Source organism: Rhinolophus hipposideros (genome assembly GCF_964194185.1).
Source record: "Rhinolophus hipposideros genome assembly, chromosome: 9".
NCBI classification, from domain to species: Eukaryota; Metazoa; Chordata; class Mammalia; order Chiroptera; family Rhinolophidae; genus Rhinolophus; species Rhinolophus hipposideros.
Window position 1 is genome coordinate 25,446,626 of NC_138055.1, and position 72,089 is coordinate 25,518,714.

The 72,089-nt window shown below is 35.5% G+C and overlaps 2 protein-coding genes across 3 annotated transcripts in view; both read left to right on the forward strand.

Moving 5' to 3' along the window:
* The window catches only part of LOC308502877 (C-type lectin domain family 2 member F-like), a 21,804-nt gene extending 4,426 nt beyond the window's left edge, over nt 1-17,378 (forward strand). Inside the window, exons 2-7 of one of the 2 annotated variants that reach the window (XM_081061394.1) lie at nt 1,885-2,001; nt 8,578-8,703; nt 8,918-9,096; nt 9,680-9,786; nt 15,556-15,704; nt 15,831-16,464. In XM_081061394.1, coding sequence (XP_080917520.1) covers nt 1,885-2,001; nt 8,578-8,703; nt 8,918-9,096; nt 9,680-9,786; nt 15,556-15,694 — 668 coding nt within the window. In that variant the 3' untranslated portion in view covers nt 15,695-15,704; nt 15,831-16,464. Of the gene's footprint in view, nt 1-1,884; nt 2,002-8,577; nt 8,704-8,917; nt 9,097-9,679; nt 9,787-15,555 lie in introns of both variants that reach the window. The other variant, XM_081061395.1, reaches the window with a different exon arrangement.
* A 10,898-nt stretch (nt 17,379-28,276) lies between these two features.
* Nucleotides 28,277-57,822, forward strand: LOC308502878 (C-type lectin domain family 2 member D-like). Its single transcript, XM_081061396.1, has 5 exons — nt 28,277-28,517; nt 35,763-35,852; nt 48,364-48,548; nt 54,748-54,851; nt 56,620-57,822. Exons 1-5 carry the CDS (start codon nt 28,460-28,462, stop codon nt 56,756-56,758), a joined length of 576 nt encoding a protein of 191 aa, XP_080917522.1. The 5' UTR covers nt 28,277-28,459; the 3' UTR covers nt 56,759-57,822.
* Nucleotides 57,823-72,089: the final 14,267 nt, after the last annotated feature.

Sequence of the window (72,089 nt, forward strand, 5' to 3'; positions counted from 1 at the left end):
CTAGCCCCTTTCCCCAAGCAGGCAAGGGAAGGTATAAAAATAAGAGCTTTTGCCTCAGTCATGGGACACCCCCATTCGGGACCCCATCCCACTTGGGAGCTGCAACCTCTTCCACTGCCTCTAATAAACTATCCTCTTTTTAAAACTTTTTGCCTCTTCCTGGTCCGTGTTTCCATTCTTTGGCTTCACGAGACACGATCCCGGCCCGCACTCAGAAACTGCTGGCAGATCCAACATCACGTACATCATTTGGGGAGTCACAGGAAAATATCCCCACATCAGTTTTTTCTGGCTACTTTTGAAATGCTCCTAAATGATGAGGTTTTTCTAGTCTGACTGGTCAGAGCAGGCACTATTCTCATTTGGATGGGAATACTGGACACAGAGGAATATGAATAAACAGGCTTGCTAAATTCCTTCCAGTTCACTATACAGGTAATCCCCATATAACACGGTTGTTAGGTTCCTAAAAAATACCATGTTATGCGAATCCATGTTATACAAAACAAAGAACTAGCACAAAAAAAGAGGGTTAGGTTCCAAAAATTTAAAAAAACCACATCATACTATTATATTTTTATACTTAAGAGAAATGTCTTTATTAAAGCAATTTTCACCAAAAGTATAACATATTAATATGTATTATATAATGTTTTCTTCGTCATCACTACTAAGCACCATTAACCAAGGGCGTTTTCTTTTTGACAAGATATCTTCATCCTCTGAACTTTCTTCAGCATTATTTTGACTTCTATTCTGGACTTTTTGCAAAATATCTGTTATTTTAGATTGCTTGCATTTAGCTGAGAGAGCTTTATAAATTTTGTTATATGGTGCTAAGTATTTGTGAAGTTCTCTCTTAAACTTTGTGCTTCTTTCAGTGGAAGAATCTTCATTTAGGAAATATAGCTCCAACTGTTTGTTAAGTCTAGGCCTTTCTTTATGCTTTTTTAAAGTGTTTGACTTCTTCGTTTTCACCTGTGCTATCGTCCCCAGAATTATCTTGGCATATTCCAGATGTCATAGTTCAGGGCTACAAATTAATTCACAAAAATGAAAAACATAATTACCATTTGTTTAAAAAAGGTTGAATAATACCCGAAAAATTTTAATCTATGTATAATGTAGTAAAAAGAAAAACAAAGTTTTATAATGTATATACTTAATACTCCATGAACAAAATGGATTTTAAATTCTAATAAATTTTAAAATTCTGCAGTCAAATCTGATACGACATCCATTCTCGAATGAAAAATTTCAAACGAGATAACTTTTGCTCTTAAAAGCTTTTATTACGTTCTGTGTTGGTTGGGAATTTCTCTAATTCTCAAACCATGTTAGAGTGAAACCGTGTTCTAGGATGCCGTGTTGTATGAGGGCTTCCCCCAATGCTGGAACTGTGTTAGAGAGAAACTGTGTTATAGAACTGCTGTGTTATAGGGTTTACCTGTACTTATTTTAAACTTTTTGTAGTTATCTCTGGCAATAGTTCTCTTTCTGCTACAGGCCCTTTAAATTCTTTTAGGCAGTTAAGGGAGTGGCAAGAACAACTTTTTGAATCTACAGGTTTTTTTTTTTGGTTTTTTTTAATCAGCTTAAAAAATACTTCTGCCAAAAAGACATATTTTGGGGTGTTGAAATTTGCTGCCCTACAGAATCTCATTTTAGGCAACTAGTCATCTTATCATGGAGAAACAGGCTGTGAATTAGACTAAGACAAAGAATTTAAAGTTCACTGAGTTTCATTTGCCTGTTTCATTTTCATGTTGCAGCTTCTTGGCAAACATTCCACCAATGTTCTTCTAGAAAGCTGTGGACTATGGAGGTTTAATTGAAACTGTTACATAAAAACCGGGTTCAATTTCCAATTTCTGCTTTTTGCAGCTCCTTGGCAAACATTTTACCAATGTTTCTCTAGAAGGCTATCGGCTATGGAGGTTTCACTGAAAATGTTACCTACAGACTTTACCTTCAGAAATGGCATGGAGAAGAAAGGATGTGGTAATGTAAACTTGATGAAACTTGAAAAAAAAAAAGCTGGTAGGGGAGCTTTTCTCCAATGAAGCATAATGGGAGCTGTATTTCAGGAGTATTAGTACTTCACAGTCAGTCTCTGTACAAGGAGCAATGTTTTGAGAGAATTGGGTGGGAGGATATGTGTGTAAATGTTGCCTCAGTTATTGTATTACCGTGTATGTTAAATATTTCTGGGACAGGAGAAATGAACAGTGAATTAGATTATAAGAGGATAAGAGAAAAATATTATTTGGGTTTATATTGTTAGTCTTTGTATTTTCCCCAGGTCCCTGGCAACTTGTACTCTGTCAAATCACATGATGTTAAATAACATTATTTATATCCCAGAATGACAACAAACTAGGGACTGTAACAATTTTGTAATATATATACTAACAAAAGTTGCCTGCAAAAACTGGAACTTTTAGTGTATAGGTCCTTTGTAATTTAAAAACAGGTATGGGGGGGTGGGCTGAACAGGTGGGGATGAGAGGCTGAACTCACCCACCAGCAAATCCCTAGTATTTTTAGTTTATAGCAAATTTAATTAGAAAGAGGAAGAACATAATAAATGTGTTTGTACTTCAGTCCAGAAGAAAGAATACCCTTCATTGAACCTGAAACTTCTTTTTGAAAAACATAAATTTCATTCTTTTTTTTCTTTGCTTCTCCCCTCTCTTTGAATTTCATTTTTTATTTGGGAGTTTAGGATATTGGCTTCTCTAGAAACAGGGTTCAGACTTAATTAAAAAGAAAGTTCTTAAAGAATGTTAATGTTTATCAGCTAAGCCAATTATTTACTTAACTGAAATTATTGCACAATCAGAATGTTGCCTAGTTAACACTGACCAATCAGGATGTTACACAATCCAAATAGGAAACTATTATTTTTGGAAATCCAGGTTTTGTAAGTTAACTAAGTTTTTTGGATCAAGAAACTAAATGTTAAAATTAGATGAATACCCATTCTGACAGATGTGAGGTTTCCCATTGTGGTTTTGATTTTAAATTCCCTGATGATGAGTGATGTTAGGCATCTTTTCTTTTTTTAATATTTACTCTTTAAAAAAACTGTTTTTAATTATAGTTGACATAAAGTATTAAATTAGTTTTAGGTGTACAACATAGTGATTCAACATGTATATACCTTTCAAAGTGATCACTATACTAAATCACTAGTAACCATCTACAACCATACATAGTTATTACAATATTATTGACACTATTGCCTATGCTGTACATTACATCCCCTGACATATTTTAGTTTGCACTTAGTCCCCTTCTCAATTTCTCTCCATCCCACCAACTGCCCCTCTGGCACCATCAGTTTGTTCTCTGTATCTATGACTTTGATTCTGTTTCATTTTGTTTGGTTGGTTTTTTAGATTCCACACATAATTAAATTCATATGGTATTTGTCTTTGTTCAACTTATTTCATTTAATGTAATACTCTGTAGGTCCATCCATATTGTAACAAATGGCACTATTTCATTCTTGTTATCAGCTGAGTATTAGTCCATTGTATACAAGTACCACATCTTTATCCATTCATCTATGAGTGGACACCTGCTAGGCTATTTCCGTATCTTGTCTATTGTAAATAATGCTGCAGTAAACACAGGGGTATATATGTCTTTTTGAATTGTTTTTGTTTTCTTTGGATAAATGCCCTGAAGTGAAATTGCTGGGTCTTGTAATAGTTCTATTTTTAATTTTTTGATGAATATCGTACTGTTTTCCACAGTGGCTACACAAATTTACAATCTCAACACCAATGTACAAGTATTCCCTTTTCTCCATATCTTTGCCAACACTTGCTATTTGTTGTCTTTTGATAACAGTCATTTTAATAGGTGTGAGGTGATATCTCATTGTGATTATGATTTTCATTTCCCCGATGATTAGTGATGTCGAGCATCCTTTCATGTGTCTGCTGGCCATCTGTACGTCTTTGGAGAAATATCTATTCAGGTCCTCTGCCCATTTTTAATTGTATTGTTTATTTTCTTGATGTTGAGTTGTGTGAATTCTTTATATATTTTGGATATTAACACCTTATCTAATTGATCATTTGCAAATATCTTCTCCCAGTCTTGTTGATGGTTTCCTTTTCTGTGCAAAAGGTTTTTAATTTAATGTAGTCCCAGTTTTTAATTTTTGCTTTAGTTGCCTTTACCCAAGGAGACATATCCAAAAATTATTTCTAAGACTGATGTCAGATAACTTACTGCCTGTTTTCGCCTAGGATTTTTATAATTTTTGGTCTTCAGGTCTTCAGGATTAAAGACATTTAAGTCTGTGGGGACAGAGCCCCAGAGAGCAGTTTCCAGGCTCTCAGCCTCACATAGAAAGGTGCTGGCTCAGCTAGTAAATGGCCATTAACTGATCGGATGGCCATCAGCTGTGGCTAGTTGGTCATCAGCTGTAACCAGTGAGCCACTGGCCACTAATATTACTGCTGTGGCTACGCTAGCAGAAAATGGGGGGCTAGCAAGAAGATGGTGGCTGAACTAGCAAGCATGGATTGCAGTTAGCAAGTGGAGTTGGTTGGTTGGCAGAAAGCGGAAGGCAGGTTGCAGATCGTGTGGCTCCTGCTTCCTGTGTCTCCAACCCAGCCGTCAGTGAGAATATAGTAGTATGACTCCCCTACTATGTGGCTCCGTGGGTGTTCCTTTTTGGCCAAACTATGTCCTGCGTTCTTATGTGGGGAGTGGGACTAGAGACCCCACATGACATCCTGCCAGACGCCCCGCCTGACAAAGTCTTTAATCCATTTTGAATTTATTTTTGTATTATGGTGTAAGAAAGTGGTCTAGTTTCATTTTTTTGCATGTGTCTGTCCAGTTTTCTCAACAGCATTTATTGAAGAGACTGTCTTTACCCCATTGTATATTCTTGCCTTCTTTGTCATAGATTAAATGACCATATAAATTTTGGTTAATTTCTGGGCTCTCTATTGCATTACATTAATCTATGTGTCTTTTTTGTGCCAGTCTCCTACTGATTTGACTATTACAGCTCTTTAGTATAATATGAAATCAGGGTGTGGGATACTTCCAACTTTGTTCTTCTTTCTCAAGATTGCTTTGGCTATTTGGGGTCTTTTGCTATTCAATATAAATTTTAGGATTATTTATTGGATTTGGGAGCAATTCTACTACAGTTTACTCAAAGAAAATAAAAGCAATAATTTGAAAATATGTGTACCTTATGTTTATTGTAGTGTTATTTACAAAAGCCAAGATATGGAAGCAACTTAGGTGTTCATCAATAGAAGAATGGATAAAGAAGATGTGAGATATATATATTTATATATGTCTCCAAAAAATGTATACACATTTTAATAATTGAAAAAAGTATTAAAATTGTAATTCTCAATGTATACTGATAACAAAAGATGAATACAAGTCATGTGTGACTTCTGTAATTACAAGAGGTGCTCAAAGTGGTTACCATCAGTGTCCAGATACTTCTGATTATGGCGAACTATTGCTTGCGCAACATTGACCAACGTGTCCACTTGTATACATTGTTTTGGCATCCTTGGCATAAAAAGAATATAATACAGTAGTACCTCGGTTTTCAAATGTAATCCGTTCTGGAAGTCCGTTCGACTTCTGAAATGTTCAAAAACTGAGGTGCTGTTTCCCCTTAGTAATGCAAAATGGATTAATCAATTTCAGACCTTTAAAATCAACCCCTACAACTGCAAATTTAGCTTGAATTTTACTATCTAATGACACCATAGATCCATAAAATTTACGGCGTTCATGAACCGAAATGTTCGTCAACGGAGATGTTCGAAAACTGAGGTACTACTATATTGCCATTTTCAACAACAGGGATGGACCTAGAGGGTATTATATTAAGTGAAATAAGTCAGACAGAGAGACAAATACCGTATGATTTCACTTATATGTGGAATCTTAAAAAAATGAATAAACAAACAAACAAAAAGGAGAAACAGACTCATAGATACAGAGAACAAACTAAACTGATAGTTGCCACAAGGAAGGGGGTGAAGAGGTGGGTGAAAGAGATGGAGATTAAGAGGTACACACTTCCAATTAGAAAATAAATTATGGGAATAAAGTGTACATTATAGGAAATAGAGCCAATAATATTGTAATAACTTTGTATGGTGGCTGGTGGTTACTAGACTTATTGTGGTGATAACTTTGTAAGGTATAAATCACTAATTTATACAGCTGAAAACTAATATTGTATGTAAATTATAATTTAAAAATAAATGAATTAATTTAAAAATTAGGTCAGTGATATAGTTCATTTCTTTGTTCTTCTTAGAGATAATTTCTTTTTTTCCTTCTTCTTCTTCTTTTTTCCCTTTCTTCCACCTCCCCTGACACTCGGGTTCAAGTCATTGTTTCTCAGTATAGTTGTGTAGGACACAGCTTCCTGGCCAATGCTGGTATTATGAGCCTACATAAACCCCTCTGTATAAGTTTAAGGTATACAACTTGATGGTTTGATTTACATATATTGTGAAATAATTACCACAATAACTTCAGCTAACATCCATCTTCTCGTATAGATACAACAAATAGAAAAGAAAGGAAAAAAAATTCTTGAGATGAGAATTCTTGGGATTTACTCTTAGCAACTTTTCTACATATCATACAGCAATGTTAGATGTAACCACCATGTTATACATCACATACATAGTATTTATTTATCTTATAACTAAAACTTTGTACCTTTAGATCACCTTCTTCCAATTCCCACTCCCTCCACAACCCTTTGCCTCTGGTAATCACAAGTCGGATCTTTTTCTAAGGTTTTTTTTTTTTTTTTTAAGATTTTATTGGGGAGGGGAACAGGACTTTATTGGGGAACGTATGTGGGGACAGAGTCCCAGAGAGCAGTTTCCAGGGTCTCGGCCATGCTAGGGGAGGTGCTGGCTCTGGTAGTGAATGACCATCAGCTGTGATTGGTTGGCCATCAGCTGTAACCGGTTAGCCAATTGGCTACTGATGTAACTGCAGGGCCTTGTTGATTGGTTGGCAGGCAGAGAAGTGAATGGCGGACTGTGGATTGTGTGGCTACTACTGTGTGTATCTCCCCGGCCGCCAGAGAGAATATAGTGGTATGACTCCCCTATCTATGGCTCTGTGGGTGTTCCTTTTTGGCCTAGACATATCCTGAGTTCTTATGTGGGGAGCGGGACCAGAGGCCCTGCAGGCCACCCCACACGACAAATGGCGCAGCGAGACAAGTATGTACTTCCAGGACTTTTTTCCAAGTCAAGTTGTCCCTTCAGTCTTAGTTGTGGAGGGTGCCATTCAGCTTCAAGTTGTTGTCCTTTCAGTCTTAGTTGTGGAGGGCGCAGCTCAGCTCCAGATCCAGTTGCCATTGCTAGTTTCAGGGGGCGCAGCCCACCATCCCTTGAGGGAGTCCAACCGGCAACCTTGTGGTTAAGAGGATGCACTCTAACCAACTGAGCCATCCAGGAGCTCAATGGCAGCTCAGCTCAAGGAGCCATGTTCAATCTTTAGTTGAAGGGGGCTGCCCACTGCCCACCATCCTTTGCAGGACTTGAGGAATCGAACTGGCAACCTTGTGGTTGAGAGCCCACAGGCCCATGTGGGAATCGAACTGCAGCAGCCTTTGGAGTTAAGAGCACGGAGCTCCAACCGCCTGAGCCATCAGGCCAGCCAGATTGTTTTCTTTGCTAGGCAGAATCTTTTTACTTTCATATAGTCACATTTGTTTATTTTTGCTTTTGTTGCTTGTGCTATGAGTGTCATACCCAAAAGGCATTGCCGAGACCAATGTCAGGGAGTTTCTCTCTGTTTTCTTCTAGGAATTTCATGGTTTCGGGTCTTACATTGAGTCTTTAACCCAATTTTGAATTATTTTTTGTGTCTTCAATATCTTCCATCAATTTCTGTAGTTTGCAGTATTCAGATATTTCACCTCATTGGTTAAATTTATTGCTAAGTATTTTATATATATATGTGAATCTGTACCCAAAAATATATACACATGACTTGTATTCATCTTTTGTTATTGGTATATATTATTACAATTTTAATACAATTTTTTCCTTTCTTGAACTGTGTATACATTTTTTTGGCTCTCTCTCTCTGTTTCCATATATATATATATATATATATATATATATATATATATATATATATACACATATATATACACACACATATATAATATTGTTGATGTTATTGTAAATGGGATTATTTTCTTTGTAATATATTTTGTTGTGTATAGAAATGCAACTGATTTTTGTATATATATTTTATATCCTTCAACTTTACTAAATTCATGTTTTAATTGCTTCTTTATGAAAGTAAATATGGATTGTTTGTATGCTTCTTTTTTCATCCTGATTTCTACTCTTTTTGTTTCTTTTTCACTCATTAACACTTATTCCAATAGCTGAAAGAACCAATGTCTTTTGTGAAATGAGTTGACATGAGGGGAGTTAAGGTACAGATGACCTTAGATATTGATTTTGGGATATGTTTAAGTTTTTCTTCCTAAAATTTTCATGAGATTAAGATTATGATACTTGTATTTTGTAGGTAAAAATCTCCAAAGAAAATTTCTAGAATTTATATCTCCTATAACCGCTGTCAAGGTTAATTGTTGCCTCATCATTATTGCAGTCCTTGCTGTAAGTGTGATTGCACTTTCCGTGTTTTTGGGAGGTAAGTTACTTGTTCTTCAAACTTTACGATGTTTCATATATATATTTATATTTATTGAGTTCCATTATGTACCAGGCACTGTGTGAAGTGCTTGAGGTATATCAGATGAACATATAATATTTCAAAACTGATCTCAGGATACTAAGTAGAAAAATAGATAAAATAGTTGAGAAAATTTATGTATTATAATTCATTGTGATTGCCCAACTTTTAGTGAGACAATCAGTGCTGGTATTAGAATGCCCTGTGTTTGCTGCCTGCCCAGAAAGATGGATTGGATTGGGAAAAAAGTGTTTTTATTTTTCTGAAGACATAAGGAATTGGACATACAGCCAGGCTTTCTGTGCCTCTTTAAACGCTAATCTTGCTCGGATTGAAACTCTGGAGGAACTGGTAAGAAATGTTTTTGGATCATGGTCTTTATTGAATACTTAGCTACCTGAGAAGGGTATGCTGCATAGGGTTAAAGCTGAAAGGTGAGGAAGGATCCTATTTCAGGCAGACTTGGGAGCCTTGGATGCAATGTCAGTACCTAACATTTGTTGGGCATGTATTCTCTGTCTGGAACCCTCAGAGATATTTTAGATACATTTTCTCATCTAATCCTCATAGTTAACTTGCAAGGTAAGATGTATTGTTCTCATTGTAGAAAGAAATAAGGTAATCATAATTTATCATCCAAATTGGGACTTTTTGGGCAGTGAAAGTGATAATATTAATATTATGCTGAAACAACAGGCATAATCTGGGACTTTTCCAGTCAAATTGGAATGTATGGTCACTTTAAGTAAAGTAATTTAGGATCAGAGACACTGAATCACTTAAGCTGAGAAGTAGGGAATAGTCTCACTCCAAAGTCTAAGCTTCTGAATCATACCAGGCTGCCATCCTAAAAGAGAAGGCTGTAGGGAAAAGAGACTCAAGAGTAATATGAGAGAGAGAGACACATGTTTTCATTTTCTGTGTTTTATAATAGAAATTCCTAAAAAGATACAAAGGCCCTTCTGACCATTGGATTGGTCTTAGCAGAGAATCATCACATCACATTTGGAAATGGACAGACAACACTGAATATAACGACACGTACGTTTTGAGACTTCTTTTCCTTCTACTGTGTTTCTATGTGGTTATGTATGTGAGTTGTGTTTATGAGACAATACATTTAATATCATGGAATGCTTACTGCACTATGAGGTAAGAAATATAAGTCCTTTGTATGCATTTCCATTTATCAGCTATCCCTTTGGAAAAATGTATTGTGATTTCAGTTGAAGTCTTTTCCATGATGATGACATTTGACATAGCACTTGCACTTTCATCCAACCATTTAAACTTTGCTAAAATCCCTATTTAGAATGTAGAGAGAATAGCTGTTGCATAGCAGGGGCTCTAAAACCCTAGAAATCCACTGAAAAGTTGATATCCACAAGATTCCTAAGTCCACTTTTCCAGCTGCTACATCTATTCATAAAAGGAAGGTCTTCAGCTAACCTATGGGAATCTCCCCTTAAAATTTTATCACCAGGAGGAATTTAGTGACAGTTCCTTGGATTGTGGACATTTCCAAGGGGGACGTTTTAAATGTAACCATTACATTGGAGCAAATAAAATGTAGGGGCCCAATCATTTCCATCAACCAAATCTAAGCCCTTTTAGGCATTTACTATTATAATAAAAAGGTGTTTTTATTTTCATACATTTGTGAAACAGTTCAAGAGAGCACTGAAAATAATCATCAATGGAACAACCAAGGTGGCTCAGTAGGTAAACGCTGTGTTTACCTTCTCTCATAACCACATCAAAATTACAATTAATTTACAAAACAACCATTATTGAGAATCACCTAAAATCAAGATAAACTAAAGCCTTTCAACTTAGGACTCGTAGAAGAAACCACCTCCAGACTGGTAGGAAGGTCAGGGACACGGAACGGGCTTGTCCCACAAAAGCATGTGACCATTAAAGAACAGGAGGGCTATTTTGGCGGTGAGGGGTCTCCCATCCCCTAAAGGAGTGAAACATACCAGCCCCACCCCAGCCCAGGATTCCAGTGCTGGGGAGAGAAGTCCCCATAATTTTTGGTTGTGAAACCCAGCAGAGATAGTGACTGAGTGAGACTGAGTGCGGCTGCACTCTCAGACCCTCCTCTTAAAGGGACTGCATGCAGACTTACTCACCAATGGAATCACTTGTTCTGAGCTCCAGCACTGGGGCAGCAGCTGGAAAGGCGGCAGGGACGAATGGTGGGGAATTGAGTTGTCTGGCTTGGGACGGGCTGGAGAGGCAGCTTTCTCCTGGACGGAGGAGCTGGTGGAGGCCATTGTTTCATTGTTGAGCCCTCCTCCTTCCCAGTGTGCACACACAGGTGGCCACCATTTCTGAATCTCCACCATTTGTTCGCCGCGCCCTGGCAATTTGAGACCTGGCTCCGCCCAACTTTTGGGCACACCCAGGCTGCTTTCAGTGGCCGCTTGCTGCACTTTCCTAGGGTCTCTTGAAGGTTCGTGGAACCCAGACAAACAGCATCTGGCTTGAGCATGTCCTGTATCTCTGGCTGAGCAGCCCTAAGCCAGCACTTGTGGCAGCCGGCCTTGGTTCATGGCTTGGCCTCTCAAAGGCGCTTCCAAGCACAGTGCAAGTGGCAGCCATCTGTGGATTTCTTTCTGGCTCCTGCTAGGTGGCTCCAGGTGGCTGAAGTAGACCTACAGTGGATCCCCTCCAAGATGGTCCTGGGGCAGTGGCCAACTTCAAAATGAGCTGGAGCATCACCCAGCCGTCTCCAAGTATGACACATCCAAGGGGCAGATTGGGCAGGCACCACGGTCCTGCTGAGGCTGATCCTGCTGTGTAGGATCAGCCCCTGCACAACAACCCTTCCACTGTAGTCAAGGCCAGTCCTCACAACCAGTGACCCCAAGGGTCAGTCCCTCACAGTGATGTGCAATTATCAACCAAGGCTCAACTACAAGAGGAGGGCACACACAACCCACAAAAGGGACACATCTGGAGCCATGGCTCAGGTGACCAGAAAGACTGCACCACTGAACCCCACAGCACACATACTACATAAGGCCACTCTACTAAGACAGGAGTACATAGCAGCCCTACCTACTACATAGAAACAAACACAGGGAGGCAGCCAAAATGGGGAGACAAAAAAACATGTCCTAAATGAAAAAACAGAACAAATCTTCAGAAAAACAACTAAGCAAAATGGAGATAAGCAAGCTATCAGATGCAGAGTTTCAAACACTGGTTACAAGAATGCTCAACAATCTCATAAAAATGAAGATGGAAACCAGGAAAAAGAACTAGTCAGAAATAAAGAATACAATAATACAAATGAAGAATATATTACAGGAATCAGCAGTAGATTAGATGAAGCAGAGGACTCAACCAGTGATGTAAGAGATAAGGTAGCAGAAAACACCCAAACAGAACAACAAAAAGAAAAAAGAATCCTCCCCCAAAATTGAGGAGAATTCAAGGGACTTGTAGGACAATATCAAGCATACCAACATTCACATTATAGGGGTGCCAGAAGGAGAAGAGAGAGATCAAGGAATTGAAAACTTATTTGACGATATAATGACAGAAAATTTCCCTAACCTGGTGAAGGTAATAGACATACAAGCCCAGGAAGCACAGAGTCCCAAACAAGATAAACCCAAAGAGGCCAACATCAAGACACATTATAATTAAAATGCCAAAGGTTAAATATAAAGAAAGAATCTTAACAGCAATAAGAGAAAAGCAGTTAATTACCTACAAGGGAGCCCCCTATAACTGTCAGCTGATTTCTCAACAGAAACTTTGCAGGCAAGAAGGGAGTGGGATGAAATATTACAAGCGATGAAAAACAATAATATACAATCAAGATCGCTCTACCCAGCAAGGCTATCTTTTAGAATTGAAGGACAGATAAAGAGCTTCCCAGATAAGAAAAAGCTGAAAAAGTTCATCACCACCAACCAGTATTACAAGGACTCTTAGAGGGATTTTTTTAAGATGGGAGAGGGGTTAAGAATGTGTGAAAAGGGAGGGATTAAGAAGTATAAATTGGGGCTGCCCGGTGGCTCAGGCAGTTGGAGCTCCGTACTCCTAACTCCAAAGGCTGCCAGTTCGATTCCCACATGGGCCAGTGGGCTCTCAACGACAAGGTTGCCGGTTCAACTCCTCGAGTCCCACAAGGGATGGTGGGCTCCGCCCCCTGCAACTAAGATTGAACACGGCACCTTGAGCTGAGCTGCTGCTGAGCTCCTGGATGGCTCAGTTGGTTGTAGTGTGTCCTCTCAACCACAAGGTTGCCTGTTGGACTCCCGCAAGGGATGGTGGGCTGCGCCCCCTGCAACTATCAATGGCAACTAGACCTGGAGCTGAGCTGCGTCCTCCACAAATAAGACTGAAAAGACAACAACTTGAAGCTGAATGGTACCCTCCACAACTAAGATTGAAAGGACAACAACTTGACTTGGAAAAAAAAGTCCTGGAAGTACACACTGTTCCCCAATAAAATCCTGTTCCCTTTCCCCAATAAAAAATCTTAAAAAAAAAAAGTACAAATTGGGTGTTATACAGTAGTCATGGGGACATAGTCATAGCATAAGGACAAATACAAAGAAAGAAAACAAAGTCAGTAATATTGTAATAAATAGATATGGTGCCAGATAGGTGCTAGACCTATCAGGATGATAGATGGGAATGGGGTTAGTAGGGTCAGGGTGTAAAAGGTGAAGGCATTAAGAAATATAAATTGATAGTTAATACAGTATGGGGAATATAATCAACAATGTTGTAAAGATTATATCAAATGACAGATGGGCACTGGACCTATCAGGGAGATCACATCATAGACTGTAGATGCCTGACCAATGTGCTATACACCTGAACAGCTGAAGTAGAATAATACTGAATGTCAACTATAAATAAATATATACGTATAAGACCTGGTATTATTTTAATATAAGCCTTGGTATAATATAATATAATATAATATAATATAATATAATATAATATAATATAATATAATTAATATAATATAATATAATATAATACCGGGTATTATATTAATTTTTGCTCCAAAAGATGCATTAGAGCTGATGGTCCAGCTAGGTCTTATTTTTGGGGAAACATGGTATTTTTGCCACATCTGCAGTTGCTTCCTCCATTGGAGTCTTGAGCTCCTCAAAGTCATCCAAAAGGTTTGGAATCTACTTCTAAAATCCTGTTAATGTTGATATTTTCCCATCTTCCCATGAATCACAAATGTTCTTAATGACATCCAGAATGGTGATTTCTTTCTAGAAAGTTGTTAATTTACTTTGCCCACATCCATCAGAGGAATCCCTATCTGTGGTAGCTATAGACTTATGAAATGTATTTCTCAAATAATGACATAAAAGTCAAAATTACTCCTTGCTCCCTGGGCTGAAGAATGGATATTGTGTTAGAAGGAACAAAAACAACATTCATCTCCTTGTACCTCTCTATCAGAGCTCTTGAGAGACCAGGTGCATTGTCAATGAGCAGTAATATTTTGAATCATTTTTTATGAACAGTAGGTCTCGACAGTGGGCTGTAAACAGATGTGCTATTGTCCAGGCTTTGTTGTTCCATTTATAGAGCAGAGGCAGACTATATTTAGCATTAATTCTTAAGGGCCCTAGGATTTTTGGAATGGTAAATGAGTATTGGCTCCAACTTAAAGTCACCAGCTGCATTAGCCCCTAACAAGAGAACCAGCCTGTCCTTTGAAACCAGTCATTAAATCTTCTCTTTAGCTATGAAACTCCTAGATGGCATCTTCTTCCAATATAAGGCTGTTCATCTACATTGAAAATCTGTTGTTTCGTGTTGCTACCTTCATTCATTATTTTAGCTAGATCTCCTGGATAATTTGCTGCAGCTTCTACACCAGCATTTGCTTCTTCTCCTTGCACTTTTATCTTATGAAGATGGCTTTTTTCCTTAAGCCTCAGGAATCAACATCTGTTAGCTTCAAACTTTTCTTTCTCAGCTTCTTTAACCTCTCTCAGTCTTCATAGGATTGAATAGAATTAGGGTTTTTCTCTGGATTAGATTTTGGTTTACGGGAATGTTGTGACTTAATCTTGATCTTCTATTCAGACCCCTAACATTTTCTCTATATCAGCAATTAGGCTGTTTTGCCTTCTTTTCATTGGTTTCTTCACTGGAGTAGTATTTTGATTTCCTTTAAGAACCTTTCTTTTGCATTTACAACTTGGCTAACTGTTTGCCACAAGAAGCCTTGCTTTTGGCATGCTTTCCTCACTAAGCTTAATCATTTCTAGATTTTGATTTAAAGTGAGGGATGTATGACACTTTTACTAGACAATGTAGAGGCCAATGTATGATTATTAATTGTCCTAATTTCAATATTGTTGTGTCTCAAGGAATAGGGAGGCCTGATGAGAGGGAGACAGACAAGGGAATGGTGGTTGGTGGAACAGTCAGAACACACGTTTATCGATTAAGTTCACCACCTCATATGGGCTCAGATTTTTGGTCCTTGAAACAATTATAATAGTAACATCAAAGATTGCTGATCACAGATCACTATAACAAATATAATACGAATGAGAAAAGTTTGAAATACTGTGAGCATTAACAAAATGTGACACCGAGACACTAAGTGAGTAAATGCTATTGAAAAAATGATGCTGATAGACTTGCTTGACTCAGGGTTGACATAAACTTTCAATTTGTAAGAAATGCAATTTATGCAAAGTGCAATAAAGTAAAGCACAATAAAACAAGGTATTCCTGTATAGTGAAGGAAAGAATATAGGTATCCAACTTACCAATTTTTAATATTTTTGTGTTTGGTTTTAGGTTTGTCATCAAAGGAGTTGGAGAATGTGCCTACTTAAATGACAATGGAATCAGTAGTGCTAGAACCTACACAGATAGGAAATGGATTTGTAGCAAGTCAAGTAATGTCTACATGTGCCATATTCCTTCAGGTTCTTGATGGAGATTAGGTAGGCTGTGAGTAACCAATCCATAGATTGGTTATGGTAAATAATTCTTTAATGAACACAGTGATCCATATATATATGTATATATGTATATATATATTTTTTCTCCCCCTTCTTCCTCGCTCACAGCAGCTCATGGCAGCCCACGGCAGCCCATGGCAGCCCACGGCAGCCCATGGCAGCCCACGGCAGTGCACGGCAGCGCATAGCAGCCCACAGCAACTCTCACTGGCTGCTGGCCACTCACGCTGGCCATTGGCTGCTCATGGCAGCCTGAGGCAGCACACAGCAGCCCACCGCAGCCCAGCTCCAGGGAGAGCTATTGTTCACAATCGTAGCTATAGAGGGCACAGCTCACTGGCCCATATGGGAATCAAACTGGCAACCTCGGTGTTAGGAGCACAGCACTCCAAACATCTGAGTCACAGGCATGGCCCTATATATCTTTTCAAAATAGTGTTTTTGTTTTCTTTGGGTAAATATTCTGCTCATACAACTTAATTAACAACAACGAAAAAATCCAATAAAAAAAAAGAAAAGACATTTCTCCAAAGACGACATACAGATGGTTAACAGACGTATGAAAAGATGCCCAACATGACTAATCATCAATTTAAACCACAGTGAGATACCACCTCACACAGGTCAGAACAACTATTACCAAAAGCCAACAAATAATGTATTGGTAAGGATGTGGAGAAAAGGGAACCCTGGGCCAGCCCAATGTCTCAGGTGGTTGGAGCGCCGAGCTCCTAACACTGAGGTTGCCTGTTCAACTGTCTTAATTGGGAATTTCCCAAACATTTATGAGAAATACATTGTAAATTGTTATGTACAGTTGCTGCTCCATTGCTTGGTCTACCAAAAATATTACCAGTATGCATTCATAATATTTGTTGACAGCAAAGATGCAAAATATCATAAAGTGGTATAATACAGAGCTTTCTAAATTAAGTAAATATTAAATTTATAAGTAAATATTAAATTTATATGTTGAACCCAGAGTTTAATCAATATCAATGAACTCCTTTTTTCCTATACAAATAGTCCTTTGCTAGCACAGATGGGACCGTAAAAATGACCATGCTATCTTAAAACCACGTAACGTGATTTTAATAACCAATGAGAAAAATACAATTGGTTTGTGATGTTTAAAAATTTTAACACATTCAAAATTCTCTCATTGTCAGTTTCAAATATGTAGGCATATTTAAAAAGTACTAAAAGTAATATTCTGTACTCTATTTTAAAACATTGGAAACACTGACAAAGTGCTTTTTACACTTTAATTCTTAGTGTTTATATTTTAAATTGCAGTGTGCTAAATAAGTATTATACCTACAAACAACATTGTTTTTTTTACCCTTTATTGAATTTAAAATTCTGCTTTTATCTCAGATTAAATCACAGTGTTAATTCCTCTAACTCTTTAAGCATTCAATAGCCAATCTCAAAATTATTTATATCCTACTCAGTTTTAAAAACAAAATATTTTAAAAATTTACAGCAGTAGCTACACTGTACTGATGAGTCCCAAAAAGGACGAAATAGCAATTTACAATGTTTTTTTCTTATGTACGTTCATGTCCCCTAATTTATTGGTGTATTTGTCAATTTCTTCTTATAATTCTGTGCAATTATATATATTTATATGAATACAAATAAATTTCTGGAATTAAATCTTTTCTCAGTGAATCGCAATCTTATTTTATTCTAGTCATGCTTTTTGCCTTATCCATTTTTCCCAGGTTTTCTAAGAGGCAGGGACTATGCCTAGTTCACTTTTGTGTCCTGGAAGATTAGCACAGTGTCTCAAATATAGAATATATTCAATACATAACTGTGGATATGCCTTCCTGACTATGAGACTCTGCCCTATTTGCCTAGTTTTTGCTAACTTTCTCACAAACAAGCTAAATTTCTACAGAAATCTGGAAAGTACATAAACAAAAAAAGATTTTATTTGATAAGCTGTGTGTGACTCCCCCCAAACATTCGAGTCAAGCTGTGATCCTAACTCATCTAGTATTCTTTTACAAGCTAGGTTTCCAAGCCATATATCTAAAGCATGGATTCTATTTCTTATACTCTGTATGACCTTGATAAATTACATAGCCCCTCAAGCAGTTTCTTGACATGAAAATTAGTATACTAATACTAATTTCACTGGCTAGTTATAAGATTCAAATCAGATCACAGATGAAAATCTTTTGCATATATCAGACTCATAGTAACTATTTAATAAATTGTCATTCTTCCATTGTTGCTCTATGGAAATAAAAATAGAAATAACAGCAAAAGTTCAGCCACTAATGTGGGAACTTCTAAGTGATGTTCAATTCATTGTCATTTTCCTGCTTCCACCAGTCGAAAGTCAGTGAGCTGTTTAAATCAGTTTCTAATGCTTCAGTGGAAATCTTCACTGGAATTAATTATTCAAAATACAGGTGAGTAATATTTCTTCACAGGAATGCCTGAAAAAGTACATGGTTTTAACATAGAAGAAAACCTACATAATTGGGACTTACCCATTCTTTCACTGTAAATCCATTCTGATTCATTCTTCAGATTTCAACCAAACTGATAATTCTAATCCAAAATATGAATACGTTACTTCCTTGCATAAAATCTTTCAATGATTCCTCCTTTGATCTCAGTATATGACCAAAACTGTTAATGGTAATCAAGGTCATATAATATTATTATGATGGGGCCGGCCTGGTGGCTCAGGTGGTTAGAGCTCCATGCTCCTAACTCCGAAGGCTGCCCGTTCGATTCCCACATGGGCCAGTGGGCTCTCAACCACAAGGTTGCCAGTTCAATTCCTTGAGTCCCGCAAGGGATGGTGGGCTGTGCCCCTGCAACTAGCAATGGCAACTGGACCTGGAGCTGAGCTGCACCCTCCACAACTAAGACTGAAACGACAACAACTTGAAGCTGAATGGCACCCTCCACAACTAAGATTGAAAGGACAACTTGACTTGGAGAAAAGTCCTGGAAGTACACACTGTTCCCCAATAAAGTCCTGTTCCCCCCAAAAAAAAGTCTTTCCTATTAAAAAAATATGTTATTATGACATTGCTTTCCTTTCCATCTTCTACAATACATGGTCTATATATGGCATTGTGTGTTCACCACCCAAAGTCAAATCTCCTTCCATCACCATATATTTGACCACCTTTACCCTCATCTACCTGCCCCTGTTACTTTCTGGTAACCACTAAACTGTTGTATGTTTCTATGAGTTTTTGTTTATTTGTTTGTCTTGTTCATTTGTTGTTTTCAGCTTTATAGCTCACATATCAGTGAAATCATATGGTTCTTGACTTTTTCTGTCTGAATTATTTTAGTGTGATAATCTGAAGATGTATCCATGTTGTTGCAAATGACTATATTTTATCTTTTCTTATGGCCGAGCAACATTCCATTGTCTATTTGTACCACATCTTCTTTATCCAATCATCTATTGAAGGATACTTGAACCGTAAATAAAGCTGCCATGAACATAGAGGTACATATATCTTTATGGATAAATGTTTTCAGATTTTTTTGGGTAGATACACAAAACAGGGATTGCTCGATCATATGGTAATTCCATTCTTAATTTTCTGAGGAACCTCCGTATTGTTTTCCATAGGGGCTGTACCAATGTACATTCCCACCAGCAGTGAGTGAGGGTTCCTTTTTCTCCACAACCTTTCCAACACTTGTGCTTTTGATTCTTTATATTAGGTGATGTTTTCCTATCCCCCTGGTCTGGTAGCTTTTATTTCCCTAATCTAAACTAGCATGTGTTGCTATTGTTTAATCAGTTTCTCATTTCCCAATAAGAATGTAGCTACATGCAGGGAGAACCAGTGATTTTTCCTTCATTATGTTCTCAATGCTATGTGTATAGACTGATTGATTGTAGGAATTCAATTAATGTCTATTACATGAATTAATCTGTTTCAGTGTACTTTTTTTAAAAAATTATATTTACTTTTAATAACTTGTGACCAGTTTGCTTAAAAACATATGTAGTCCTTCTGTACTATGGAGCATACTTAATACCTTCTGAGTTTCTTGGCTTTGAGTCAACGAGAGTAATAGCAATGACAAAAAATCTCCAGAAAACCTGGAAACTTTGAGATAAAGGGTATCTACTCTGTAACACAGCAATGTGCAACTTATATTTAAACAGTGAAAATAGATTTTGATATTTGTTCAGTGGAAATAAATGTACATTGCATATAAAAATGCTATTTTTCTATATGTGAATTTAAATATTTTTTTTTCTTGGTGGGAATCCCATGCAGGATGTTTTATTTTGCAAATTGGATGTTTTTAATATTCCAGTCAGAACTAAATTTGGACTTCTGATATCACTAAGAATATAATATACCAGAGAGAGCATTGAGACCTCAAGCACAGAGATAACCAAACAATAGGTGGAGAGCAAGAAATAGAAATACACAAAGTAGTAAAAATGAAAAAGGAGAGAAGCCAGGAAAAAATCTCACCTGGAAGTTAGATGGAAAACGTGGGTGGGACCACAACTTCTGGGCGGACAAGCTGGGGTAGGCTCATCTCTCCATGATCCTCATCTGAAAATAACACAGGGAAGAACCAGTATAAAGTTTTTAAAGATGGTAAGATGAAGGTGGGCTTGTTTGGGATTCCAGAATCGGAGAACCAACAGTGCAGGGCATCTTGAGTTGCTTTTGTAGCACACCCCAAAGAAGAAGGGTGCTATTACTTGGCATTTCCTGACCCCCAACCTAAAAATAAAAGGCAGCCCAGGTAGACTCTTTCCTAGCCCTGATTGATAGTTTCCCACTGATAATCCCAGATGAGTCCAGCAGCAATAAGCAGAGGGGATCTATTGGGAGCCCAGTTGATGATAGGAAAGCACTCATCCTTTCAGACCTCCTAGAACTAATAAGTGAGTTCAGCCAAGTTGCAGGATACAAGTTGAACCCACAAAAATTAATCACATTTCTACATATTAATAATTAACATGTGGAAACATTAAAAACACAACATCTATAATCAGTCCAAAGAAATGGAAATACTTATGCATCAAATTAAAATATATTCAGGATATGAATGCTAAAATTTTAAAATGCTGATAAAAAAATGAAAGAAAACTTAGATAATTGGCAGTACACACTGTGTTCATGGATTTGAAGACTTAATATAGTAAGAGTATCAACTGTTCCCAAAGTGACCCATAGGTTTAATTCAATTTCTATCAAAATCCCACTAGTAGTTTTGTAGACATAGACAAACTTATTCCAGAATTCAAATGGAAAGGCATAGGCCCTAGAATAGCTAACACAATCTTGAAAAAGAAGAATAAAGTGGGAGGAATCATCCTATATGATGTTAAGGCTTACTATATTGCTAAGGTCATTAAAACAATATTGGCAGAGTACTAGACATATAGATCATATGACAGAATAGAGAACCCATAGATACATCCACACAAATATGACCCACTGAATTTTCACAAAGGTACAGAAGCAGTACAATAAGTTATAGAGCACTTGAACATCCACTGGCAAAAACAAAACAAAACAAAACAAAAAGCAAACAAACAAAAAACCCTCAATCTAATGCTTATATCTTAAACATTAACCCAAAGCTTGATACTTAAACCCAGGCACTTGCCAATCAGAACAGTCTCAGGCCAGTCAATTATATTTGGCTTTATCTGAGCCCTGAAGAAAAAGGTTGTAGGTATTCTCAAGATCAAAGCTTCACCAGCAGCATTTTAGATACTAAAGTTAATAATATTTCCTTAAGCAGGTATGAATTATTAGTAACTGAATAATAAGTATATTAACAGCTGAAATTTATCGGACATCTTCACCTAAATCATAGATTTCATTCCTCCGAATAAGCCTGTCACTACATAGTTCTCGAGGGTGAGAGAACTTAATTAATATGCTGTAATGATTTGTGTAATAATAAATTACCATGATTTAGTGGCAATTTATTAAACAGAAATTATTATCTTATAGTTCTGGAGGTCAGAGGATGGATCTTATTGAGTACAAATCAAAGTATTTGTGGATCAGTGTTCCTTTTAGAGGTTCTAGAGGAGACTTTGTTTCCCTGCCTTTTAGAGCTTCTAGGGGCCACCTGCATTCCTTGGCTTGTGGCCTCTCTCTCCTTCTTCAAATACAGCAGAATAGCATCTTCAAAACTCTACCTGTGACACTGCTGCCTTCTAATAAGAACCCATTTGATTAATTTGGTTCCACCTCAAAAAAACCAGCATAATCTTGTACTAGCATAATCTCCTCAAGATCCTTAATTTAACCACATTCAAAGATTTTTTTTTTTCATGTAAGGTAATACATCTGCAGGTTTTGGGTATTAGGACATGGTATCTTTGGGTGGTCATTATTCTGCCTACCACATATGTGTAAAATCAAACAACTACCAGGGTACAAGTATCATCTTTATGTTGGGTTTCTTTTTGCTCCAAAGTCTGTGTTTTTTCACATTACAGGATACTTCCTTTTATATTACTCTCACATTGAATATATCTACCATCCATTTTGTTGTGTAAGGCCCAAGGGAAGTGGGGCAGAAGGCAACTAAGAGTAAATTTTCATAAATTTTTGCTGTTTCCTATAACTATTTGTTACTTTTAGTCAGTTGAGATAATTCACTTCTGTTAAGTAGTAATGGTTACCCTGAAGAGGCTTTTCCTTTCCTTTCCTATCCAGTTAATTAGTTACTCATTTCTGTTTCCTAAATATATGCCCAATTAAAAAAATATTTTTTGAAAGAAAAAAAATCCTTTTAATAAGTGAAATTAAAATAACACTCTCTCTGTGTACTCCTCCTTACACTGAAATTCCCTAGAGACCATGTAAAGACATGTCACTGTATCTTATATATGGTATCAACCATTAGACATAGGGTTGTATAAAAAAAATAAACAAGATGATATAGCTTAGAAATTATGAAATTCACAGTTTAATATTGAGTCCTTGTGTTAATTGCAAAGTTATTTTCTCACATTTCTCCTTTCATAATTTGTGCTCAAGCCTTCTTAATTTTAGGTGGTTTTCTAACTATACTACATATTTTCTTTTTTTGTGCATAAATGAAAGCAGTTCTTTTTACTAGAACACTTCTCCCTCTATCTCAAATGCCTCACTTTTTCATTTAGCTAACTTCTATTCAGTTCTTCAGTTTGTAAATTTAGTTAACACATCCTTAGGAAAACTTTCTTTGAGATAGGTATCCTAATTAAATGTTCTCGCAATAACTTATTCTATTGCCTTTTATAGCTTGTTACGATGAATCATATATATGTATTCACTTTTTATTTTCCTATTAAGTTCCTCAAAGGAAGGAAATATATCTTGTTCAGAGCCCACCTGGCATGGTGGTTGAAAGGTATTAGGCTTCAAAAATGCATGTTAAATGAATATCCACATTGTTAAGTTTCCATACACTTATTGTTCAGTTTCCCTTTCTCCAGTGGAAACTGTTACAGCAATGTAGAATCTGAGTGATTTTATTAAGACTATGACTAACCCATTTGACCTTTACTTACTGTAACCCATTTGACCTTTGCTTACTGTTTCTCAGTATTAATGTCAAATTAGTTTCTAAATCAGATCAGTCAATCAGGGACTTTACCACTAAGTGTGGACTTTGACAAATTACTCAGTTTCTCACTGAAGGAGCTAATCTTAAAATAAAAGTATCAGTAAGCCCCAATTAACACAGCACTTCTACCACACGGTTGGAGCACTGGGTAAACCCCTCGTACCACATGGCATCCTAGAACACGTTTCACTGTAACACAGTTTGAGAATTAGAGAAATCTCCAAACAACACGGAGTATAATGAGTTTTTAAGAGCAAAAAACATCTCATTCGAAATTAGGGATATCCACGAACAACACAGAACATAAGAGCTTTTAAGAGCAAAAGATATCTCATTTGAAAATTTTCATTCGAGTGTGGATGTCCTATCAGATTTATTAGAATTTTAAATCCATTTTGTTCATGGAGTATTAAATTCAAAGGCTGAAGATATCTTGTCAAAAAGAAAATGCCCTCGGTTAGTAGTGATGACAAAGAAAATATTATTTAATACTGTGTTTCCCCCAAAATAAGACCTAGCCAGACCATCAGCTCTAATGCGTCTTTGGAGCAAAAATTAATATAAGATCTGGTCTTATTTTAATATAAGACAGGGTATAATATAATATAATATAACATAATATAATGAAGACTGGGTATAATATAATATAATATAATACTGAATCTTATACTATTTTCTGCTCCAAAAGACACAATAGAACTGATGGCCCGGCTAGGTCTTATTTTCGGGGAAACACGGTACATGTTATACTTTTGGTGAAAATTGCTTTAATATATTTCTCTTAAATATAAAAATATAATAGTTTTTTAAATTTTTGAAACCTAACCCTCTTTTTTGTACTAGTTCTTTGTTTCATATAACATGGATTCACATAACATGGGATTGTTTAGGAACCTAACAATTGTGTTATATGGGGGTTACCTGTAATAATATCAGCCTCATTATCTAGTTTTACTAATTAAATGAGAAAACATTTAAATTTTTTATTAATGTTTCTGGATCATAGTAAGTGATAATAAACTGTAGTTTTATGTTGTTATGCTATGATGATAAAAATAAAAGTAATGTTATAAGTTCTGTCGCCTGTGTGGGAATTGTCAGGTGATGTAAAAGTTATCAGGGTTTACTTCCTGTTGTCTTTGACTACAAAATCATGGAAGAATATAAAATGGATAAACTTGAAAGTTCATATCCACATCTGTCTATAATAGTACAAGTTGAGAGAGACCATGTTCATGCTGAGCATAACTAGAAGAACTAATTAATATATATATAAACATATATTAACATTAACATATATGTTATTATACTTATATATATTATATATATATATAATATATATATATTATATATATGTTTTAAGGGATTGGAGAATTTTCAAGCTTTAGGGAAGAATAGCACAGATTCTAGAAGGGGGATCACAGAGAAGTGAATCCACATTTTGGGAGCCACTCTTCTCAAAGGGTATCTTGATTATGGGTCACCTTCTGAGAATCTGGGCTGAGGAAAATGGGTAACAAGCACTCTCCTGTGAGAGATACAAAGTTCTACCAATGCACTTAAAAGGCCAAAATCTCATAGAGAAGGTAGGGCCAAAGAAGTGAAATCAACATTTTCTCTTAAGCAATTTTCCAAATTATTAAACTTCACAAGGAAAGAGACTAAAAAGAAAAACGGGTAAAAAAGAGTGGCGTTTTAGTACTCATGTGGTGTAAAGGAGACAAAAATTCAGATTCAGGCTTTAACAAAAAGAAGGGGCTTTGCTAATGATCTAGATTCTCAGATGAAATTGCTAGAGAGCTTTACACAGGTGCTAAGAAAAACAAGAAATGGTAGAAAACAGGTAGATAGAATCTTGCAGAGACTGCAATTTAGCCCTAAATCAAGACTCTCTTATTTTAAGGTAATATTTACCTGATCTACATGGCTACCGCAAGAGAATGTGAGCACTTCCTGGAGGAAGGTTTCAAATATCTCATACATATGAGGTCAGACAATTAAGTTTGTGAACTTGTCCTAGAAAAAGTGCTATATACCTCATTGCTGAATACTACTATGGTCACATTTGAAGTACTCCCCTTTGGAAGCTATGCACTGACACAGGCGTCTAGTCGACCCTTCAAAGGAATTTTGGAAAGCTCTTTCTGGAATGGCCATCAGAGCTGCCATCATATTACTCAGGATGTCCTGAATGCCATCAAAATGTCTTCCTTTCCATATTTCCTTTATTTTCGAGTAAAGAAAGAAGTCACTGGGGGCCAGATCAAGTGAGTAGGGAGTGTGTTCCAATACAATTATTTGTTTACTGGCTAAAAACTCCCTCACAGACAGTGCCACGCGAGATGGTGCATTGTCGTGACATAAGAGCCATGAATTGTTGACGAAAAGTTCAGGTCATCTAATGTTTCCATGAAACATTTTCAGCACTTCCAAATAGTAAACTTGGTCAACTAGTTGTCCAATTGGTACAAATTCATAATGAATAATCCCTCTGATATCAAAAAAGTTTAGCAACATCATTGCCACAAGTTTTCAAACTTAATTGTTAGACTTCATATACACATACAGTGTTACATTGACAATATTCAAGTAAAGTTGTCACAATAATTTTATATACAGAGAGTGCCAAAAAATGTATACACATTTTAATAAAAGAAAAAAACTATTAAAATTATAATATGCAATATATACTGATAATAAAACATGAATACAAGTCAGGTGTATAAATTTTTCTGGCACCTCCAGTATAGAAAACCTTGACGATGCCACAAAAAAACTATTAGAAATAATTTTTAAAACTATAATAAAGTTGAAGGATGAAAAATCAATATAGAAAACTCTGTTCCATTTCTATATACTAAAAATAAAATGTCAGAAAGTGAAATGGAGAAAACAATCCCATTTATAATTACAACAAAAAGAATAAAAAACCTAGGAATAAACTTCACAAAGGAGGCTAAGAACCTGTACACTGAAAACTACAAGACATTGTTGAAAGAAATTGAAGACACAAAGACATGGAAACATATTGTGTGTTCATGGATTAGAACAACTAATATTGTTAAAGTGTCCATCTTACCTAAAGCAAGCTACAGATTCAGTGCAATCCCTATCATAATCCCAATAATATTTTTTATAGAAATAGAACAAAAAAGTTCTCAAATTTGTGTGGAAGCACAAAAGACCCTCAATAGACAAAGCAATTCTCGGGGGGAAAAAGCAAAAAACAACAATAACAACAACAAAATCAAAGCCAGAAGTAGCACACTCTTTGAATGCAAACTCAAATACAAAGTTATAGTAATCAAAGCAGTATGGTATGGGCAGAAAAACAGACACATTGACCAGTGAAATTTCTGAGCCCAGAAATAACCCTATACATTCATAGGCAACTAATTTTTGAAAAAGAAGCCAAGAATAAACAGTGCAGAAAGCAAAGTCTCTTCAATGAACAGTGTTGGTAAAACTGGACAGTTATATGAGTATGTAAAAGAATGAAAATAGACCACTATCTTTTTTTTTTTAAGGAGGGTGCAGCTCACAATGACCCATGTGGGGAATCAAACTGGCAATCTTGGTGTTATCAGCATCATGCTCTAACCTACTGAGATAACCGGCCACACCTACACCATTTTCTTATACCACACACAAAACTAACTCAAAATGGATTAAAGACTTGAATGTAATACCTAAAACAATAACATACATAGAAGAAAACATAGGCACAAAACTTCTGACACTGATCTCAGAGGCATTTATGTGAATTTGACTCCATAAATGGGAAACAATAGCAAGAATAAATGAATGAGGCTACATCAAACTAAAAAGTTTCTGCACAGCAAAAGAAACCGACAACAAAATAAAAATGCAACTAACCAAAAGGGAGGAGGTATTTGCAAATAATATTTCTAATAAGGGGTTAATATTCAAAATATATAAAGAACTCATACAACACAATAACAACAACAGCAAAAAACCAAATAATCCAATTAAAAAGGGGCGGAGGATCTGAATAAAAATTTTTCCAAGGAAACCATACAGATGGCCAATAGGCAAATGAAATGATCTTCAACATCACTAGTGATTAGGGAAATGCAAATCAAAACCACAATGAGATGATACCTCACACCTGTTAGAATGGCTATTATCAAAAAGACAAGTAGTGACAAGTGTTGGTAATGATGTGAAGAAAAGGGAACCCTTGTACACTGTTAGTGGGAATGTAGATTGGTACAATCACTATGGAAAACATTACGGAGTTTCTTTAAAAAATGACTAGAACTACCATATAATTCAGCAATTCCTCTTCTGGCTATTTACCTGAAAATATGAAAACATTAATTCATAAAGATATATGTACCCATTAATTCATAAGAATAATGTTCATTGCAGTATTATTTACAATAGCTAAGACATGGAAACAACCTAAGTGTGCACTGACAGATGAATGGATAAAAAAAATGTGTTAAAATTTAGGATAGTGATTATATTTGGGGGTAATGCATGTGACAGGGCATGAGTAGGATATATTGGATGCTGGTATTACTTTATATCTTGATCTGGGCACTTGCTACATTGCGTGTTAACTTTTTAAAAATGTGTTTTATGATTTGTTCCCATTTTTATGTTGCATTTTAAATTTTTCTGTGAAGCTAATGTGTGTACTACTTGAAAATAAGGTTTCTATAAAATTTTTTTATTTTATATTAGTTTCAGATGTACAAAACAACATAATAATTAAACATTTAAACCCTTTTTGTTTTTTTATGAAAGTGAGCTCTTGAGAATAGATTTTCCTTTCAGATTAGGGTTGTTGTTTTTACTTGCCTAATATTCCCTTCCTGTCAGTAAATTTCTTTTTTTTTTTGTTCAAAATAACAAGTATCAATTTGTCTTGCAATCAAAGCACTGTAGTGAATTAGCTTCAAAGTTTAAAAACTTCTTACAAACACCATCTTATTTCCTGTGGCAAGTTTTCTTCTAACTAAACATGTACTTCACTGTGTTTCTCTTAAATCATCATAGTTAACACGTTGGTATTTCGGTTCCTGAGGAAGTACTATCTAAAAATACGTTTTTATCTGAATTTTTTTTGGGTTGAGACAGTTGACTGGGGTTTAGCTCACTCCAAAACGGGAGACAAAATGCATGACACCAATTATGAGGAGAAAGATGTACCAACTGAATTGCTGAAATATCCAGGTAAGAAACAAAATAGTAGTAGTGATGGGATCCAGTCTGTACACTAGTGGCAATGGTTAACAGGAAAAGAGTTTTTAGGCGGGAGAGACAGATTGGCTAGAGGTCATAGTTGATTTATAATTTGTGTAAAGTAGACAGATACTGAAATATTTGTCCCAACAAGTAAGGAAAGGAAACTATTAGAGAAAGATGTAAGAGAATGAGATCAGGTTAAATTTTATGATTGAGAATAAAAATGGTTAATTTCACTGAAAAGAGCAATACAAACTAAAGCATTATATAAATGCAAGGTATTGGCATTATTAAATAAGACAGAAAACTTATCATGAAAGCTCATAGGAGAGAGAAAAAACTAAAAAGTAAGTAAAGGACATTTACAAATAAACAGAAGTCCAAGGAAAAAACTTAGTAGAGCATTAGATGAAATTAGTTTACATCGGATGTACTATAAGGAGAAAAAATATATATGTACATACATATCATATATATTACATATTTATATGAAGCTTGAAATTAAAAAAATATATTTGAGGCTTTAAATGATGATTTAATAAGTGAAAAAAAGTAATTTTGTACCATTTGGGGAAAACTGAGGTGTCATAATTTAGGAATAAAAATGTTTTTTTATATTTTTTTATTTTTTTATTTTTTATTCTGTATTACATCATCTATAAATCCCATTGTGTGTTCACCACCCAGAGTCAGTTCTCCTTCCATCACCATATATTTGATTCCCCCTTACCCTCATCTCCCACCCCCCAGCCCCCTTACCTTCTGGTAACCACTAAACTATTGTCTGTATCTTTGAGTTTTTGTTTCTCATTTATTTGTCTTGTTCTCTTGTTGTTTTTGGTTTATATACCACATATCAGTGAAATCATATGGTTCTCTGCTTTTTCTGTCTGACTTATTTTGCTTAGCACTATACTCTCAAGATCCATCCATGTTGTCACAAATGTTCCTATATCATCTTTTCTTACCACTGAATAGTATTCCATTGTGTATATATACCACAACTTCTTTATCCATTCATCTATCAAAGGACATTTTGGTTGTTTCCATGTCTTGGCCACCGTAAACAAAGCTGCAATGAATATTGGAGCACACGTGTCTTTATGAATAAATGTTTTCAGATTTTTTGGGTAGATACCCAGGAGAGGGATTGCTGGGTCATATGGTAATTCTATTTGTAATTTTTTGAGGAACCTCCACACTGTCTTCCATAGTGGCTGCACCAGTCTGCATTCCCACCAACAGTGTATGAGGGTTCCTTTTTCTCCACAGCCTCTCTAACACTTGTTACTATTTGTCTTGTTGATGATAGCTGTTCTGACTGGGGTGAGGTGATGTCTCATTGTGGTTTTTATTTGCATTTCTCTGAGGATTAGTGATGTTGAGCATTTTTTCATATGTTTATTTGCCATTTGTATGTCCTCTTTGGAGAAATGTCTCTTCAGGTCCTCTGCCCATTTTTCAATTGGGTTGTTTGTTTTTTTGTTGTTGAGCTTCATGAGTTCCTTGTATATTTTGGATATTAGCCCCTTATCAGAGGCACTGTTTGCAAAAATCTTATCCCATTCAGTTGGTTGCCTCTTTGTTTTGTCGATGGTTACTTTTGCTGTGCAGAAGCTTTTAAGTTTCATATAGTCCCATTCATTTATTTTAGCTTTTACTTCCATTGCCTTTGGAGTCAAATTAATAAAATGCTCTTTGAACCCAAGGTCCATAAGTTTAGTACCTATGTTTTCTTCTATGCAGTTAATTGTTTCAGGTCTTATGCTTAAGTCTTTGATCCATTTTGAATTAATTTTGGTACATGGTGACAGATAGCAGTCCAGTTTCATTCTTTTGCACGTGGCTATCCAATTCTCCCAGCACCATTTATTGAAGAGGCTGTCTTTCCTCCATTGTATGTTTTTTGTCCTTGATAAAAGTAGTAATCAATTTAGAGAGAAGGCAATTCAGATGAGGAGGAGACGATTTCTAGTTCTTATTAAATGACTTCATTTATTTCCTTATTAACTAGGTACTTCGAGTATTTTTAAAACAGTTACTTTAAAATATTTATCAGATAATTCCAACATCTATGGCATCTCCACATTGGCTTCTGTTGATTGTCTTTTCCCATACAGGTTGAAATTTTCACGGTTATTCACATGCTGAATAATTTGGATTGTACTCCAGAAATTTTAAATATATATTTTTGTTATGAGACTCTTGACTTTGTTTAAATTTTTGAAGTATATTGATATTTTTGGTTTTGGGAAGAAATCAGTCTGTCGAGGTTCAGACCTTCTGTGTGCTCTGGTTCCAATCTCAGATCAGTTTTCAGAGTCTTTGTAGTGTACTCAGTTTTTTCTTGCTTTTGTGTCAACCATTGGTGAACCTGGGACCTGGGCAATGTTCTATTCATTAGTTCAGGTCTCAGTGTCTTTGGTACATTAATTAGGGTCAGGTTTAGGCATACACAGTTTGTAGGGGGGTGAGTCGAGGAGTTCACAAATAGGATTCAGAGGTCCATTTCCAAAGTTCTTCCTTTTTCACCATCTGCCCAAGGTTCCCAGGGGCTGTTCTTTTCTGTTCTACAGCCAGAGATTTGTGACTCTAGTTACCCTGCTCTGTCATGCACTTCTGCAAATGTGGCTGCATCTGTCAGCCCATATGACAGGAGGAAAGAAGAGAAAACAGAAGTGGGGGGTAGGTTGGCTCCACCTTCTTAGAGCAATAGCTTTACTGAAAGAAGAAGAAGATTGCTTCCCTCAGGCTATTAGTTGTAGTCATAATTGCTACTGCAACTGCCATCATGATACTACTGCCTGAAGTTTGAGGCATACAAGAATGGACAAAAGAAAGAGAAACGTGGGTTATTTTCATAGTCTGTGTGTTAGTTATTTTTTTCTATTCCTTTAACCAGAGCTAGAGTGCTTCTCCTGGAGCTCTCTACATTTGTGCCCCCAATAGATACTCAATTCAAGGCTTCTGGGTACATTAAGTTCAGGGCACTGATACTGGGTTAGGGGAAAGGTAAATTCAAGACTGTTTTGGTGGTACCTCAAATTCTGGTGCTCTTGATAACATTGCTGCTACTACAGCATAGTAGTATAGTAGTATAGTTTTCAGTCCTTAATAGCTGTTCTATGCATTCTATTTAGGTTTTATAGTCTCACTCAGTGAGAGGATGTGGTATGCTAACTCCACTTACCTGGAACCAGAATCATCCACACATTGAATGTCTATTGAACACCTTCTATTTTATAGGCACTGACAGATGATAGAGACACAATGGCAAGCAAAAAGACAAGGTTCTGTTCCTCATGGAGCTTACAATAAAATGACAAAAGTCTTTTAATAATCATCTTTCCTTTTTACTCCAGATTATTTTGCCTTTGGTCCATGCTCTTGCAACTCAGCTCCCACCTCCCATTTGAGACCCCTTGACTGGTCTGTCCTCTTGCTCACAAACACTCGTGGATGGTTAAATTGTATAGTTTAGGGCTAACTTGAGACCTCTCTTCCGTCCTACTGCAAGGTAAAGTACTTCATAGTTCTGATCTAGCATGCAAGGAGACTAGGAGTCATTGCTCAATCTACACAAGAAAAAAAAAACTAAGAAAAAAATGAAACAAATAAACAAAAATCCCTGAAAAACTGAAAATGATCTCTTCTTAGATCCACCAAAGAACTGAGGTTACATGGAACACCAGTGCCCCCAGGCTGAAGAGAGACACAGATGGATGCAGAAAACAATAACTTACCAGAACAGAAACCCAGGAACAGAAAACTCCACAGATGCCAATGGAGTTTTACCCAATATATCAGTTACCCAATTTATCAGTTCCCTTTTACCCAATATATCTTGTCTGGATTTGTGTTCTGACACCAATTTTCTGACAGCAGCTGAGTGTCCTATGATTCAGTTCCATTTTCACACTAACTACCCACACTTCTGCCTGGCTGGCTATACATTTGAAGCTTTCTGCAATTGCCTCAGCCATGGTAATTCACTGGAACAACTCACCAAACTCACTGGAGGCACTACGTGTATGATTTTGTTATGAAGGATACAACTCAGATACAGCTAAATTGAAGAGGCACAGGAGGCAATGCTGAGGTGGGAGTGAGAGCACAGAACTCAAATCCCCCCCTGGTGAAACTCCAATGAATTATCTCTGCATGTCAATACATTCACCAACCTGAAACCTCTATGGAACTTTGGAGTCTTGTGTCCAGAGTTTTTAGTCTAGGTATTATTATAGAGGCACAATTGATTAAATCATTGACCATGTGATTAAATTCAGTGTTCTGCCTCCCTCTCTCCTCTCAGGTCAGAAGTCAGGTGTTTGAAAATCTCTGATCTCTAATCACATGGTGGTTGGTTTTTCTGGTAACACCCATTCTAGAGCTAGGTAGGACCCCCACAGTAAATCACATTGGCATAACAGAATCACATTAGCATAACAAAAATACTCTTATCACTCAGAAAATTCCAATGGTTTTTGAAGCTCTTTGTCAGGAACTAAGGATGATGATCAGATATTTATTATAACGCAAGCTTTTAGCAACAACAAAAATTATAAGCGATACTAGAAGACAACAAAAACAAAACAATGCAGTTGGAAAACACAGAGCAAATATCAGAACTGGCTCAGTAATGGTGAAAGATTGGAATTATCAGACTAGGAATTTAAAACAACTATGACTAATATGCCAATCAAACTCCCAGCAAGTTATTTTGTAGATCTCTACAACATGGTTCTAAAGTTTATATAGAAAGGCAAAAGACTCAGAACAGTTAACACAATATTGAAGAACAGAGTCAGAGTATTGATACTACCTGACTTCAAGACTTACTCTAAAGCTGTAGTAATTAAGATTGAATAGACAAGTAATCAATAGAAGAGAAGAGAGAGCCTAGAAAAAGACCCATCCATAGTCAACTGATTTTGACAAAAGAGCAAAGACAGTGGGTAAAGGATAGTCTTTTCAACAAATTGGTTCTGAAACAATTAGTCTAAATAAATCTAGACTCAGACTTTACACTTTTCACAAAATTCAAATGGATCAAAGATCTAAACGTGAAATACAACACTATAAAACTCCTAGAAGATAACACAGAAATTTTAGGTGATCTTGGGTTTGGGATGACTTTTTAAATACAATGTTAAAATATGATCCATGAAAGAAAAACTTAATAAATTGAACTTCAGTAAAATTAAAAACACTTGCTCTATGAAAGACACCATTAAAAGAATAAAAGTACTATAGAAAATCTTTGCAAAACACATATCTGATGAAGGACTGTTATCTAAAAATTATAAAGCACTCTTAAATTCAACAGTAACAAAACAAAAAAAAACAATTAAAAATGGGCAAAAGATCTGAACTGACACTTCAGCAAAGAAAATATACAGAATGCAAATAAGCATATCATGCTCAATATCATACATCATTAGGAGATTGCAAATTCAAACAAAAATGCAATTCCACTCCATTCAGAATGGCTGAAATTTATAACACTGAGAATACCAAATGCTGGTGATGATATAGAGGAGTAACAGGAACTCTCATTCATCACTGGTAAAGCACAAAATAGCCCAGCGATTTTGGAAGACAGTTTGGCAGTGTTTTACAAAACCAAACATACTCTTACCATATTATCCAGCAATCACACTCCTTGGTGTTTACCCACGTGAATTGAAAGCCTACATCCACACAAAATTTGAGCATGAATGTTTATAGCAATTTTATTCACAATTGCCAAAACCTGGAGGCAATCAAAATGCCCTTGAATAGGTGAATTCGTAAACTGATACATCCATACTATGGACTATTATTAAGTGATAAAAGGAAATGAGCTATTAAGCTACCAAAAAAAAAAAAAAGAAGAAGAAGAAGAAGATACCTTTCTTAAATGCTTATTGCTAAGAGAAAGAAGCCAACTGAAAAGGCTACATGTTGTATGACTCCAACTATATGACAGTTTGGAAAAGGCAAAAGAGACAGTAAAAATATTAGTGGTTGTCCGGGTTTTGGGGTGGGCAGGCAGGGAGGAAGAGTGAATAGCTGGAGCACAGCAGATTTTGGGGGCAGTGGAACTATTCTGTATAATATTATAATGGTGTATACATGTCAACACATAAAATGTACAAAAGGGAACTCTAATGCAAACTAAGAACTTCAGTTAATTATAATGTATCAATATTATCTTATCAATTGTGACAAAAGTGCCATGTTCAAGATGTTAATTATAGCGGAAGTGGGGGTAGGGGTGGAGGAGGGGGTATATGGTAACTATACTTCCCATTAAATATTTCTGTAAATCTAAAATTGTTCAAAAAATAAAATCTATTAATTAAGAAAAATGTCTATAGTAGCATCAATGAAAATCTAGTTGATGTCTCTAGTGTGAATGGAATGCTGTAGACAAATAACACTGTTTAGCCAAGAACGCGTCTAGATGAATTACAATGTACTGTAGCTTACAGTACATTGTACAATGTACTGAGTTACAATGTACTGTAGCTAAGAGATGGAGTCGGAAGAGAATTCCAACAATAAAATTTATAAGAGATTTTAGATAAGATGTTTTGAGATACAACAAAAATATAGAAAATTGTATAAAACAAATATATAACTTAATAAATTATTGAGATGAACACCCTTGTTAATTATTAATACTATCTTTGTCAGAGAAAGAAGCTTGCTATCTAGCTCAGAAGCCCTTCACGTATTTGTTACCATATGCAATCCTTTTCTCCCCAGAATAACACTAATTTTACGTTTTAATAATTGTTTCCTCACTTTAGTTTTGCCTTAAAAAAAAAAATGCCTTTTACGTCCCAAAATGGACTTAAAACCATTATGATTAAACCTCCAGATGCAGCTACCAATTTATTAGAAATAAAAGAGAAAATCATGCCAAACTACAGGAATAAAATCAACACACACAATTCTCTCTTTTATTTCTAATAAATTGGTAGCTGCATCTGGAGGTTTAATCAGATTTGTGTTTATTTTTTGGGAAGGGTGCGAGGCTACTTCATGGGTTGTGTATTCAATGTCAATTTTAACTTCTGTGAACAATTAAATTCTGGAGACAAATTTGTAAATTCATATGACAGGCCAATTGCCCCATCTAGTGAAAAGGGAAGAAATTAAGTTGAAGTAACATTTTGATGGGTAATGTTTCTAGTAGTTTGTTAGCTACATTTAAAGTAAAAATATGCTTTCCCATAATTGTTACAGGTCATCTGCCTTCAAAAAAGCATTCAGTCATGGTTATCTCCATAATATGTCTGGTAATCACAATGTTTGGAAGTATTACTCTTTTGTTAGGTAAGTGAATTTTAATCTTTGTTCATCTAAGAATTACCAAGAGAAGAGAAGACTTCTTGATAATTTTTCTGTTTTTTACAGTTCCTAATAATTTTTTTTATTTCACCAATTGAGTTAAACTCCAATAGCCTTATAAAGTAAGATCTAAAAATTTAATTGTGTAAGATAGGGGTCACATTATTGCAAGTTTAATGAAATGACCAGAGTCTTCAGAAGGGAGAACACAATTACGGGTCATATTATGCTTTAATTTACATTATAGCTAGATCTGTTATCATGTGATACCCCCCCCACACACACACTCAGTGCCAAAAAATGTATACACATTTTAAGAAAGAAAAAAACTATTAAAATTGTAATACTCAATATATACCAATAACAAAAGATGAATACAAGTCACATTTGACTTCTGCAATTACGAAAGTGGTTATCATCAGTGTCCAGACACTTCTGATTACAGCGAACTACTGCTTGACCAATGTTGACCAAAGTGTCCACTTGTATATATTTTTTTTGTATACACACACACATACACATACACACACACATATGTATATATATGATGTATTTACACACACACACATATATTTGTCTGTATATATATATCATAGAAATTGCATTTTCAATTAGTATTACTTCAAAGTCTGTGCAAAAGTCTTGATGGAGGATGTGTAAAAATAGAGCAGTCGCAGCCTATGTGCATGAAATTGTTTTTTTTTTTTTTTTCTTTTTCTATTTTTTTTTTAATTAATTTTATTGGGGTGACAATTTTTAGTAAATTTACATAGATTTCAGGTGTACAATTCTGTATTACATCGTCTATAAATCCCATTGCGTGTTCACCACCCAGAGTCAGTTCTCCTTTCATCACCATATATTTGATCCCCTTTACCCTCATCACCCACCCCCCACCCCCTTACCCTCTGGTAACCACTAAATTATTGTCTGTGTCTATGAGTTTTTGTTTCTCATTTGTTTGTCTTGTTCTTTTTGGTTTATATACCACATATCAGTGAAATCATAGGGTTCTCTGCTTTTTCTGTCTGACTTAATGAAATTGTTTTTAATGCTTGAATATTGGCCAAGAATTCAGTATGTATTCTTTAAACAATGTATTAATTAGGATATAAGCTAAAATGAAATTAAAGAGAGAAGAGACAGGAAAAAGTAAAAGGAAAAGGAAAAATAAAGGAAAAACAAAAACAAAAACATGTTGGCTTACAAAATATGGTCTGCTTTGACCTCTCAGTAATCCTGAGATCTGTAGGTGCCTATCTTCCATTATTCTCTCGGATATCACTGACCATCTTCAGGATCTGACCATCAAGCCTACGCTTCTTGAAGGACAGGGAAAGAGTGCATTGAGGAGGGATGCTCAGTCTTTTAAGGTCTAGAATGAAGGTGTCATACATCTCTTCCACCCAAGTTTATTTGTGGAAACCTAGTAACAAAGGCACTAATACATAACAAGGAGTCTGGGAAACGTGAATTTGCCCCGATTCTACTAAATTATTATAGAAGAAGAAAACAGATTTTGGTAAACAATTTACAGTCTCTTCCAAAATTACATATAATTTTAAGTTATAATCCTGTTTAAACGCTTCACAAATTCCCAGGAGAAAATAAGACCTGCTCTTTGAAATAAGGAAAAGTAATCTTCACTAACTAATCATCCAGTGATTATGGTCTCATTTCTCTTTCTCTCATTCCATTCTGCTACATAGAGACAAAAGTATTTCTTAAGAAAAGATTTTCAGAAGCAGATAGGTCAAGAACTTATAAACATTGATTATGAATATAATGTTCTTGGTTTAAAATGTGTGGGAAATAAAAATCTGTAACAACAAATTACAAAATCATCCATGATTTACCATACTAAGTATATTCTTCCAGATCATCCTTCCATGTTTTAAACTCTTTGTTTTTTTTTTATTGTGACAAAATATACATGACATAAAAGTTACCATTTTAACCATTTTTTAAATGTGCAATTTAGTTGCTTTTAGTATAGTCACAATATTATCCAACCATAATCACTATGTTTCAGAACTTTTTCATCATTGCAGCAGAAACTCTCAACCTAGGAAATAATAAATTCCCATTTATCCGTTGCCTCAGTCCCTGGTAACCATTATTCTACTTCTTTTCTATATACCTCATATGAGTGGAATCACACAGTATCTGTCCTTTTATGTTTGGCTTGTTTCATTTGGCATAATGTTTTCAACTTTCCTCCATTTTGTAGCACATATTTGATTTTCATTCCTTTTTAAGGCTGAATAATATTCCATTGTATGCCTATACTATATCTTATTTATCTATTCATTTATTGATGAATATTTGTGTTGTTTCACCTTTTGACTGTTATGAATAATGCTGCCATGAACATTGCTGTACATGTATCTGAGTCTGCTTTTAATTCTTTTGGGTATATACCTAGAAGATAAAAATTGGAATAAATATTTAACTTTTCAAAGAACTGCCAAATTGTTTTCACAGTCATTGCATCACTTTACGTTCCCACCAACAATGCGTAAGTGTTCCATCTTCTCCACATCCTTGTCAATTTTATTTTCCTTTTTGTTGTTTGGATAGTCACCCTCCTAATGGGGATGAAGTTATATCTCATTGTGGTTTTGATTAGTGAGGCTGAGCATCTTTTCTTGTCCTTTTTAGCCATTTTTATATCTTCTTTAGAGAAATGACTGTTTCAAGTCCTTTGCCCATTTTTTAAATTGGATTGTTCGTTTTTTTTTTGTTGTTTAGTTGTACTCTATCATTCCTTATCAAATATGATTTATTTTTTTATTTTTTTCAAATACGATTTTAAAATACTTTCTCCCATGACATGAGTTGTGTTTTCACTCTCTTGGTGGTGTCCTGCGAGGCACAAACCTTGTTAATTTGATGTAGTCTGATTTATCTACATTTTCTTTTGTTGCCTGTGTTTTTGATGTTCTGCATATTCAAGAAATCATTTCCAAACTGAATGTAACGTAGATTTTTTTCCCCATCATTTCTTCTAAGAGTTTTTATAATTCTAGCTCTTAAATTTAGGTTCTTTGATTCATTTTAAGTTAGTTTTACATGTATTAATTAATGTAAGGGTCTAACTTCTTTCTTTTGAACGTGGATATCCAGTTTTCCCAGCATTGCTTGTTGAAAATATTATACTTTCCCCTAACGAAAGGTATTAGTCGAAACGCTTGTCAAAAATCATTTGACCATATATGCAAGGGTTTTTTTCTGGAATTTCTATTTATTCCATCGGTTCACATGCCTATGTTTATGTCAATAACATTTTTTTTTTTTTTGGCAACTATAGTGTTTAGTAAGTTTGGGTTTATCTGTAGGGAACAGTATAGGTGTTTATTGAAAAAAAAATCCACATATAGGTAGACCCACACAGTTCAAACCCATGTTGTTCAAGGGTCAACTGTATAAATGAAATCATGCAGTACTTGTCTTTCTATATCTACTTATTTGATTTAGCACAATGTCCTTCAGGTTCATCCAAATTGTCACAAATGGCAGGATTCCCTTCTCTTTTAAGGCTGAATATTCCATTGTATGTATATAGCTAGAGATAAATCATTCTTGGTATGGTATATTGTCTTTATCCACCCACGCATCCATGGACATTTAAGTTTTGCCATATGTTAGTGATTGTGTATAATGCTGTAATGAACTGGGGAATGCAGTTATCTCTTCAAGATAGTGCTTTTATTTCCTTTGGATATATACCCAGAAACAGAGTTATTACATTATAAAGTAGTTCTATTTTAAAATTTTTGAAGTACCTCCATTCTGTTTTCCACAATGGCTACAATAATCTACATTTCTATCGATTGTGTACAAGGATTCCCTTTTCTCCACATCCTGACCAACACTTGTTTTTGGATGAACAATCTGGATGACCTGAAGGAAATTGTGCTAAGTCAAATAAGCAGACATAGAAAGACAAGTACTGCATGACCTCATTTATACAGTTGACCCTTGAACAACATGGGTTTGAACTGTGTGGGTCTACCTATTTGTGGATTTTTTTTTCAGTAAATACCTGTACTGTTCCCGACAACAACTCTTTTCTTTATGATAAGTGACATTCTAACAGGTGTGAGGTTATATCTCATTGTGATTTTGGTTTGTGTTTCATTGATAATTAGTGATGTTGAGTACCTTTTCATATGCCTGTTGGCCATTTGTGTCTTCTTTGGAGAAATGTCCATGTAGTTCCTTTGCCCATTTTTAAATAGCGTTTTGGGATTTATTTATTTTTTTTGGCATTGAGTTATATAAGTTCTTTACATATTTTGGATATTAATGCCTTATCAGATATATGGTTTGCAAACATTTTCTTCCATTGCATAGGTTGCCATTTCATTCTGTTTTTCCCTCTGCTGTGAACACACTTCAGTTTGATGCCATCCCACTAAGCTATTAGTTTGATGTAATCCCACTAGTTTTGCTTTTGGTGCCATATCCAAAATATTTCACATATCAATGTCAAGAAGCTTTCCCCTGATGTTTTCTTCCAGCAGTTTCGTGATTTCAGGTCTTATGTTTGTCTTTAATCCATTTTGAGTTGACTTTTATATGTGGTGTGAGACAAGGGTCCACTTTCATTTTTCTGCTTGTACCTATCCAGTTTTCAAAACACTATTTATTGAAGAAATTCTTTCCCCATGTACGTTCTTGGCACCTTGATGAAGATCAGTTGACTGTAGATGTGTGTATTTATTTCTAGGCCCTCTATTTGCTCCATTGGCTTACATGTCTGTTTTTATGCCAACACCATATGCTTTGATTACTGTAGCTTTGTAATATATTTTGAAATCAGCAAGTGTCACTTTGGGTATTTTAACAATGTAACTTCTTCCAATTTATGAACATGGGATGTCTTTCCATTTATGTGTTTTCTTTAATTTCCTTCATCAACATTTTATAACTTTCAGTGTACATGCCTTTCTCCTCTTTGGTTAAAATTATTCTGAAAATTTCCTTTTTGGATAGTTTGTTGTTCATGTATACAGATGTGACTGATTTTTTTGTATGTTTTTTGTACCCCGCACCTTTGTTGGATTTGCTTACTAGTTCTATTTTTTTTTTAATGATTTTAGGGTTTTCTATGTATATAATCATGTCATCTGCAAACAGAGATAATTTTACTTCATCCTTTCTGATTTAGATGATCTTTCTTTTTCTTGTGTAATTGTTCTGATTATAACTTCCAGTACTATGTTAAATAGAAGTGGCAAGAGTGGGCATCTTTGTTTTGCACCAAATCTTACAGGGAAAGCTCTCAGTTTTTTCCCATTGATGGTGATGCTAACTGTGTGGGTTTTTCATATACAGCATTTATTATATCAAAGTAAGTTCCTCCTATATCTATTTTGTTGAGAGTTTTTATCATGAATGAGTGTTGAATTTTGTCAAATACTTTTTCTGCATCTATTGAGATGATCACATTTTTTCTTCTTCTTTTAATCTGTTAATGTGGTATATCACATTGATTTACATATATTGAACCATACTTGCAAACTAGGGATAAATCGTTCTTGGTATAGTATTAAATCCTTTTAATGTGCTGTTGAATTCAGGTTGTTAGTCTTTTGTTGAGGAAATTTGCACTTATATTCTATATGGATATTGGCGTTCAGTTTTTTCTTGTGATGTCTCTCAGGCTTTGATATCAGGGTGATACTGGTCTCATCAAATGAGCTTGAAAGTGTTCTATTTTCTTCTCGTGCTTGGAAGAGTTTATAAAGGACTGACGTTAATTTTGTTTGAATGTTTGGCAGAATTCTCCAGAGAAGCCATCTTCCTGTCTTGAGAGGTGTTTTTTTTTTTAATTCCTGAATCAATGTAATTATTTGTTATTAGTCTTTTCAGATTTTTTTTTTATGATTCAGTCTTTGTTGGTCATGTTTTTCCATGCATTTGTCCATTTCATCTAGATTATCCAATTTGTTTGTGTACAATTGTTCATAGCATTCTCTTATATTATTATTTTTTTATATCTGAAGAATTGGTAGCAATTTCTCTACTCATATTTCTGATTTTAGTAATTTGAGACTTTTCTCTGTTTTTTTTTTGGTCTGTCTCATTAAAGTTTTGTCAATGTTGCTGATCTCAAAAAAGCAACTTTTGCCTTTGTTGATTTTCTCTTTTGCTTGTCTATTCTCTATTTCTTTCTTTTTCTCTTTTAAAGATTTTATTGGGGAAGGGGAACAGGACTTTATTGGGAAACAGTGTGTACTTCTAGGACTTTTTCCAAGTCAAGTTGTCCTTTCAATCTTAGTTGTGGAGGGTGCAGCTCAGCTCCAGGTCCAGTTGCCATTGTTAGTTGCAGGGGGCGCAGCCCACCATCCTTTGTGGAAGTCTAACTGGGAAACTTGTGGTTGAGAGCCCACTGGCCCATGTGGGAATCAAACTGGCAGCTTTTGGCGTTAGGAGCACATAGCTCCAACTGCCTGAGCCACCGGGATGGCCCTATTCTCTGTTTCTTTTTATCTGACATTTTAACTATTATTTCCTTCCTTCTGCTAGATTTGGATATAGTCTGCCCTTCTTTTAATAGTTCCTTAAGGTGTAAAATAAGACTATTTGTTTAAGATCTTTATTCTTTTTAAATGTAAGTATTTAAAACTATGAATTTCTCTCTTAATACTACTTTCCAATTTTTAATACTTCCCTTCTAATTCCCTTATGTATATATTCTATAGATATTTTCTTTTGGTTAACATGCTGGTTACATACAATATTTTAAGTTTATAAAAATCTAACTTAACTTGATAGTAACTTAGCTCAATCACATACAAAAACTGTACTTCTATACAGCTCCATTCTCTTACCACAATTTACATTATGGAAATTATAAATTACATTTTACACATTGTATTCTGACATACTTAGATTTATAAATGTCTATGCATTTATCTTTTAAATCCTGTAGAAATTAAAATGTGGAGTGACTAACCAAAATTCCAATAAAACTGAATTTTATAACTGCTCACTCATTTGCTGGAGATGTTTATATCTTCATATGGATTCTAGTTATTGCCTAGTGTTATTTTATTTTAGTCTAAAGGATGCCCTTTAGCATTTCTTTTAAGGCAGGTCTAACGATAAACAACTCATTTTTTGTTTATTTGGGAAAGTCTTAATTTCTCTTTCAGTTTTACAGGACACTTTCTATTTTGTTAAAATAATTTAAAAATTTTTCAATTAGAGTTGACATACAATATTACATTAGTTTTAAGTGGTTAGACATTTATGTAAATTACAAAGTGATCACTTCAATAAGTTCAGAACCTATCTGTCACCATACTTAGTTATTACAGTCCTGACTGAGTCTCTTGTAGGGAGCGCACATAAGAGTTTTGTTTTCTTATCCATTTAGCCCTCCTATGTCTTTTGATTGGAGTTTTTAATCCATTTATATTTAAAGCCATTGTTGATAGATATGTGGTTATTGCCATTTTATTATTCAGATTTTTAAATCATTTTCTTCTCCTTCTTAAAGAAGTCCCTTTAACATTTTTTTATAATACTGGTTTGGTGGTAATGAAATCCTTTAGCTTTTTCTTGTCTGGGAAGCTCTTTATTTGTCTTTCAATTCTAAATGATAGCTTTACTGGGTAATCTTGATTGTAGATCCTTGCTTCTCATCACTGAATATTTCTTGACAATCCCTTCTTGCCTGTAAAGTTTCTGTTGAGACAGTTTTATAGGAGTTCTCTTGTAGGTAACTCATTGTCTCCTCTGGACCTTAGATGTGTGTGTGTTTTTTTTTTTTTTTTTTTTTTTTTATCTCTCCACTTGTAATCTCTTGCCCCAGGCATTTCTAGGTATGTAGTTCCCTTGCAGTTTTCGCAAGCAGTGCCTGATGTTTTTTCTGCTTGACATTCAAGTTGGGCAAAACAGAGGCCAGTCATACAGGCAGCCCCAGACTGGTTAGAACATTGCAAGAAAGGTCTGCCCTGCTATGTCCATTTTAAGAATGGGAATAGGGAGCTAGTCTGTGTCCTTATTCATACCAAGACTGCTCTGCTGCTGCACCAGTCAGAGGGTATTGCCTGAGTGAGTAAAAACATCACAAAAAATTTTCTTACCACTTGAAGATGGCCTTTTCTTGATTGGGTATCTGCTTATTTTTATAAACCTTTGACTGTTTTCCAGAGGTCTTATAAGATTATGTCAATCAATTTCTTCTTTCTTAAAAACACTTCTGTGGAGGTTGAGAGCTTGGAGCCTCCATTTTTCTGACTTGTAATTCTGGGGTTGGGCGGGGGGTACCTGCAATGGTTTCTCCTTTTTATTTCAAAGAATATGAAGAAGTACTGTGATAAAAGACTAGTTTATTAGATTAATATATAGTTTTGCCAGGAAAAGGTCTGCTGTTGAGGCATAACCTTGGCAATCTTGGCAATATCCCAGAAGACAGTGGTAGTTCACATTAAGTCTGGCTCCATGATAGCTTTGGTCTTGGCAGAATAACACAAAAAGGTGTAACTTTGAGTAATTTTAAACAAAATCTATTATTTAATTCAAACACAGGTAATAACTTATTGAAATAATATGCTCATATCCTCCCACCTTTTATGTCCTTTCGTATCTGCACCAGACCTAAATACATACTTGTTCATCCTTTATTAAGTTTTTTTCAAGTTGCCAGCCAAATTATAAATTATAGAGTTTAAGAGCACAGATTTGAGTGCAGATTCTGGATTTGGACTGCTTGGGATTAAATTCCAGCTTTTTAATTGTAAAGCTTTGAACAACTCTAATAAACATTTCTGTGCTTTAGTTAACTCAGTGTTGTAATGATTAAATGAATTTGTATATGATTGAACTTGGACAATGCTTGGAGCATAGTAAGTTTATAGTGAATATTACTATTTGTTAGAAAACTCAAATTGTTTTTAGTTGAAACACAATATTATAGCTATAAACATGTTGCTAGAAATGTCAAAATTTCCTAAAATCATATGAATTCATAATATAATGAAATTTGGTGAAAATCAGAACTAGTTGAATAATTAATCCAAAATTACATATTTTATATATGGTAGAGACAAGATTCTGACCTATTATTCTGTATCTGCTAAAATTTACTCCTTTTTAAAGCAAATGTATTTTTACACAAATTTATGAAGTGCTTCTGTTTTTAAGGAATAATACATTAATAGTAATTGTATCATCTGATTTTTCATAGCATATGTGTAATTATTTATTTGTGTAGGTGTGTGTATGTGTGCATTTATGTTTATGTGAGCAACTTGAGGAAAAATACTATTTTTTTTCTATATTCTTAGCCCTTAACTCAGTACCTGGTACAGGGTAAGTGTTCAATAAATGATCCCCGATTGAAAAAGTTTCTCATATATTATCTTTTCAAATACAATTTTAAATATCCAGGATTTATTTTCCAATTTTCCAAGTTGTCTAACAGTACTATCCAAACTAATATTATGGAAACAGGCTTTTCTGTCTAAAAGTTGGAAAGGGACTGTAGTCCAGTTGTTGAGCACAGACACAACCAAACTATTCTGGGTTTAAATCCCATATGTGTGAGCATAAGCCATGGAAATTTGGGGAAATTACTTTACCTCCTCTTTCTAATTTTTTCATCTGTAAAATGGGCATGATAAACCCACTTCATAGGGTAACCTTGATATTAAATTAGCTAATATAAATAAAGTACATAGACTAGTGATTGGTATATAATAATATACCTAAAAGACAATTTTTTTTATTATTTTCTGCATATTTTGAAAGACCATTATGGCTGACGTCTGAAGAGCTAATTTTCTAATCCGCTGTAGACTGTACAATTTAATTAATTAATTAATTAATTAATTAATTAATCTATTCTTAATTTTTCATATTATTTTGGGATTCATAGTAAAACCACTGAGCATGATGTGTCATGAAAAAAAACTTCCAATAGTCCTTAGTTTTCCCCTTATTTATTCATACCATAAATTTTGAAATCTGTAACTGTCCTCTGGTGTCAGTAAGAGATTGTAGAAGATCTTTCAATTGGAATAAAGTGAGCTTTGTAGTATCTGAGTCATCAAAGACCATTAGTGGACAAGAGATACAAAACTCACACTTAGCTCTGTAGTGTAAAGGTAATGGAATAATTGGTGGTAAATATAGCATATTAAAATGTTATTAAGATTAAAGAATTCATTGCACATGTAATAATTCGTTCACACCTGATAAAAATAACACCTTTAAAAATTGTTTGCTGCTATTTACATCACCACAATCAACATCATCACCATTATTATCATCCTTAATGGACATGTTATAAGGTTACAGATAAAGAAATTATAGAAGAGGTAATAATTAACTCATGATGGTCACTCTAAGTTTAAAGATTTCTCAGTGTGATATTTGTTCGGGGTTACCCATGGATAGAAACCCTGAGCAGAGTGATTACTCATTACTTTCTCTACCTAAACTTGAACTTTGCAAAGCAAAAATTATGAAGAGGGAAGACGGGTTTGAATTTGGTCTATACGTTTGTCATTCGGTATGTGCAACAGTCTCTTGACAGACAGTCTAGTCTGTCATAGCTAGGGACAAAGATTTTATTTTACTTCTATGACACACATGCTGCATGAATAATAGCAGATCAGATGGTGAAAGGGAGAGAGAGAGAGAAACAGAGAGAGAGAAAATACCAAAGCTACTAAGTGGCTCTGTAAGCACAAATATACTATAGTCTTCTCTTCCAGACATTCCAGCATGTTCCAGATTTTATTTTTATTTGGCAGATATAGCCAGTTTTCCTAAACAAAGCTTCCTTCTTTGATCACATACTCTGGAAGCAGCTTACCTACAAAAATGACCTTTAGCTGGAAACATGCTTGCACTGCATCTAACATAAACCAAGATATAGAAAACTACAAGAAGATTCCTCTCAATTCCACCCCAACCTGAGTAGCAATCTAAAGTTAACCCCCTATTACTGCAATGGCAGGCACTATCATAACAGGCCCTTCAAATGCTGTTTACAAAGCTTAAAGTCAGGAATACTTGGAATAGTCCATGTTTTAGGTAAGACTTGTATGATTTTCTTTGTACTTTTCTCTTTAGTACTTTTATAATTCCACAGAGGATGATCTATTCTTGCCATTCTGTAACCAAAAATAAAATGTTATATACTGATGTTATATACTGATTATATTAATATAAATTAATATTGTAAAGATTTTAAATTAACAGTACCTATTTAATAAAGAAAAAAGGAGGAACTGGAAGGAGGCAATCTTTTTGTTGTAAATACCTCAATATTAATCAAGAAAATGTTTTCGAAATACATTTTAAATTTATAGCCCTCATTTCTTTAAATAACCATAAGATCTTGCTTGGTATTCTGAGTGCCTTCATTACCCATACTTTTCTCTTCAACTAGCACTTTAACTGGAAAAAGATTACTCATGAAGAGCCAATAGCTAGTCATCCTCTAATCTGGACCTCATCTTTAAAATGGTTGAGGTAGGAGCAGTGAAAACACAATACGTATATACAGATTTGAAGACAGGCAAGCTGCTTTCAGGTATAGTCCCAGAAATACACACTTCCTCTGATAGGCATTATACAATATCTGTTGTGGTGAGTACCTTAGAATGCATACTTTCCTGGTGTTATGTGATTAGACATTCAGAATACTTCAGTGATTATCCATAGCTATGAGTTGTTTTTCACAAGAGGCAAACTTAAGGGGCCTCCATGGAAATTATGCTATGAGAACACAACTTCCTGACCTGCCACAGACACTTTCAGAGCTGTCAAGTTGACAGGAGAAGATGGTCATAGAAGCTGAATAGTCAGCTACTAGCAGCTGAGTGAAGACCATCTGGAGAGTCTTTTCTTGTTTTTAAGCCCACTTGAAGAGATCATCACTCCTGGATATATGGGAAGTGTATCAAAAAAGCCAGAAAATGGAGTATTGTCAGCTTCAAAATATAGACATCCTCATAAAATTTTCTTAATCAAAGGAAGCTCTTTAGTGGAAGGAAGCTCAGGATATAACTACTTCTTTCAGTCTCATGTTACTACTTAGACATGTACCTGACCATATCATTTCAAGAAACTACTCATAGAAGTTGTATCTATACTCTGTCTCTCATTTTATTTACTAAGGCAACTAGAGTATTTGAGGAACTATCTGTTCTCTGAGGCTAATCAAATGTTGATATTGATGTATCTGACACTTTAAGGAAAAGTGACATTGTTGAAATCCAAGGGGACCACTACTTGAGTCAGAGTTTCAGGCTTTATTAATTCCTTTTTGAGGTCATCCACTGGAGGCACTAGTTTGAATCTCAGGTTTGCCATTGCAGTGTGAAGTATTCAATGACTTTCAGCATCATATGCCTTATTTGAAAAATGATCATAATACATTTAGTATTTCACAAGATTACTGGGAAATAGATTAGAAAGTACTAGGTAAGATATACAGGAAAACATAAGAGTAAGTTGATTTTATTTTCAGTAACTAGACCTGAATTCCATCAAAAGCCATCGGAATGTTTTGAAGCTGCATGCCCAGACAACTGGATTGGTTTCCAAAGAAAGTGCTTCTATTTTTCTGATGATACCAAGAACTGGACATTCAGCAAGAGATTTTGTGACTCACAAAATGCTGATCTTGTTCCGGTTGAAACCCTCCAGGAACTGGTAAGAAAATAGTTCTGGCTACAATTAAAAAATAAAAAATATTGGCCCTACCAAAACACGATGTCATTCCATGTGAGAGTGTCTAGATATAGGTTTAGAACCTGCCTAGATATTGATTTTTCTGCATAAGGATAGAGGAAACCAGCAGGTGCTATATTTTGCAGTGGGCCATCTATAATTACCTTAACATTCACAGCAGAAAGACGGACAGTGCCCTCTTTGAGTTATGAATAAGAGCTATGAATATAGGAATTATAATATTAGAGACAGAAACATAATTTTAAATTTCTATGAAGTTAATAATATTGTTTCAAATTTAATCAAGCAGGAGTGATGTAAGAGAAGATGGTGGAATAGAAAGCTCCTGGAATCTGGACCTTTAGAGAATTGACAGAAACTCTCTAAAGTAACTAATTTGGAGCTCTGGAGTCTAATTGAACACCTGCAGCATTCAAACAAGAACCTGATGAGTATGTTGATGAATTTCAGTTCATTTCAGTTAATTTCAGCCTTCCCACTCAATAATGGCTACCATTCCTCACACCCTATCAAAGCAGAGAGCCATAGGGACTGCTGTTAATGTTCAGCATAAGCTTCATGTTGTTGGAGCTGTGGTGGGCAAAAACCTTTCTCTCCAAGTATTGGGGCAATGTGTTGTTATTTTTTTATTGCTGAGGGGCAGATGCAGAGGCAGGCTGCCACCAACTAACGTGGCTTTCAAGTGATTTAAAGAAATAGTATTTGTGTTTTGTCCTCCCTTTTGGGAGCCAGTCATTTAACAAATCTTTAGCAGGTAATTGGCTAACAATGGAAATAATGGAACAGAAATTTCCATGACTACACACAACAGGGAATACACATTTTGCAAAAATTGTTTGGAAAAGTGACAAACCAATGGCTCCAAATCTCAATAATCAAATTTCAACAGTCCCTGAAGAGCAAGAGAATTAGATTCCCAAAATTATCACAACAGAATACTCGTACTGTCAAGTTCTAAACTAAAAATTACAAACGTACAAGAAATAGGAAAGTATAGCCCATTCACAGGAAAGAAAAATCTAACAGAAATCATCCTTGTGGGAATCCAGACATTGGAATTATGAGTTAAAGATGTAAAATCTACTATCTTGAATACATTTAGTGAGCTAAAGGAAACCATAGACCAAAAAAAAAACCTGACCAACATATGGAGACAAATATATATATTATATATATATTTATATATATATAAATATATATATATTTACATATATATATTTGTATATATATAAATACATATACATATATATTTATATATTATATATATAATATTTATATATATATAAATAAATAAATATATATATTTATTATTGGAATCACAGAAGGAAAAGAGAAACAGACGTAGAAAAAAATTTAAAGAAATAATGGCTGAAAGCTTCCCAAATTTGATGAAAGAGATGAATATACATGTCTAAGAGGCTCAATGAACTCCAAATGGGATAAACTCAAAGAGAAACAAATAATAGTCAAGTTGTTGAAACCCAAAGAGAGAAGTTTGAAAGCAGCAAGAGAGAAACAGCTAGCTATGTACATAGGATCCTTAAAAAGATTAACAGCTGATTTATTCTGAAAGAAAGTGGAAGCCAAAAAGCTGTGGAATGACATATTTAAAGTTCTGAAAAAAAAAAACACAACACACACACACACACAAAATTGCCAACCAAGAATTCTGTATCTGGCAAAACTACCCTTCAGAATGGAAAAGAAATTAAGGTATTTCTAGATAATCAACAACTGAGTAGACTAGTATATGTATCCTACAAGTAATAATAAAGGCTGAAATTAAAGTACTTAGTAACAGCAAAAATAATAAAGAAAACTCACACGAGTAAACGCATATATAAATATAAAAGCCAGAATTACTGTACTTTTGGTTTACTTTATAGCTTTTCCCTTTTCATATATAACTTAACAGGTAAATTCATAAAAAAATATAAATCAATGTTAGGGGGCATACAGTACACAAATGTGTAATCTATGACAATAATGTAAACAGAGAGGGTTGGAGACATATAGGGGCAAAATGTTCAGATACTATTGAAACCAAGTTCATATTATAAACTAAGTTATTATAACTTTAACATGTTAGCAATCCCCAAGGCAACAATATATAAAATTACTAAAAACTATACAGAAAAGGAAAGAAGGGAATCAAAATGGTACACTACAAAAAAATCAACTAAACACAAAAGATGCAGTTATAGCTGAAGTAAAGAATTAAAAAAACAACACAGAAGACGTTTATTGAACGTTGAAGTAAAGATTTGAAAAAAAAACAGAAAGCAAATATAAATGGCAGAAGTAAGTCCTTCTTTAAAATAAGTCACATTACATGTTAATGGATGAAAGTATCCTATGAAAAGACAGAGACAGGCAGATTAAAGAAAAAAAAAAAAAGATTCATCTACAAGAGATTTACCTTAGAGATTTACCTTAGATATAAGGACACAAAGAAGTTGAAACTAAAAGGATGACAAAAAATATTCCATGTAAATAGTAACCAAGAGAGAGCAAGGTAGGTATATTCCTGTCAGACAAAATAGACTAAAAAAAAGAAAGTTTACAAGAGGCATGGAAGAAAGGACGTTGTAGCTTAATAAAAGTTTTGATATAGCAAAGATATCTAATAATCATAAACATATATGTACCTAATCACAAAGCTCCAAAATACATGAAGGAACAGAATTGAAATGAGAAACAGTTCTACAATAATAGTTAAGAGACTTCAATACTCCACTTTCAAAAATGGAACAATAATAAGAAAACAAGGTCTTGTACAATATTGTAAACCAATTAGACCTAACAGACATCTGCAGAACACTATAACCAACAATAGCAGAATTCTTCTCAGGTGCACTTGGAACATTCTGATAGACCACATGATAGACCACAAATATGTCAATAAATTTGAAAAGATTGAAATCACAAAAAATCCCTTTTGGAATCACAATGGAATGAAAGTAGAAATCAGTAACAAAAGGAAAACTAAAAAAATCCACAAATATGTGGAAATTAAACAATGAATCTTAAACAAAATTGATAAGCCCTTAACCAAACTCATCAAAAAAAAAAAAAGAGAGAGAGAGAGAGAAGGACCCAATTATTATAAATAAAATCAGAAATGAAAAGGGAAACGCAACAACAGACATCACAGAAATACAAAAAAATTGAAGAAAATACAATGAGCAGCTACGTGCCAACAAATTGGACAGTCTGTAAGAAGTGGAAAAATTTCCCCCAAAATGCAATCGTCCAAGGCTGAACAAAAAAGAAACAGAAAATCTGAACTGATCATTTACTACTAATGAAATTGAATCAGTAATCAAAAACTTCCAACAAACAAAAGTACTGGACTGGATGGCTTCACAGGTGAATTTTACCAAACATTCAAACAATTAACACATATTCCTCTCAAACTATTTCAAAAAATTCAAGAGCAGAGGAGGCTTCCAAGCTCCTTAAATGAGGCCACCATTACCCTGATTCCAAAACCAGACATTACAAAAACAAAACAAAACAAAACAAAACAAAACAAAACAAAATAAAACTATAGGCTGATATCCCTGATAAATATAGATGCAAAAATATTCAACAAAATATTAGTGAACCGAATGCAGCAATACATTAAGATCATATACCATGATCAAGCGAGATTTATTCCTGAGATGCAAAGTTGGTTCAGTATCAGCAAATCAATTAACATGATACACCACATAAACAACATAAAAAATTAAAATTATATGATCATATCAATAGATAAAGAAAAAGCATTTAACAAAATGCAGCATCCATGTATGATAAAACCTCTCAGCAATGTGGGAAGAGAGGCAACAAAACAGCGTGGTATGGCAAAGAAACAGACCCATGGATCAATGGAACAGAATAGAGAATGAAGAAATAAATCCATGCCCATATGGTCATTTAATCTATGACAATGGAGGCAAGAATATACAATGGGGTCAAGACAATCTCTTCAATAAATGGTGTTGGGAAAACTGGACAGATACATGTAAAATGAAACTGGACCACCTTCTTACTCTATACACAGGAATAAACTCAAAATGGATTAAAGACTTAAATGTAAGGGCTGAAACTATAAAACTCCTAGAAGAAAACATAGGCAGTAAACTCTCTGACATTGCTCTTAGTAATATTTTTTTCTATATCTCTTTGGGCAAGGGAAACAAAATAAATAAATAAACAAAGGGACTACATTAAACTAAAAAGCTTTTGCAGAGCAAAGGAAACCATCAACAGAATGAAAAGACAGCCTACTGAATGGGAGAGGATATTAGCCATGATACATCTGATAAGGGTTAATATCTGAAATTTATAAAGAACTCATACAACTCAACACCAAAAAACCAAACAATCTAATTGGAAAATGGGCAGAGGACCTGAATAGACATTTCTCAAAAGAGGACATACAGATGGCCAATAGACATGAAAAGATGCTGAACATCATTAATTATCAGAGAAATGCAAATTAAAACCACAATGAGATATCACATCACACCTGTCAGAATGTCTATCATCAAAAAAATAAAAAGCAAGTGTTGGCAAGGATGTGAAGAACAGGGAACCCTTGTGCACTGTTGGTGAGACTGCAAATTGGTGCAGCCACTATGAAAATCAGTTTGGACGTTACTCAAAAAATTAAAAACAGAATTAGCTTATTACCCAGCAATTCCATTTGTGACTATTTATCTGAAGTAACCCATAACACTTATTCAAAAAGATTAATGCACACTTATGTTCACAGCAGTTCTATTTATAGTAGCCGAGATATGAAAGCAACCTAAATGCCCATCAATAGATGATTGGATGAAAAAGATGTGGTACATATCTACAATGGAATATTACTCAGCCACAAAAAATGAACTCTTACCATTTGCAACAACATAGATGGTCCTAGAGGGTATCACACTAAGTGAAATAAGCCAGCCAGAGAGAGACAAACACCACATGATCTCAATTATATGTGGAATTTAAAGAACAAAATAAACAAAGCAAAACAAAACAGAAACAGATTCATAAATTCAGAGAACAAATTGATGGTGTCCAGATGGGAGGAGGCTTGGGGGCTGGGGAAAAAAGAGGAAGAGATTAAGAAATACAAATTGGTAGTTACAAAATAGTCACAGGGATGTAAAGTATAGCATAGGGCATATAGTCAATAATATTGTAATAACCACGTATGTATAGTGCCAGGTGGTACTAGACTTATCAGGAGGATCACTTCATGGATTACATAAATGTCTAATGACTGTGCTGTACACCTGAAACTAATATAAAACAATGTAATATAAATGAAAAAAAAAACACAAGAGATTTTTTTCACTATAAATGAAAAATATCACAAGGGAAATTAGAAAATACCTTGAGACACATGAAATAAAAATACAACACACCAAAACTTCTGGTATACAGTGGAAGTGGTAGTAAGAGGGAAATTTGTATCTGTAAATGCATACCTTAAAAGAGAAGAAACACCTCAAATCAGTAATCTAACTACATACTTCAAGGAACTAAAAAAAGAATAGCAAAATAAAGGTCATCCTTATCACTTCAAAAAGAGTAAAGATTTCCCTAAGAAGTCATTAAATCTACTAATCATAAAGGAAAAGTATACATTTAGTTATTTTAAAGTCAATACTTGCAATCATAAAGACACTATAAGTGTTGACAAGGATGTATAGCAAAGGAAACTGGCCCACACTGCTGCTATGAGTATAATTTGGTGCAATTACATTAGAAAAGATTTTGGTGTCGTTTAGTAACGTTGACAAGAATGTGTCCTAATAATTCCATTCCAGGACAGTTGCCAAGAATATTGTAATAGCATTCATAATAATTTCAAATTTCAATTAACTTGAGTGTCAGCAAATTGTAGAATAGATAAATTATGGAATATTAATACAAAGGGGTACTATTCTGAAATAAAAGCAAACAAGTTAACAATAATATTCTCTCAGTTTAATCTTCTCTATGTATGTATAATAATAAAGCATATCTGTGCCCTATGTATTATTAAACAATACAAAATTAAACAGAAGAAAATTGCAAGCATAGTAAAGAATATAGCAGAGAAGCAAGATTTCTTCTGGGAGAGGCTGGGTAATGACAGATTGGTGAACATCATCTCTGTGTTTTCTGAAAGGATTTCCTATTGAGGTACAAAGGCCCCTCTGACCACTGGATTGGGCTGAGCAGAGAACAAGACCAACCCTGGAAATGGATAAATGGCACTGAATGGAGCAGATGGTAAGTTTTGAAAAATATGGCAGTAATATTTATAGTTGAATTCACTTTGTATGAAACCTAAAGTGTTCTTTAGTTACATGCTCTAAAACTTATTTTAAGACTAATCATAAAGGAAGATAGTGCAAGTTGTATTTTGCAAAGCTTTTGCAAACTCCTTAAATCAATCCAAAGTCTATCATAGGTGGCATGGTGAGATAGAATGACTGTGAAGTTGATTCCAGCCTCATCCATGTCATTTACCAGCTCTTTTCACTTTGAGAAAACCGCATAATATATTCACATCTGTTTCTTACCTCTTCAACAAAATCAAGTGTATTCACTCTGTTGAGCTCACAGGGTTGATGTGAAGATCAGAGGCTTTGATATACATGACTGTACTTTTTAAACTTTTAAATGTTATATAAATGCAAGCTAAATTACTATATAAAGCTACCATTGCATTCAATCTTCAGCCATTTACAGAAGGATTATCGGTGATGGTAATAGTGCCTATAAAATAAGATCACAGTTATGATGTTTAGACAGGTAAACTTTGTTTTGTTGAATTTAATCTCAACTGTATATTTATAGAATCTTTATGTTGCTGAAACAATTTTGGATAATGCAGGAAAACTTGGATTCAGACAATTTCACTAAATGTTTGCTTGTCTGAGGAGATGAGGAGCTTTTAAAAAACTGCTCTATGATTATAAAATTGTCAACATTGAAAATATAACTGTATTTAGTGGAAAGGGCACTGGACGGGACATTGGTAAGATTGAAAACTAATTCTTACTCATTAGCCTTTTGATCTTGGACAGATCGTAAGTTTTATGAATCAAAGAAAACTTATATTTATACACTGTTGCATCTGTAGTGCCTAGCATATTGTGGATACTTCATAAATACTTAAAATTAACCTCTAATTCTTCCTTTAAATACTAAAATAGTAATATTTACTCTTTCTCATTCTCAAAATGTTTTAAGGATCAAATATATTGTTAACTCTCCAGTTTTTGAAAACTGTTCATCACACTAGAAATGAAAAATATATCATTAAAGCCTAGCATGCTTCAACAAAATCAAGTGTACTTGCCCTATTCATCTCACAGGGAGGCCATATTAGACTATAGTGATTTCAGGGTAAAGAGGAGACAATTATAATCTGAAAGCTGACCCAAATGTCTGTGTAAGGACACTTAAATTCAGCTGAATAGCACTGTAGTTTCAGTATTAAAACATGTAGGGAAGTAGGAGAACTATGATGATGTAGAAAAAGCTGCTGAGGTCTTCAGTTATTTAAGGAAACAGAATATTGCTGAAACTGGAGAGAAAATAGGTGTCAGAACCTCTGCCACCAGCCAAGTGTGGCTTTGGATATAGTTGAAAGAATACTGCGCTTATTGACATAAGATAGGTTTGATTCACTGTCCTTGTACCTGATTTACTGTATCTCCAGCTAATCAAAGCCCATTAACTTGTTAGTGGTCTATACATAGGCCAGGACCAAATCAGGGCATGTGACGAACAACAGAAAATTACCTGTAACACAGCAGCATTTCTTCACCTTGTCTTGCACAAAATGAAGAAGGTGAAAATAGCCTAGGCCCTGTAGTTTCATCCATCTATGTATGAATCTTAGTTCTACTTGTTATAGGATCATGGGGAATTCAGTTTGGCTCTAAAAAGAGATCATAATATATATGGATAATTTTTAATATTAAAGAGATATGTGTAATGCACCCTACATTTAGTGGACAACTAATTGATTCTGCTTTTTCTGTTTCAGTTTTCCTATTAAAGGAGGAGGTGAGTTTGCCTATTTGAACGACAAAGGTGTCAGTAGTGCTCGGCGTTATACAGAGAGGAAGTGGATTTGTTCCAGACCAGACAGATATACCCAGACTAGGAGGCAAAGCTCCAGCTGATCTTCAGATGTACATTGAAAAATACTGTTTGGGGATCAAATATATGGTGATGGAAGGAGAACTGACTCTGGGTGATGAGCACACAATGGGATTTATAGATGATGTAATACAGAATTGTACACCTGAAATCTATGTGATTTTACTAACAATTGTCACCCTAATACATTAAATTTAAAAAAAGAAAAAAATACTGTTTGGTCTCAGAGACCTTTGTTGCCACGGAGCAGCCTACCCGTCCTCTCCTTGTACCTTCCCATAATGAAAGGAGAGTCTGTGAGATGGATCCTTTCAAGGACTTTGCTTCACCTTTGTGCTTACACCTTATGTTTCCCTGTTTGGCCCTAAAGGATGGCTGGTTAGCCAATAACGGGTAAGATTCCCCACAGGGGGAGCAACCTAAGCCAGGCACAGTCATGTAAGGACCATCCGGAGAACTTGTGGGGTTGACAGAGGTGGGCACAAACCCCCATCTTCCAGCTAAGGAGAGCTTCTGCCTCTAAGGACAGCTTCTGCCTCTGTGGCTGCATTCCTTTCCACAACCTGCAGGGGAAGTGACTCAATGATGTGGTAACATCAGTTCTCCATCTATTCATTTGCATAAAGGTTTTGTCCCTTCGGGAGGTACATACATCCTGAGATTTATGGTTCCACTGTCTGCAGGCAAGGCTGATTGTTTTAAATCAGTTTCCTATTATAATGTATGAAAGATCTTGAGATTAACAAGCTTTACTTCTTCATTTGTTAATCAATAAAACTATGCGTAGGCCCAATTTGGGGCTCAGTCCTTTGAGGCTGGAGTCCTTTGGCTCCGCTTGCACTCTATTCTTGGCTACTGTATTTCTTAACCCTGCACTGCCCTTCGCGCTCCTCACAACTCTTGTCATGCAGGACGCGATAGACCTTGACTTACAGATAGAGCCATGTCTGCAAGAAAACAACAGACAGAATGTCTGTTGTTCTGCACCTGCAGACAGCAGTCTCCTTTAGATGCGCAGCCCCGACTGTAACCACTGTTGCTCAGCACGACAGACTTTGTCACAATAAACTTTCTTAACTTCCCTGACTGTGTGTGTTCCTTTATTGGCTGACTTGTCAGATATCATATGATCTTATATGTGGAATCTAAAGAACAGAGTAAATGAGCAAACTAAACAGAAATAGACTCAGAGATACAGAGAAAAACTGATGAATGCTAGATGGAAAGGAGGTAGGGATGGGAAAGAAAGTGAAGGGATTATAAAGTGCAAATTAGTAGCCATAATATAGTCACGGGGATATAAAATACACTACATTTCAGTTGAAGTTAGTCTTCAACAGTGCATATGTGCAGAACAGAATTATAAAGTAGACATATATGTAATCTAACAAAAATAACCATTTTAGGAAGATTCGTCTGGTAGCAGCTATGTGGAGCAATGGGTCTGAAAGGAAGAGAAGAATTACTAACTCATTTTGACCTTTTTTCCTTCTAATTACCCCATGTTAATGAGATTTTATTTGGCCCCCAAACACTATACCAACCTCCGAAAAAAAAAAAAAAACTTTTAAAATGATTATACTTATTATTCTTGAGGAGGTAAAGAAGCAGGACATAAAATAGGCAAAAAACAGTAGGAAACAAGTCTTAATTGTAATCTTGAAAACAATGAAATGTTATTGTTGAAATATAATCAAGAGAAAAGCTAAATATAATAGTGAAGTAGCAGGTTGAGTGGAAGATATCACTGAGAATGCAGAATGAAGAGATAAGGAATTGACAAATGTGAAAAAATTAAGAGACATTGGTGCTTGATGGAGAAACTCAAACATTCATCTACTAGGAGTGATAGAAGGGCATAATAAAGAAAGGAGAGAAGAGGAAACATCTGAAGAACTTACAAGGTGCATGTAATACCATCAATGGGCCTGAACCATGTTTTTTTTGTTTTTTTTGTTTGTTTGTTTGTTTGTTTTTTGCCCAGTGTTGAGGACACCATACCACAAGCACAGGAAATACATTTGTTGTGATCCTTAGGAGACTATTTTGGAAAAGAGAAGAAAACAAAAATAAATAAAGGAGAAAAGGTGTGTACAGTGGTTGGTCTTAATTGCTGCTATAAAAACTACAGTTATGTGCAAACTGAAACATGGTGAAATAATAACTCCTGTTCACAGTAGGGAATTCAATGTAGAAACTGAATAGAATAATGTGTAGAATAAAATGCAAAATCATCAGCTTCATCCTATACACTGTTGGTAACTAAGAAAAGAGATAGCTCCTATGGCTTTACCAGTTTGAATACATGCAGTTTTACTTTTTATGGTTGACTATAATGATAGAGAAAGGGGCTGAGATACTAGCAAAGATCTTGAGCAATCCCTGGTGGACTTGAAATTATTAGCATTTTTCTACATATTAGCATTTTTAAACAACAGCCATTCCTAAATAATAAAAACAGTTAAATTCACATTTAAACTAACACTGGATTTTCAATACTATATAAAGTGGTACATCTAGGCCATCTGTATCACCACTGGATTCATGTGATATGCAAGAGTAGATGTCCTTACTCTTTCATCTCATAATTAAAGTGTTTTCTCTGCAAAGAGGTTATTCTCCTGAATAGAGGGCAGTCACTTTTAGTCTGTGCCAGGTTTCGGTTAAGTGTGTCTCAGAGACAATACTTGCTTTCATTATCTGTTCTGCATTAATGGGCTAGATTTGAAGCTTTTTTCCTTGCAGTGAGTTGATGTTAAGCTTGGGAAGAAGTGGCTTCTCCTCCCACCTCTGATATTACATTTTGTTTTCTCATTTTGGGCTTGCTACACCATGGCAATGAAATTGACATGAAAACTAGAGATAAACCATCAATAACCCTGTGGTAATAAGCAGAAACAAATGTAGAACTATTCCGGAGTGGGAATATCATTTCGCCATAATAAAGAATGAAGAGCTGATACCTGCTACAATGTGGATAACCCTTGAAAACATATGCTAAGTGAAAGAATCCATGCACAAAAGGGTCACATAATGTATGATTCGAAGTATATGAAATATCTAGAATAGGTAAAAACATAAGAGACAGATAAGATTGGGTGTGATAGATGAGATAAAGACAGTTGACAGGGCTGGGTGTGATGGTGCGATTGGGAGCAAAGGCTTCAAGGGTATGCGGTTTCCTCTTGAGATGATGAAAATGTTTTGGACCTAGATAGAGGTGGTAGTTGCACAACTTCGTGAAGTACGAAATACTACTGAATTATTCACTTTAAAAGTTAATTTTACTCTGTGACAATTTTACCTCGATTAAAAAAAAATCTTTTCTGGCACTTAATTCACCTTAATGGTGAGCTCACAACAGAAAACAAAAAAAATACTATCTGGGAGGATTTGAATCAGGAGAATCCAAGACCAGGTAAGTAAAAACCCGAAACAGTGTATTATGAAGCGAAAACAATCATAAGGAAAGAATAAGACTATGAAAACAAAAACAGACACAATTTTAAAATAACTAAACAGAACTTTTATAAGAAAAAATAATAATTAAAGTATTTAATGAATTGGATAAACAACTCATTCAATTAAACTGAAGGAATAATTAATGTATGAGAACTTAAACCTGAGGAAATAAAGAGATTAACAAATATATAAGACACTAAAACAACTTGGATGATAGAATGAGAAGATTCCAGAAAACATTTAAAAAGAATTTCAGAAGAAATAAATGAAATTAAAACATAAAAGAGAGACAATATTTGATGAGTCAAAGACAAAATGAAGTTTTCTAGAATTCTCACTATTGGCTAATGAAACTATAAATTGTTACAGATTATTTTAAGAAAACTGCCAATATCTAATACAAATTAAAGAATGTACACATGTGATTATATTGCTGCAGTTCTACTTGTAGTTTCCTAGTGGATAGAAATTCTCGAATAAACAGCTGGGCAGTAATGTACCTCGTGGCATTGTTTGTAAGAGGGAAAAGATAGAACCATGTTAACTGAGTCTTTCACAGGAAATCTTTGACACACTCTGCTTTTATACATTAGGAAATCTGCATTTAGTCATGAGGGACTACGTGTATACTATTCAAAAATTAAAACATCGGGCTAATTAAATTTTATCTGAGGAAAAAACTTTTTAATTGAGTTTAAAATAAAGTATATGAATTAATAAGTAAATACATAAATACTTTACTAATTTTATAAAAGTCTACTGAAAAATGTGCACAGAATAAAGTTAATAAGTATTATCTAGAAGAGTGTTCCATTCAGATCCTGAATGTATTGGATTTTCTGGGGGGAAAAGGAAAAAAGAAAAAGGAAAGAAGGTAGTTCTGTGAAAGGAGCTGTGGAAAAGAAGGCAGGGAATTTTGTGTCAGGGAAATAATGGGGTAAAATTATTTGGAAAGGAGATTACTTGGAAATTACTTGACTTCTTTCTCCCTGAAAACAAAAAACAACAAAAACTTCCAAACTTGCTTTCCAGTTTTCTTTCATTATAATAAAACAATAGCTACTCAGAACCATCCTGTGAATGATCAGACAGAAACAGTTTCCACTACTGAGAAAGCCCTGCTCTACTTTCTCTCCACCCTCAAACCACTCACAGATTATGTTTGCTGGTTACCTCCTACTCATTTCAAATTCATTTTAGCCTCTACCTCCTCAGGTAAACAAACTCATGCTGACCCTCTAGTCTAGAGATCTGATTTACATTAGAATGGAGAGATCTGTCTGTTTTGTCACACAGAAGCCAAAAATGTAACAAGCATGTAATGGTTCAATGAATGACTCAGAATACCCTTCTTGCAATGGATTGTTCTTTGTTCTTGTTATGTCACAAAAAGGAGTAACATAAAATATAATTGCAAAGAAAATTCCTTTTCTAATTAGTTAAATAGACTATGGACATTTTTAGTCATGTATTCAAGCCTTACCAGTTCATTTGGATCCTGGATTATGACCATCACAGTATGTTTTTCAGATTTACAGATTGTTCTGCTCTTTAACCATCTTTCATCTTTCTTTGATACTATAATTAGCACGTTTCCTGGTAAGGCTTCCTCTCTGTTGAGCAGTATTGAATTGCAGAGACATCTGGTGACAAAATACAAATAAGATGAGAAGATTGTCAGTATGGTGTGCCTTGAGCAAAATTGTGAAGAATGCATACTTTTCGATTGCCCTTCAACACTGACCCTTCAGTATTCTTCCCAGTTTCTAGTACTCACTTTGAAACTGATGCTCCAATCCTGCCTCTGCTGTCCTCTACATGACCCACCCTTTTCAACAATGTCTGTGTATGATTTTTCTCTATCATTAGCCAGTCCATTCAAACTCACTTGTCTTATGCCCCATTCCCTAGGATCTTGGCTCTCTGGCAAGAATAAACCAATCAATGGTCTCAAGCTAACTGATTTAACTCCTAAATAAGTTGGCATAAAGCAGAATCTAGAAAAGGGATCCCTTGAACCCATTTGGATCTCAATCTCTCTCTCTCTCTCTCTCTCTCTCTCTCTCTCTCTCTCTCTCTCTCTCACACACACACACACACACACACACACACACACACACACTTCACCAAATCTATTTCTGATAAGGTGAACAGTAACCTCCATTTCATGGAAATACAGAGTATTTCCCGCACCCACATGCAGCTACCTTCTCCCCACTTCTGGATGGTGGTCGTGAGGAGGTGGGACCAGGTCCTGAGCTCCAGGCAGGAAAATGATTCCGGGTAGGTAAAGACTTCCCAGCTCCTAGAGAGCTTTTGGGAATCCCGCCCACAAGGCAGAGGAGGCACTGGGCTATGCTATTACAGAGAAGCTGTCACTTCCTCCACTTAGGTGCAGAAACCAGGAGGGACAAATGGGAGAAGCAGCAGGAAAGTGGATGCAGAGCCCCACAGGAAGATGGACAGGATGTTCCCACCCACCCGCCCATCCACCCCTACCGCACTTCCTCCCCCTACCACCCTACTTCCCTCCTGCTGTCGCAGAGGAGAAAACAAAACAAACCTAAAAAGCTGGTGCACTACTTCCTCCATCTGAGATCAAATGCATTCTTTTGTTGACAGTTCTGTAGAATTCTTTCCTTTCATCATGAAACAGAAGAAAACATCCTAAAGACATTGATCTCTCTACTGGGAATATTATCAGATCTACCACATATTCTCCTCTCAGTAAACCTATAATGGACTTGTTGATGTTTCCATATGCACAATATCATTAAATCTTCAAGCTACACAGTTGATCTGCAGCCAGTTGCAAAGAATCTCATTATCTCTAAGCTAAATACTCCAATTGGGATGTTGGAGGTGGAGAATATTATTTAAAAATAAGTTTTGGATTATAAAATACCTACACCTATAATAGGGAAAACTGAAAGGAGTGATGAATTTAAGAAAACCCTGAAGTCCTCTATCTGGGTGGGTTGAGGTAGCGCTGCCTCAGTCCAGAAGGGGCACCTTTTGTAATTCTTTAGCTCAGAAGAGATACCTTTCTATAAAAGCTCCTCACTCCCTCTCCCTCCCCTGCCAACGTCCCTGTGCTTTTTCTCATGTGTACAAAGGGCACGACCACATGGTTAGCAGTGGTCTGTCTCAGCCCCTCAGAGTTCACAGGGATTGATCTCAGAGTTAAATTCTCTCCACTCATGTCTGGCAAGACAGCTTCAAACTGTGGGCCCCCTGGTGGCTTACTTGAAAGAGGTACATTAACAGTCACACCTCAAAACTCAAGAGGCAGGGGGTTGATTATGGAATCTCAGCTTGTAGTATTGGGAAGACTCCTCTGACTTTGTTCAGAAGGCAAGTTACCTTGCCAACATCACCAGCAGATAGGCCCAGGAACCAGGCGCAAGAACCAGGCTTCCTGGTGAGCATGCTTGACTTTGCTTATTTCCTCAGTGAGCCTGGGCAAGCTACTGAACTTCTTTGTACTTCAATTTTTATCTTCTGTATAATGGGGGAGGGGGAATTGTGTAGCTGTCACCTACAGATAGTTTTCTTTTACTCTGAAGCTTGTCTGAAGGGTCTGCAACCACTTAGGTCAGGATTTGTGTCATCAATGAAGAAGGACCACCTCAGAACCTCATAGAAAACCAAGGACCTCAAACTGCTGGGGGTAAACTTCAGGGGCTTTGCATGGACAATGTTCAGATCTTTCCAGGGTGCTGATCAGAATTTTCAGAACACTTTTTAGTTGAGAAACAAGACAACTTCATGAGACTGCTAACCCAAATGGAATAAGAATTAATGGCATGAGTAAATGAACTGATGAGGTCAATTTTACTGTGGTTGTTTGGAATACTATAGGTGCTGTTTTAATGTTTGATTTTTCTGGATCTATAATAGAGCCCTTTTTCTTTTTAAGTTATGTATAACTGTTACCAATCTAATACTGTATTCTTTAGTAAACATAAGTGAAACATTTTAAAATGATATCTGATTTTTACTGCCCACTTTCTTTCCAAATTCACAACTTATTTTTCTATTTTTCATGGTGATATAGTTATTTAAAAAGGTTTAAAATAAAAAGAAAATAAAGAAAAAAGAAAATCCAGATGACAATAGTGACAATATAACATGTCCCTGTCATATACAGCAAATGGGAATTTGATCAACACACCCTGCTGTTGAGGGATTATCAACCTGAGGAACCTCTCTACTCAAACCTCTTAATGATCTGGGACCAAAAGAATGGTATGTAATAGATATTAGCAAAGAGTCTTGCCAGATATCACAAAATCTAAACAATATGAAGGAGGAAGAAAATAAAGGTGTTTTCAGCTTTTGCCAAAGAAGAAAATGCAGAAGCAATCTGCAAGTGCCCCTTCAATTCTTCTCATAAGTAAGTCTTGTCTGACTTTGATGAAGCTCAATATAATTTCCAAACTCTGTATTTGAAACTCCTGCCATCAGGAGTTGAAAAAACATGAGATCCATTGCCTCCAATGCTGGAGTCTCTGGTTGCCCCACAGGAACTTGGCCACACCCAAAGAAGACCAGGTTTTTGTGTAGTGAATTCCGAGTATTGATGAAACAAATTAGGTCTCTCTAAAGTAGGTATAGTGAGAACGGAATGAGGAGCTCCTGAAAGCTACTCCATATCTTTAGAAAATGCATCTTTGAGAAGAACAAAGCAAAAGGCACCATCTCCATCCTCTGAAATACTTCCCATATCAAAGCCTGGAGAAAAGTGAGGAATGCTCTGCAGTCAGTAGAAGCTGTTGATAAAAACAGCACTCAGAAGCAAACTGCTGAAAAGCTACCCAAGATGCCTGCTTTGGCCTCGGGTTTCCCAGTCATGAACAGTGCCTTGCCCCCACACTGACAGGTGAGATTTCTATCTGATTGCCCAGAAATGACTGATGCAGACATTGTTGACTTCCCTAGCTGATTTTTTTTTTTTTTGATTAAGTTGCATACTCTACATGGTGACTTTGACAAAAGGATACATTTGGCTTATATTTGTATGGTATATTAATGACTATGTGAACATATATCTGATATTTACTACCTCAGTGCTACTCTGTAATCAGAAATGTTTATAAGTTATGTAAAATGTTTGTGAGGTACATACATTATGCTAAAAGAAGGATCAAGAAAACTAGTGAGTCAAAATATGTTTAGTTTAACCCTGATTTTCAATGTAAATCGCTTAGTATGTAAGACATCTTATATTTTTTATATAATTACAAAACCAGTGTCAAGTTAATGGCATGCTCATATTATTTTAATATTTTATTAACATGTGACACTTGGGTTTTTATATCTTTAGAACTTAAATTGCACAAAAATTTCAAATAAATATTTTACATACACAATTATGTCATTATTGTTTCACAAATATTACATATTCTATGATTCTATGTGCCAGAAGACTTAAAGAATTTCCTATGAAAATGGTGCTACATTGTGACAGTTATTTCACAGTTGATATGTAGAATGGAATAAGTGTTAGTTTATGTCCATTTGAAAAAAAAATTGAAGACTGGAACATTTTAGAGAGACAACCAAGATGGCGCAGTTTGTAAATGCTGTGTTTACCTTCTCTTACAACCTCAAAAAAATTTATAACCAATTATAGCAAAACCATTGTTGAGCATCACCTAAAATCAAGCTGAACTGAAGCCTTTCAACTAAGGACTTGAGGAAGAAACCACCTCTAGACTGGTAGGAAGGTCAGAGATGCTGAACAGGCCGATCCCACACCTGTATGTGACCATTAAAGATCAGGAGGGCTATTTCAGCTGTGGGGGATCCCCTCCCCCCTAAAGGAGTGAGAGATACCAGCCCCACGGCAGCCCAGAGTTCCAGTGCTGGGGAGAGGAGTCCCCATAAGTTTGGTTGTGAAAAACAGCAGAGATTGTAACTGAGTGAGACAGTGCAGCTGCACTCACAGGCACTCCTCTTAAAGAGACTGTGTGCAGACTTACCCAACAGTGGAATCACTCACTCTGAGTTCCAGCACTGGGGCAGCAACTGGAAAGGAGACAGGGACATATGGTAGGGAACTGAGCTGTCTGGCTTGGGATGGGGGCTGGAGAGGCAGCTTTCTCATGGATGGAGGAACTGGTGGAGGCCATTGTTCCTTTGTTAAGCCCTCCTACTTCCTGGCGTGCAAACACAGGCAACCGCCATTTCTGTCTCCACCATTTGTTTGCCCCGCCCTAGCGATTTGAGATCTGGCCCCGCCCAACTTTCAGGCACACCCAGGCTGCTTTCTGTGGCTGCTTGTCTTGGCTTAAGTTGCACTTTCCTAGAATCTCTCTAAGGTTCATGGAACCCAAACAAGCAGCATCTGGCTTGAGAATGCCATGTGCCTCTGGCTGAGTAGCCTTAAGCCGGCTAGAGGCAGCTGGCCTTGGTTCGTGGCTTGGCCTCTCAAAGGCACTTCCAAACACAGCACAGGTGGCAGACATCTGCAAATATCTTCCTGGCTCCTGCTAGGTGGCCCTGAGTCGAGCACAGGCTACGGCTGAAGTAGACCTACAGCAGATCCCCTCCAAGGTGGTCCTGCAGATTGCGCCCCCAGTGGCCAGCTTCAAAATGAGCTGGAGCATCACCTAGCCTCTCCAAGTATGACATACCCAAGGGGCAGATTGGGCAGGCACCAGGGTCCTGCTGAGGCTGATCCTGCTTTGTAGGATCAGCCCCTGCACAACAACCCTTCCATTGTAGTCAAGGCCAGTCCTCACAACCAGTGAGGCCAAGGGTCAGTCCCTCACATTGATGTGCAATTATCAACCAAGGCTCAACTACAAGAGGAGGGCACACACAACCCACACAAGGGATGCACCTGGAATGCATGACTCAGGTGACCAGAAAGTCTGCACCACTGAACCCCACAGCATACCTACTACATAAGACTACTCTAGTAAGACTGGAAGACGTAACAGCCCTAATACATAGAAACAAACACAGGGAGGAAGCCAAAATGGGGAAACAAAGAAACATATCCCAAATGAAAGAACATAACAGAGCCCCAGGAAAAGAACTAGCAAAACAGATATAAACAATCTATCAGATGGAGAGTTCCAAACACTGATAATAAGAATGCTGAATGATCTCATAAAAATGGAGATGGAAAACATGAAAAAGAACTAGTCAGAAATAAAGGATACAATAATGGAAATGAAAAATATATTACAGGGAATCAACAGAAGATTAGGTGAAGCAGAGCATCCAACCAATGATGTAGAAGATAAGGTAGCAGAAACCACCCAACCAAAACAGCAAAAAGAAAAAAGAATCCAAAAATTCAGGAGAGTTCAAGGGGCCTCCGGGACAATATCAAGCATACCAACATTCACATTATAGGGGTGCCAGAAGGAGAAGAGAGAGATCAAGGAATTGAAAACTTATTTGATGATATAATGACAGAAAACTTCCCTAACCTGATAAAGGAAATGGACATACAAGCCCAGGAAGCAAAGAGAATCCCAAATAAGACAAACCCAAAGAGGCCCACACCAAGACACATCATAATTAAAATGCCAAAGGTTAAATACAAAGAGAGAATATTAAAAGCAGCAAAAGAAAAGCAGTTAGTTACCTACAAGGGAGCCCCCATAAGACTGTCAGCTGATTTCTCAACAGAAACTTAGCAGGAAAGAAGGGAGTGGCAGGAAATATTCCAAGTGATGAAAAACAATGACATACAACCAAGATTGCTCTACCCAGCAAGGCTATCATTCAGAATTGAAGGGCAGATAAGGAGCTTCTCAGAAAAGAAAAAGCTGATGGAGTTCATCACCACCAAACCAGCATTACAAGGACTCTTTGAAGGACTTCCTTAAGATGGGTGAGGGGTTAAGGATGGGTGAAAGGGGAAGGAGTTAAGAAGAACAAATTGGGTGTTATACAGTAGTCATGGAGATGTAGGTTATATAGGAATACAGTCAGCAATATTTTAATTCCTTTCATAAGGAATACAGTCAACAATATTTTAATAACTAGGTATGGTGACAGGTTTTAGATCTATCAGTGTGATAGATGGGAATGGGGTTGGGGTCAGGGTGAAAAAGATGAAGGCATTAAGAAATATAAATTGATACTTAATACAGTATGGGGAATATAATCAACAATGTTGTAAAAATAATGTCAGGTGCTAGATGGGCACTGGACTTATCAGGGTGATCACATCATAGACTGTGTAGATGCCTGACCAATGCGCTATACACCTGAAGCTGAAGTAGAATAATATTGAATGTCAGCTATAACTAAATATATAGGTATATACAGTCACGGGATGTGACTGTACAACATAGTGAATATAGTGAGTATAGTCAATGGTATTGTAACAGCTATATAAGATATCAGAGGGGTAGTAGCTTGGGGGGGGTGGCTTATCACTTTATGAGGGATTCAAACGTTTAATTATTGCATTGCTTTGTACACCTGAAAATAATAAAATAAATTGTTTACAAAAAAAATTAAGACTATTGGGAGTTCCAGAAATCCTGATTTTAATTATAGTAAAATGATAAAATTCATTACATAATTTTGCAATGGATGTCAGCCAAGAGTTCTGGCAAATATCACAAACCTAGTCATTATGAAAGATAAAGATAAAAAAGTTTTATATAAAATTTGGAATAGTAGCATCTGAAACTGAATAGTAATTTAATTTATCATTTTATTAGAATTAAAGCCACGGTTTCTAGAACATATGTACATTAAAGCTAGAACTGTTAAGAGAAACAAAGCCTAATTTGCTAGCTTATTGATTTGATTATTAATCTATTAGTTAGATTGAATAACATTCCATATAAATATATCGAATCATTATTTATATTTCCTGTTTTACTAATAATTTCCTGATGTCCTTTACCACAAATATATTGAGTATTGATTTATTTTTCTTTTCTGTGTCTGTTACTTAGAAATCTTGTTCTGTGGTACAGAAGGGGAATGTTAATGTGGAAGGACAGAGCATTAAGATTAAAGAAGGACTTTTTCTAACTCAGAAAAACTTCCTCTTCAAGTATAAATCTTTGGGAGGGATGTCATGAAGCAGTGATAAACAAAAAGAACAATTGTTTGGGCATCCAGATTGGCCAAAATGAATCTCAGCAAACAATGCATAGCTGATGTCACAGCTAGAGTCCCATCATATCCTATATAAGTTCATATAATTAATGTATTATTTGCAGTACTCACTGAAATATTTCAATATTTATTATTTTATTTTATGAGACTGATGTGCTACTGTGCTAACAAGGCACCTTATTATTTTATTTTAAAATTTAGGTTTTTTTTTTTTATTTCTAGAGTTACATATATTGAGGTTAAATAAATATTTTTCTCATTATACAATTTTCAATTTTATTTTTTTTAGCTTGTAAGGACACTGCATTGGTGGTCATAGAAAATTCCATTTAGATTTATAAACACATACATATTTCATTCATCTAGAATTTATTTTGCTGTATAGTATAAAATAAAAGATTTTTTTTTGCAAAATTGTCACCCATTTGGCTCAACACATTTATTGAGTAATATGTTTATTCTCTATTGATTTATTTTGCCATCTTTAAAACAGATTTAATACTTTTGCATGAAAATATATATTTAAGATTACCTGTATTGTTTCATTTATATGTTTCTTATGTCAAATTCGTACAAAAAAATGTTTAAGCTTTGAAACGTGTAATATCTGATGAGAATACCAAATCTACTCTGTTACTACTTTCAGAACTATCTTTGAAATTTTGTTTATTCTCTTTATCTCAACTATTCTGAACACTTGTTATTTAATATATTTTCAAATTTGGAGAGTTAACTGAAGTGAACATTTTTCAGAGCAATACATTTCTTCTGTTTCTTCATATAATATTGTTTCTCTTCTGCACAGAGGATGTATTCATAAGATACGTATTTTTCTGTTTCCTCATCCTTGAATGGAGATACGTATCCTACTATCAAATGAGATGCCAATAAATCTGAAAGGATTGCCCTCAGTTTTTGGATGTTTTCATTAAAGGGTTGGCAACTTTCAGAATACACATCTCTAATATCAAACTGGCCAACAGTTTGGTCATACAGTGATATTATAATTTCTAGTACTTAACAGTTATACCAAATGCTGCTATTTTTCTCCATGGGTAAGCCTAAGTGGCTTCTCGAGGCCAGTGGAAGACCATGAAGTGTGCTTTTGGTTCAGCGGAGGAGGCATGCAGGGCAGATAGGCTTGCGCTTCCTGTGTTACTGCTCTTGGCAGGACTCAAGGCTGATGCTCCAAACCAGCAGTGATGAAAAGGGCCTTTTGCTGACCTCTGTATTCCAGCTCTCTCGATGGCCGTATGGGCTACCTTCCATCCTCAGTAGTGAGAATTCTGTGACCTATTTATGCTCTCTATAGAGTTGTGGTGTAGTCAATGTGCAAAGATCAATAGACTCTTCATCTCAAGCAGGGGCCCTGCCCTGGCTGCTGTACTTTTCCTGATGTCATTTCTTACATTAGCGTAGCTTTTCTCATGTGTGCAGTTTCGCCCTCAGTTCTCCATGTCTATTTTAAAGACTGTCATTAGAAATGCTCAAAGCCAACTTTTTTTCCCTTCAAATCCCTTCTTTGTTCTCTGTCATGGCTCAGGTGGGAAAACTCCTACTGGCCATTAAAGAACTTGCTTAATTCTATCCCATTGGTTGCTATAGCTGTAGATATTCTGACATATTCATTCTAAAATTTAATTTATGGTACCATTCTGGTCTTTCCTCAAGTCATATGTATCACAGGGTATTTTAACAAGAGGTTGGAAAAAGATAATAATCCTTCACCAGAAGTCTCTGCCATTTTTAGACATGTGCTGCTGTTTGCTTTAAATGCTAGAAGAGTGAGATCATATAGATCTACTCCCCCATTGCTCCCCTATTTTCAGGTTCTCTTTAAACACCATCATCATATCCAGTCTTGCTTCACCTGGATTGTAACCTCTACACTTCTTACAAACACATACACTGAAGAGGGCTACTGTTTATAATTGCCTTAAAAAGTATTGAGTTATAAATTGTTCATTGTTTGAAAACAAATTAACTGGAGTTCCTTTTGTTCGACATCTGGAAGAAAACTGTTACCTTTATTCTAGACCAGCACTGTTGAATCAACTTTCTGCAATGATGGAAATATTTTGTTATCAGTGCACCCAAAATTGTAGCCATTAACCACATGTAGCTATTGAGCACTTGAAGAATGGCTAAATTTTTAAAAATCGTATTTAATTATAATTAATTAAAATTTAAATAGTCACATGCGGTTAATAGCTACTATATTAGACAGCAGCTCTAGGTATGTTTGGGATTTGGGCATTAAAGAACGTAGAGAAGAGTTTTTCACCATCAGTTTCTTTGTCATGAGTGGAGTAACAAAATCAACAAATATTTCAGAATAAACTCTTGGCTACTTCTTGTGAAAAAGTGATACATTTATAGATCATAAGCATTAATCAGTTATTTATTTGTTATGCTCATGCAAATTAGCACCCAAGCAAGGTATTATTATGAAAGGATTTATGTCAAAAGATCTGTGCTTGTGGTCAGTCAGAAGATACTGCGTGGGAGAAGTGGGAGACAGTGAAAGAACAGAGCCTCAACAAAAATTCTCATTAGGGAAAAACTATAGCAGGAAGTGTAACTGATGGTTGCAAGGATGGCTTTGGAGAGGAACAGGCAAGTGTGAGCCTTGACTTGGCCACTATCAGCTGTGTGATATTAGCAAGTTATGCAGACTTTATGAGATTCATTTATTTTACTACTAAAGTAGGAATAGTAATAATAGTTCCATAACTTGTAGGGTATACAGTACAAAGCCTGGGATAAAATAAATACTATACATGTTAACTTTTC

Coding starts and splice junctions, on each gene's coding strand:
- LOC308502878 (XM_081061396.1), top strand. CDS start 28,460: ATGCATGACACCAATTATGAGGAGAAAGATGTACCAACTGAATTGCTG. Junction 28,518..35,762: donor TGAATTGCTGAAATATCCAG/GTAAGAAACAAA, acceptor TAATTGTTACAG/GTCATCTGCCTTCAAAAAAG. Junction 54,852..56,619: donor GGCACTGAATGGAGCAGATG/GTAAGTTTTGAA, acceptor TTTCTGTTTCAG/TTTTCCTATTAAAGGAGGAG.